The 61,730-nt window shown below is 41.7% G+C and overlaps 3 protein-coding genes across 5 annotated transcripts in view; 1 reads left to right on the top strand and 2 right to left on the bottom strand.

The window, feature by feature from the left end:
- Nucleotides 1-5,645: 5,645 nt before the first annotated feature.
- Nucleotides 5,646-38,396, bottom strand: lgals8a (galectin 8a). 2 transcript variants are annotated; one of them, XM_060917986.1, is made up of 9 exons: nucleotides 38,287-38,396; nucleotides 34,949-35,037; nucleotides 31,809-32,016; nucleotides 30,784-30,903; nucleotides 30,594-30,644; nucleotides 28,354-28,380; nucleotides 25,460-25,548; nucleotides 22,453-22,618; nucleotides 5,646-8,689 (listed from the first exon to the last, which is right to left on the bottom strand). In XM_060917986.1, the coding sequence occupies exons 1-9, from the start codon at nucleotides 38,323-38,325 to the stop codon at nucleotides 8,540-8,542; spliced, it is 939 nt and encodes a 312-aa protein (XP_060773969.1). In that variant the 5' UTR covers nucleotides 38,326-38,396; the 3' UTR covers nucleotides 5,646-8,539. The 2 variants fall into 2 exon arrangements, with proteins under 2 accessions (XP_060773969.1, XP_060773968.1); XM_060917985.1 differs by having other exon boundaries at nucleotides 38,251-38,390.
- An 11,710-nt stretch (nucleotides 38,397-50,106) lies between these two features.
- LOC132883037 (uncharacterized) lies at nucleotides 50,107-53,648 on the bottom strand. The gene is made up of 2 exons (XM_060916162.1): nucleotides 53,458-53,648; nucleotides 50,107-53,088 (listed from the first exon to the last, which is right to left on the bottom strand). The coding sequence occupies exons 1-2, from the start codon at nucleotides 53,600-53,602 to the stop codon at nucleotides 50,456-50,458; spliced, it is 2,778 nt and encodes a 925-aa protein (XP_060772145.1). The 5' UTR covers nucleotides 53,603-53,648; the 3' UTR covers nucleotides 50,107-50,455.
- A 606-nt stretch (nucleotides 53,649-54,254) lies between these two features.
- Nucleotides 54,255-61,730, top strand: part of LOC132883036 (uncharacterized) — a 9,571-nt gene continuing 2,095 nt past the window's right edge. Inside the window, exons 1-4 of one of the 2 annotated variants that reach the window (XM_060916161.1) lie at nucleotides 54,255-54,360; nucleotides 55,467-55,582; nucleotides 59,660-60,625; nucleotides 60,867-61,181. In XM_060916161.1, the coding sequence (XP_060772144.1) occupies nucleotides 55,468-55,582; nucleotides 59,660-60,625; nucleotides 60,867-61,181 (1,396 nt within the window). In that variant the 5' untranslated portion in view covers nucleotides 54,255-54,360; nucleotide 55,467. Of the gene's footprint in view, nucleotides 54,361-55,144; nucleotides 55,583-59,659; nucleotides 60,626-60,866; nucleotides 61,182-61,730 lie in introns of those variants that run through there. The other variant, XM_060916160.1, reaches the window with a different exon arrangement.

Raw genomic sequence — 61,730 nt, 5'->3', positions numbered from 1 at the left:
TTTATTATATTTCTGTAATCCGTGACCTATCTGTATTTTATTAACCACTGGAGTGTGTGCATGGGTTGTTTTGAAATCCAGGCTGTACAGTATGACCCGGAATAATGTGCGACTACTTGGAAAAAACTTCCGTGACTATTCCTAAGTTGCATGTGTTTATTTCCCTGAGTGTCAGGACTGAGTGATATTATAGTGGGAATTATAGTTGTGGTGTTTCTGCTCCAGACTGGAGCTAAACTCCGGCAGAGGGAGAGTCAGAGCTGGAGTTATCGGTGTTGTGGGACCGGGCCCTAAATCTATCTTTTTGATAAACTTGATCATTTATAGTTCAAATTGTGCCTTAAATGTCATCTTGTCCAGTCCTTCTCTATGGACCCTTTTCACGTGACGTCACGACAAACATGGCCGCCATTTCGGACATGTACTACCAGTAGTTTACCACAGCCAGCATTGAGGAACGGCAGCAAAGAAAGTGTTTATTTTCAGCAAGACTTCCATCATGCCACTATATTGTTGTGCACCTGGATGTAGTAACCATCAACAAACAAGGCAAGGGTTATCATTTTATCAGATCCCGGTAGATGCTGACCGACGGAGAAGATGGATAGCGGCATACCAGCGCTTGTGTAGTGACCACTTTGTTGGAGGTAAGACGAATAAAATTAGCCAGAAAAGGCATTACATTGCTGTTAACATTCTGTGGCGGCGAGTGTGTAACCATCTCATCTCATTATCTCTAGCCGCTTTATCCTTCTACAGGGTCGCAGGCAAGCTGGAGCCTATCCCAGCTGACTACGGGCGAAAGGCGGGGTTCACCCTGGACAAGTCGCCAGGTCATCACAGGGCTGACACATAGACACAGACAACCATTCACACTCACATTCACACCTACGCTCAATTTAGAGTCACCAGTTAACCTAACCTGCATGTCTTTGGAATGTGGGGGAAACCGGAGCACCCGGAGGAAACCCACGCGGACACGGGGAGAACATGCAAACTCCACACAGAAAGGCCCTCGCCGGCCCCGGGGCTCGAACCCAGGACCTTCTTGCTGTGAGGCGACAGCGCTAACCACTACACCACCGTGCCGCCCAGTGTGTAACCACACATCACACACATCACATTATCTCTAGCCGCTTTATCCTTCTACAGGGTTGCAGGCAAGCTGGAGCCTATCCCAGCTGACTACGGGCGAAAGGCAGGGTACACCCTGGACAAGTCGCCAGGTCATCACAGGGCTGACACAGACACAGACAACCATTCACACTCACATTCACACCTACGCTCAATTTAGAGTCACCAGTTAACCTAACCTGCATGTCTTTGGACTGTGGGGGAAACCGGAGCACCCGGAGGAAACCCACGCGGACACGGGGAGAACATGCAAACTCCACACAGAAAGGCCCTCGCCGGCCCCGGGGCTCGAACCCAGGACCTTCTTGCTGTGAGGCGACAGCGCTAACCACTACACCACCGTGCCGCCCAGTGTGTAACCAAATAGGCTAAAATAACCCATTGTAACCTCTTTGTTCTTCTGTAGTAGCTATTAGCTAATGACATTAGCTAGCGTTGTGTTCCTTTGCTGTTGGTAGACTGTAGGACAGATCAGAGGCAGTGTCCTACAAACAGCGCTTAATTTGAGGGGGAGCAAGCCGGAGCGCGCTCCGGAACCTCGGGCGTTGGCTCCGGCAGCTATTTACACTGGATCCGGTGATCCGACACCTCTTTTGACTATGTAACAACAACAAAATAATAATAATAATTAAATTAAAAAATGCAAGTTTATTTAGTGTTAATGTCTGATTTTGATATCTGTCTTGTTGGTGATTTCTCTCATGAAACGACATCCACAAAATATCTGCAGATGAACTTAATTTGCAGTGTTATTACAAAACATGCCCAGAAGCGCAGCGCAGCGCCGCGCCGCGCCCCCTCCCCCCCTCTTTTTTTCCGCACCGGAGCCGCTCATCCTCTGCGCTCCGGGACCTCCCACTTTACAAATTAAGCACTGCCTACAAATAAGTGTTCAAAACAAGAGGAACATGTATTTGTCTCTTAAATCCAGGCCGTTCCCTGTAATCTGTAACAACGGTTGGAGAAAGTAATGGCAAATAGTGAGTGCACAAACCATAGAAGGTAAACTGTACACAGCGCCAGGGCAGTGTGATGGTATGTCTACTTTTAGATTGTGTTAGCTGATCAATGAACACACTAGTCACTCGACGAGTTTCACGTCTTTACGACGGATACTTAAATGTGTGTTAGGTATTATTGTTGCAGTCTAAGCAGTCATTGTAGCAGCTAGATGAGCGAGAACCGAAAGGGTCTGTGCCATAAACCGTTATTTCTGTACGGCGTTGCTAATGTGTCGTTACTGTTATTTCTCCCTCTGCTCGCCCTGTAAATGCCCTACGTCGCTGGATAGCGAAGGTGTTTTCTGCATCTCGCTCCTTTTTCTTGTATGTTCTCCGTTTGTCGCCTTCCTCGCATTCAAACCAATTCGAGCCGAAGTCCGCTACATGTCCAAAATGGTGGTCGCGTTTACGAAGGTCACGTGACTGAAAAGGGTCTATAGTTCACATATGAAAACTAAAAAGTGTGGTGAAGCAGCCTCTTGTTTTAATAATGCACTGAAATCTGGAACACATTAGCATTAAACATTAGTCAGGGTCCATCACTGATTTAAAAAAAAAACAGACCAAAATAAAAAAAAAAGCTAAAAATGTTTTCACTTTAATTAGATTTTATCATAGATCTAACTAGATCACTTTTATAGTATTTTTAATTCTATTTTTAAACATGTATGATCTATTTTTGATGTTACATTATCACTTTTTTTCTTCCTGCCACTGCAATTTATTGCTGGTTTGTAATTCAATCTGAAAGTCACTTTGAGGTCCACTACGACTACGACTACTAATAATAATATAAACACAAATTCCTGAAAGTGCTTAAACACAGCTGGCTAGTTTATTAACATTATTCAACTTATAAATTTGCATTTCTTTCCTTTTTCACACTCAAAAAGAATTACAATACCACCGCATACTGGTTTGAATAAATTACAAAGGCTAAAGTGCAAACGATTTCTTTCTCAAAGTTTGCTGTATGTTTTCTGCGAGTTTGTATCTGCAGCTGTGCAAACTTCGTTTACTAACCAGTTCACTGCCAACAATACACTCTCAGAAAATAAAACCCTTTACATTATCGTCCCTTTCGGGGTACAACAGCTGGTCACTGGATCAGAACCCTCTAAGGTACTTATTTGTACCTTTTTGGCCCTAAAGAGGTGCACATCGTTACCTTGAGGTCCTGTAATAAGCCCTAAGGGGTACATTAGTGTAGACTGTACCTTGGGGGATAGAAATGGACTCCTACTGCACCCCTATTTCTGACAGCGTACAGTTGACTCCACTGGGAAAACTTTGAAAAAAATTTGGTGAAATGTGCAACCAGGACACTTAAAGTTCAGAAGACACACAATAGTGTTTAGTCCACATTTAATGGAACAAGTCAACATTGATTAATTTCTGTAAAATTAAGCTAATCAAATTTTTAATTAGAAATCAAGACTATCATGAGTTTAATTTGAAGATGCAGACGAGCTGTAACTGGATTTAACAGCTTCAGTAAGGATGGTTATACTTCAATTGTTTTTGCGTAAGTCATTGTGAACATTAACTCACACACAGGGTCTTAAATAGGCATTTAACAATATTAACACGGTTATGGTGATTTCTCATCTCATCTCATTATCTCTCGCCGCTTTATCCTGTTCTACAGGGTCGCAGGCAAGCTGGAGCCTATCCCAGCTGACTACGGGCGAAAGGCGGGGTTCACCCTGGACAAGTCGCCAGGTCATCACAGGGCTGACACATAGACACAGACAACCATTCACACTCACATTCACACCTACGCTCAATTTAGAGTCACCAGTTAACCTAACCTGCATGTCTTTGGACTGTGGGGGAAACCGGAGCACCCGGAGGAAACCCACGCGGACACGGGGAGAACATGCAAACTCCACACAGAAAGGCCCTCGCCAGCCACGGGGCTCGAACCCGGACCTTCTTGCTGTGAGGCGACAGCGCTAACCACTACACCACCGTGCCGCCATGGTGATTTGAATCGAAATAAAAAAAGAATCGCAGTTATCAGGCTGTGTGATCTATTAGTTTTTCCAAGCTGTAATAGTGTTGTTTGTACAGAAGAGCATATTGAATAACATACAATAGCAGGAAAACAACTGACTTCACTGCAGACAGAAGTAACACAGCTTTTAACAAGAACTTGGAGCTCGAGCTCGCTCTCTTTTTTGAGACAGCTGAAAGCTAAAGAAAAAAGAGAAGCAAATGAAGGTAGTACAAATGTTCATAAAAGTTTATTAAGAAAAGGCCTATTTGTTATTAACCTTTTTCATTTTTAATAAAAGGAATATTTTAGTTAATAGGCTATTATATTTAACTCTTGGGAGAAGTCATGGCCTAATGGTTAGAGAAACCGATTTGGGACCAAAAGGTTGCTGGTTTGATTCTCTGGACCAGCAGGACTGACTGAAGTGCCCTTGAGCAAGGAACCAAGTGCTCCGGCAAGTGTAGTGGCGTACTTTATTCACCAAAGAAAAACTGATGATGCGATTATCCGTTCCGGCAAGAACCTGTCCATAAATTTAAAAAAAAAGTAACTCTAACCTTTATAAAATGTGGGTAAATGATGACTGTTGGTTTTTCAGAATATATTTTTTATTTAATAAAAGGAATATTTACGCTGACCCCCCAAACTCAGTCTGTCCCTCTGAGTTACATGTCAATCCTGGGATCGAGATGCTGAACCTCTTCTGCTCTTCGGACCTGCCTGATCCATCCTGATGCCCTACATCTGGCTGGAGTCTCATCGCATCGCTCCTGTGGAGGACGGCCCCCATGAGGACAGTTGAAAGTCACACCTGGAGGATGCTCTGGACTCTTACAGTAATGGTTTTATGGCTGAGGACTACAGTTGACTTGCTAACTTTAGGACTGCAGTTGTCATGAACAGTTTTGCACTCAAGTTTCCATCAATGAAGAGTTTATAACATCAACGAAACTGACTTCATGTTAAATTATAATGAATTTCCTGGTTACACAGTTCTACTTTGTGACTCTATAGGACACAGTTACAGAAGTGAGTTATTTAGTGTCACGTTGTCTGTTATCATCCAGATGAGGATGGGTTCCCTTTTGGGTCTGGTTCCTCTCGAGGTTTCTTCCTTGTGTCGTCTGAGGGAGTTTTTCGTTGCCAGCGTCGCCACAGGCTTCATCATTGGGGATAAATTAGGGATAAAATTAGCTCAAAGTCTTTAATTTTCTGTAAAGCTGCTTTGCAACAGTGTCTGTTGTTAAAAGCGCTATACAAATAAATTTGATAAAAGTCTAGTAAAATAAATGTTGCTTTTTTGGAAATAAAATTTTCATTTAATTAAAAAAAATATTGTGGGGAAAATCAATCGTGAACCCAATATCATGAATTGGATCATGAATCGGGTGAATTGTTACATGCCTAGTCTTAAAATTATATACTACTGATTTCTTAGAAATGCTTAGTTAAAAAAAAAGATGCAAATCATTCACTTGCCCAAATGGATCAATATGAAACATTTCCTGATGTTTACTTTATTCATACATTTTTATTACGGTTTTAAAGAAAGAAAGAAAGAAAGAAAGAAAGAAAGAGTATACATGGTGTGTAACTTGTAGAGATATTTTGATCAGCATGTTACAGGTTATACAGAAAAAGCAGCAGTTCATCAATGACTGTAAATCCTTCAGTTTATCATCATGCATTATTATTTATTAACCTGAAATTACACTACGATGTTTCCACATTTAAAACCTAAATCATCAGGAATCATTTCTTCTCCACCACGACTTCAAGGACACGCCGTCTCGTATTGTGCGGTTATCAAACTAGCGCTAGCTCCAGCACTTTCTGATTTTTGATTTAATGGGACTCTGTGGAGACGACAGGCTGCTAATGACTTGCATAGAACTGAAGTTTGCCCTTGGATATCAAGGGCTGCCTGGCGCACATCTGTCTGAACATCTGGGTGGACATTAAACTAGCCATCTGCTAACTGGTTAGTTAAGCATTCAGCCTCGGTTACATGAGGTTCTCCTTTGTCTCAAACATTTTCTCACTTACTCTGAACTCTGCAAACCAGTTTCTTCATGAATATGATACGCTGGATCGTCTTGCATCCCATAATCGCCTGAAGATTATTGGTTTAAATGACTGAAATACAAGACCTGCTTGCAAAACAGTCCATTTGGAGTAAAACTGAAACAGACCCGTAATGTGTGTAAACTACACAGCCGGGCGTCGGCGCCTGAGGCAGCCTCAGCGGGGTTCTTTGATTGGTTTACCTTTATTAGATTACTTGTAATAGTTTTTTTTTTTTTTTTTTTTACTTTGGTCCAGATTTTCCAACATGATATTCCATATTCCACATGCCCTCAGGGAACGTTTTAAATGGCATATCAAACACAACCTAACTGCAGACAGACATGCAGTTAGGTTAACGTAGGACGGCCTTGGGCTGAAGTGCCCGTGAGTGGCGGCGCGTACGTATGCAGCGGCTTTGCTCTACTGTGACGAACTAAATTTCGTTGCACATTTGTGCAGTGACAATAAAGGCATTCTATTCTATTCTAAACCAGCGTTTCATACATCGGTCAAGATATCAGTCATGTGATCACCTTGATCACTGTACTATACATCCGATATCAAATCTGAGGAGTTTTTCTTTTCCTTTCTTCTTCTTTTTGTACAGGAGAAGCAGGCTGATTCGACCCTGAATTCAGTTACTTCTCTATCTATGGACTCACATTCAAAGGACAAACAGAATGTACATAATCCTCCCCAGAGCTATGGGGCTGATTAATAAGGCCACTGTGCAAACGGCATGTCGAAATCTTCACATGCTCACATCGTGTTCTACACACGTACAGGAATAATTAATGAACGATCCAAATCGAATCGGAACTGTATAAATCATCCTAAACGTACAAATCTGCCTTCTAACATTAAGTCACAGTGCTTTCCTGAGACTGATTAATAACATCATGTTGAGGAATTCAAAATGGCCGCCGTGATGCCTTTTTGTCCATTTGTCTGTGAAGATTCTCAATCATCCAGGTCATAGTAAACTGTGGGTGGTAGAAATGGGCAACTGGACTTGCTTGAAGATTCTTGAAAACGTTTCACCTCTTGTCCAAAAGGCTAACGGGCAATCCTTTGATCACCCTAATGACTCGCCGTTCACTCCCAGCCTCCAGTGACCCACACCAACATGATGCCTCAATGACACCTTAGAATTCTGATTCTGATCCAGGAGAAGATAAATATCTGATACTCCCTATTAGTCAGACAGAACTGAGGAAGCCTTTTGGACGAGAGGTGAAACGTTTTCAAGAATCTTCAAGCAAGTCCAGTTGCCCATTTCTACCACCCACAGTTTTTGTCCATTTCTATTAATTTAAAAAGACGTTAAACAACTGAACAGGTAGTTTACGTGACACACTGACCTTGTAGCTCCAGTGCAATACCGCAAAAGCCTTACAGTGAACATTTTGTCCCACATTACCAAAATTCAATACACAATCCCAATAAAACAGTAATGCACCCCCAAGTCATGACTGTGAGGGTCCGGTCCCACAACACCGAGAACTCTCCCTCTGCCGGAGTTTAGTTCCAGTCTGGAGCAGGAACACCACAGCTATGATCCCCACTATATCATCGGTTGGTCCTGACACTCAGGGAAATAAATACATGTGCTTGTTGGGTTTTTGCAGGAAAACGTAGCGGTTGTACACAGTTTGCGTTCACATCCATTGCACTCAGCAGCACACAATGGTTGACAGTGACGGCGAGGAAGAGCTGCTTTTGATGCTCGTTTTGCACAGAAGGCCAAGAAGAAAAGGAGAATCTGCGAGAATTCCACCGTCTTGTTCTTCCCACAAAGACAAGTTTTTCCAATACTTCCGAATTCCTGAGGTGCAGTTTATGCAGATTCTCCACTTGGTGGAAGGAGATTTGACAAAACAAACCACCACATACAGAAGACCAATCAGCACCAAGGAAAGATGAGCTTTATTGCTCAGGGAAGTATTTAACAGCACATGCTCAGACAACATCACGTGTAAAACAATTCCCTGATTGGTCAGATGATTTCTCGGATCAGGTTCAGGTCTGGAAAAACTGGCCCAGAATCAATCTCACTGATCCCGATAAACCCAGGCCTGGGCTAGAGGTATCGTCATCGGTCTGGTGTGAGCACCGACCACATCAACTGCAGGGGACTGATTTATTTATAGTTATCGGTATTGTGGGACTCGACCCTTATTTGTTAAAGGTTACTAGATGCTAAAATGGTTACAGCGGGATCAGTTATACAGCCAAAGCCTGACTAGTTGGTTTTGTACACACACAGTATCAGTAGGTATGGGTTGAGCCGAGTCTAGAAGTCTTTACTCAAAGCTGCAGGGTTCGGATGGGGTCTCGGTTACCAAATCTTCACATCCACCAGCTGCAGGTCCCCGGTGATCTCCAGCTCGTCCACACGGCTCAGGTCCTGCACGCGGTGCTTGTAGGTCAGCTGATGAGTGCCATTCACAGCCACCTTAAACTGCTGCGCCTCACACAGGATTATCATCTGGAGCACAAACACAACAATCAGAGCAATGGTTAAAGCGAGACGGCCTTTCGATTTCATAAAATCACCGAGTGAAATTTAGTTCCGTCTGAAATGTGGTGATTGTGATATCTGTTTATTTCTGTAATATCTCACAAAATATCAGGCCATTCTGTGGCTGGGAAGTTATTTAATTTGAGGGGATTAAAGCAAATAATGTGCATGAAATCGCTCGCTTGGCGCAGTCAAGCAGACAGAGGAAGTCCGTGTGCGCATGCGCAGGTTTACCTTCTTCTTCTTCTTTTGGGTTTTACGGCAGCTGGCATCCACAGTGTTGCATTACTGCCATCTACAGGTTTCCCTTTGAGCGTGCACTGACAGTTCCATCATTCTGTCGCTAAACGAACAGCTGATCACACTGAGGTGCTCGCTGAGCGCCCATATTTATTAGTTTGGTCCTGCGTTTCCTTTCCTTCGTATAGAACATAATGTCTTTTCTTCTCGCTTTCTTTCCGTTACTGTAGTCACTCTTTCATGTTTCATTCGCACACTCACGTCCTCCATTTTTCTCTCCTGTTTCAAATTTGTATCCCACAATGCCTTGCGTGAACGGGGAAAGCCCACCACGTGATGCATGACGTAGTATCTTGTATTGGATCATGGTGAAGCAGGAAAAAATAGAAGAGAATTTCAGGCCACGTAGAGATAAATTCATTAATTGTTCTATTTTTAAAAAACTAATAAAATTGGGAGTCTGGGATTCAAATTCAGTAGCTTTCGGTCACTAAACAAAAATAATTAGGTGTCGGAGAAATTCTTTTTATGACCTACACTTGAAAAATCTGAAAGGCAGTCCAGCTTTAAAGACACGGTTCAGGATGATTAGAAAACCCTTGTACAATCATGTTAGCACAGCTGAAAACAGTTGAGCTCTTTAGAGAAGCTATAAAACTGACCTTCCTTTGAGCAGATTGAGTTTCTGGAGCATCACATTTGTGGGGTCGATTAAATGCTCAAAATGGCCAGAAAAATGTTTTGACTATATTTTCTATTCATTTTACAACTTATGGTGGGAAATAAAAGTGTGACTTTTCATGGAAAACACAAAATTGTCTGGGTGACCCCAAACTTTTGAACGGTAGTGTATGAAATTTGCTTCTTTAGTTATACAGCATGGCTATGGAAGGCAAAATCTTTTCTACAGATACACACCCAAATCTACATATACTTGCTTTAAACAAAAACACTAACCTCTAGTATCTCATTTTTAAATAATTGATCTCATCTCTCATCTCATTATCTGTAGCCGCTTTATCCTGTTCTACAGGGTCGCAGGCGAGCTGGATCCTATCCCAGCTGACTACGGGCGAAAGGCGGGGTTCACCCTGGACAAGTCGCCAGGTCATCACAGGGCTGACACATAGACACAGACAACCATTCACACTCACATTCACACCTACGCTCAATTTAGAGTCACCAGTTAACCTAACCTGCATGTCTTTGGACTGTGGGGGAAACCGGAGCACCCGGAGGAAACCCACGCGGACACGGGGAGAACATGCAAACTCCGCACAGAAAGGCCCTCGCCGGCCCCGGGGCTCGAACCCGGACCTTCTTGCTGTGAGGTGACAGCGCTAACCACTACACCACCGTGCCGCCCTAAATAATTGATTATTTTATAAAATATCAACAATATTCTGTATGTATAGATTTATGTTTAAAGTGGATCTAATACATCATCATCATCATGCTTCTAGGTTTCCAAGCCTTCAAAATTTAAGAGCTTAGAGGGTGAAATGACACCCAGTAAAAAAAAAACAAAAAAACCCTAAATAATTTTTTTTTTTTTAAATTAATCCGGATCGTCCAGATGGTTCAGCTGCACAGTGACCTGATGTTCATGTTTATGGATGACAGGAAATCATTCTGCGTCCTGAATCACCCCAAGCATGACAACGCTCAGGAACGGGAAAAGGAAATTTACATGGAAAAGGTGAAATAATAAACACGGTTTCAGCTGATCAGCTCTATGAAGTAAAGAGGAAATGGTGCAAATCGTTCTGTCAACTCCTCCATCTGGATTTTCATTTATTTTCTAATATTGTCTACAAAGAATGATGGTAAGACAAAGACATGTAATTTCAACACAAGGATCAGATCAGAATCAACTCCGACAACCAATCCCTCGATTATTCTGCTGTGAAGCCAACGTGTGCCAAGCACTGCACCAAAGCATGCAGTGACGGTTTTAATCTCTTCAGCCTGGAGAGATGGGAGATGTGTTCTAATGATTGCTGCCTTTCGAATAAAATAGAAAAGAAGAAGCTGGACTCTCACACTGCTGCGTTGTCCAACTGATAATAAAACAGGAGTTTGAAATATAACATATAAACATCACAGTCGATTGGGAGCTCTCGAGCTAAAACCCTCACAGCTGACTGGCATTCAGGAGCTCAGATTACTGCCCCACTTGTTAAAAACTACAGCTCCATCATGCCTGAATCCTTTTTCCTCTTGTAGTTTAATCCTGGACTCCTGTTTGCTTTGTTCACTCTCTCACGCCCTCACTTTCTCTCTCCCCTGATTGGCTGCCTGGTCCTGTCGGTCACCGTGTAGCTGGACTTCTTTCAGGCCAGTCGGGGCGTACCGAGTGTTTACGTGTGTTTACTAATTTCTGGTAAATTCTTTTTTTTTTAAAGATTTTTTTGGGCTTTTTTCACCTTTATTGGATAGGACAGTGTAGAGACAGGAAAAGAGCAGGAGAGAGAGATGGGGAGAGATCGGGAAATGACCTCGGGTCGGAATCGAACCCGGGTCCCCAGATTTATGGTATGGCGCCTTATCCACCTGAGCCACGACGCCCCCATTTCTGGTAAATTCTGACCCGACACAGCGCTGACTGGGAACTACCGTTACAGGACTGTCATAGCAGTTCACAACAGCTCAGGAACATCACATTATAAAAGATTTTTTTCATCCTCTGACTCAATCATTATGTAAGATTCTACTCACTGGAGCTTTAACCCGTTGCTGTGTGGTCTGCCAAATCATATAAAACATTATATACATTTTTAATCTGCTGCTATGCAAAAAATGCAGGCGGGCAGATGGGACACACACACACTTTATATGGACACGAGTGTTTTAGTGTGAAATACTCCACTGGTATTTTTCATCCGAGCTCCATCCGGAACATGGAAAACTGAAACCGGGACATAAATCTCTATCTGTCACTCGTGAGGAAATCAATGAATTGTTTTGATAAATTTGGGGACTTTGTGTTTGTGAATGTGTCGATATAATAAAAAGAAAATCACACGTTGGCTTGAAGATATGAAGTTTATCTTCTCAAGTTGAAAAACTCACATTTTTCAGATTAAATACATCGCGGATCTGAGCGATATATTTAAATAATATTGGCTGGCACTGAGTGGTCTATCAAGGCAAGGCAAGGCAAGTTTATTTCTATAGCACATTTCATACACAGTGGCAGTTCAATGTGCTTTACAGAAGTAAAAGCAAAACAGTAAACAATAGAGAATAAAATTACATAAAATAAATGGGAAAAATATAATAAGAATTAAACAATAGTAGAAATAAAATAATAAAATGAAGTAGAAGTTCAAATAGGGGGAGAAAAAAAAAGATATACATCAGATATATTCCATTCAGCGAGCGTGATACTGAACGCGTCGAAGATGAGGAGCGGAATGGAATATATCTGATAGACCACGAAAAAAAGCCAGCCAATATTATTATTATTATACACACTCTTCATATCAGCATTGTCAAAGGCCGATGCTAGCTTACCCGCGACTCGGTGCTGTTAGCACAGCAGTCCAGTTACCTTCCAGCTGGTGTAGTGTTAGCACAGGCCAATGCTAGTGAAGGCCAATGCTAGTACAGTCAAGCCGATTATTATTATTATTATTATTATTATTATTATTTTCCCCTGTGTAATTTACTGAGTTACTTTTAAAATCAACATCGACAACTACACACAACGGAGCAACCTGGCAGCCAAAAGTCTCTCAAAATCTTCCGCTTTTAACGACGCAAACCTGTCAGCCATGTTTGTTTACAAATTGTCAAAGTCACTCATTAGTGCGGAAGTTTTACATCTCCGACGTGTCTCTTTTCCAGTTTTTCGATGTCCGTTGGTCTGTTTTTCTCTTGTAAATACTAGTGCATCTCAAAAAATTAGAATATTGTGAAAAAGTTCAATATTTTCCATCAGTTATTTAAGAAAGTGAAAATGTTATATATTATAGACTCATTACACAAACTAAAATGTTTCAAGCATTTTTCTATTTTTATTTTAATCAGTATGGCATACAGTACAAAAACATAAAAAAAAAAACCATCTCAAAATATTAGAATATTTCATTCCGAGTTTGAGTAAAACAGTATGAACACAGTGTATCTCTCGGTCTAGTTCAGTACACACAACCACAATCATGGGGAAGACTGCTGACTTGACTGTTGTCCAGAAGATGATCACTGATGCCCTCCACAAGGAGGGTAAGCCACAAAAGGTCATTGCTGAAAAGGGTGGCTGGAAAAGGTGCACAAGCAACAGGGATGGCCGCAGTCTTGAGAGGATTGTCAAGAAAAGTTGATTCAAGAACTTGGGAGAGCTTCACAAGGAGTGGACTGAGGCTGGTGTCAGTGTATCAAGACCCATCACGAACAGACATCTTCAAGAAAGGGGATACAACTTTCGCATTCCTAATATCAAGCTACTCCTGAGCCAGAGACAATGTCAGAAGTGTCTTATCTGGGCTAAGGAGAGAAAGAAATGGACTGTTGCTCAGTGGTCCAAAGTCCTCTTTTCAGATGAAAGTACATTTTGCATTTAATTTGGAAATCACGGTTCTAGAGTCTGGAGGAAGAGTGGAGAGGCACAGAATCCAAGGTGTTTGAAGCCCAGGGTAAAGTTTCCACAGTCTGTGATGATTTGGGGTGCCATGTCATCTGCTGGTGTTGGTTCACTGTATTTTATCAAGTCCAAAGTCAACACAGCCATCTACCAGGAGATTTTAGAGCACTTCATGCTTCTATCTGCTGACGAGCTTTTTGGAGATGCTGATTTCCTTTTCCAGCAGGACGTAGCACCTACCCACAGTGCCAAAACTACTACCAAATGGTTTGCTGACCATGATATTACTGTGTTTGATTGGCCAGCCAACTTGCCTGACCTGAACCCCATAGAGAATCTATGGGGTATTGTCAAGAGGAAGATGAGAAACACCCGACCCCAAAATACAGATACGCTGAAGGCCACTATCAAAGCAACCTGGGCTTCAATAACACCTCAGCAGTGCCACAGACTGATCACCTCCATGCCACACCGCCCTGATACAGTAATTCATGGTAAAGGAGCCCCAACCAAGTATCGAGTGTATAAATGAATATACTTTTCAGAAGTTGGACATTTCTGTATTGTAAATTCTTTTTTTTGATTGATCTTAGGGAATATTCTAATAATTTGAGATACTGGATTTCTGATTTTCATGAGCTATAAGCCATAATCATCAAAATTAAAACAAAAAAGGCTTTAAATATTTCACTTTACATGTAATGAATATAGAATATATGACAGTTAACCTTTTTTTAATTAAATTATGAAAAAAAGGAACTTTTTCATGGTATTCTAATTTTTTGAGATGCACTAGTATGCGTGAAGAATATCTAATGAAGTTTTGATAGCCTTTCGGGTGTTCAGCGCATCTTTAGTTTCAGTTTATTTATTTAGTACTTAAACCTAGCACTGGATCTTCTCTCTCTCCCGGCCGACAAAGAAATGGTTCTGTGCATGCGCAGCAGAAAAGTTTTGTCACCGGATCTTTGCATGAGCTCTGATGTGTGACATCGTGTTGTCTGGACAACATGCAAAATTATAACAATATTGCACGCTCATTCTCCATTGGGGAGAGCGGCGTAATACATGGAGGATAAGCGATACGATAACAATATTGCATGCCATCAATAAACCCACTAGAAGGGAATAGAACACATTTTTATTCCATGGAAAAAGTGGCCTGTGTGTCTAATAATTCCTGATATTTCACTCCGATGATGTCACTCGCAGTGTTTTCCCGCTGACGAGACGCGCGTTGTCAGAATGGTGAACTGGTTCAAAATTCTAATTATTTTTATTAACTTGTGTATTTTTTGTGGATGTGTCCATAATATATAATATAAAGAACATTACATGATTTTTTTCCCCTCCTAGAACTGCCACCTTATTGTGGTGGAGGGGTTTGTGTGCCTGAATGATCCTAGGAGCTATGTTGTTGGGGGCATTATGCCCGTCAGGGTTTCCTAAGGCAGACAGGTCCTAGGTGACAGGCCAGACCAAGAGCAGTTTACCAAAACCCTTATGGAGAAACCATCAAGGACCGTGACGTCGCCCGGTATGGTGCAGCCGGGGCCCTACCCTGGAGCCAGGCCTGGGGTTGGGGCTCGTATGCAAGCGCTTGGTGGCCAGGCCTTTGCCCATGGGGCCTGGCCGGGCTCAGCCCGAAGAGGTGACGTGGGCCCGACCTCCTGTGGGTTCACCACCCACAGAGGTAGCAGTAGGGGACTGGTGCAGTGTGGATTGGGTGGCAGTCGAAGGCAGGGGCCTCGACGACCTGATCCCCAGACACAGCGGCTGGCTGTTGGGACATGGAATGTCACTTCGCTGGGGGGGAAAGAGCCTGAGCTTGTGCGGGAGGTTGAGAGGTACCGGCTAGAGATAGTTGGGCTCACCTCCACGCACAGCTTGGGCTCTGGAACCCAGCTCCTTGAGAGGGGCTGGACTCTCCACTTCTCTGGAGTCGCCCATGGTGAGCGGCGGCGGGCTGGTGTGGGCTTGCTTATAGCTCCCCAGCTCAGCTGCCATGTGTTGGAGTTTACCCCAGTGAACGAGAGGGTCGCTTCTCTGCGCCTTCGGATTGGGGAGAGGGCTCTTGCTGTTGTTTGTGCCTATGGGCCGAATAGCAGTATAGAGTATCCGGCCTTCTTGGAGTCCCTGGGAGAGGTACTGAGGGGTGCTCAGACTGGGGACTCCATTGTGTTACTGGGGGACTTCAATGCTCACGTGGGGGATGACAGTGACACCTGGAGGGGCGTGGTTGGGAGGAACGGCCTCCCCGATCTGAACCCGAGTGGTGTTTTGTTATTGGACTTCTGTGCTAGTCACGGTTTGTCCATAACGAACACCATGTTCGAGCACAGCGGTGTCCATAAGTGCACGTGGCACCAGGACACCTTAGGTCGGAGGTCGATGATAGACTTTGTTGTCGTTTCATCTGATCTCCGGCCCTATGTCTTGGACACTCGGGTGAAGAGAGGGGCTGAGCTGTCAACTGATCACCACCTGGTGGTGAGTTGGATCCGCTGGTGGAGGAGGAAGCTGGACAGACCTGGCAGGCCCAAACGTATGGTGAGGGTCTGCTGGGAACGTCTGGCCGAGCACTCTGTTGGGGAGGTCTTTAACTCCCACCTCCGGGAGAGCTTTTCCCAGCTTCCGAGGGAGGCGGGGGACATTGAGTCTGAGTGGACCATGTTCTCTACCTCCATTGTGGATGCAGCTGTTCGGAGCTGTGGCCGCAAGGTCTCCGGTGCCTGTCGTGGCGGCAATCCCCGAACCCGGTGGTGGACACCGGAAGTAAGGGATGCCGTCAAGCTGAAGAAGGAGTCCTATCGGGCCATGTTGACCTCCGGGACCCCTGAGGCAGCTGACGGGTATCGGCAGGCCAGGCGTGCCGCAGCTCGGGCAGTTGCGGAGGCAAAAACTCGGAACTGGGAGGAGTTCGGGGAGGCCATGGAGAAGGACTATCGGTCGGCCTCGAAGAAATTCTGGCAAACCGTCCGGCACCTCAGGAGGGGGAAGCAGTACTCTGCCAACACTGTTTACAGTGCGAGTGGGGAGCTGTTGACCTCGACTGGGGACATTGTCGGGCGGTGGAAGGAATACTTTGAGGATCTCCTCAATCCCACCATCATGTCTTCCATTGAGGAGACTGAGGCTGATGACTCAGAGGTGGACTCGTCCATTACCCAAGCGAAGTCACTGAGGTGGTTTGCAAGCTCCTCGGTGGCAAGGCACCGGGGGTGGATGAGATCCGCCCTGAGTATCTCAAGTCTCTGGATGTTGTGGGGCTGTCTTGGTTGACACGCCTCTGCAACATCGCGTGGCGGTCGGGGACAGTGCCTCTGGAGTGGCAGACTGGGGTGGTGGTCCCTCATTTTAAGAAAGGGGACCGGAGAGTGTGCTCCAATTATAGGGGAATCACACTTCTCAGCCTCCCGGGGAAAGTTTACTCTAGGGTACTGGAGAGGAGAATTCGACCAATAGTCGAACCTCGGATCCAGGAGGAACAATGCGGTTTTCGTCCTGGTCGCGGAACACTGGACCAGCTCTATACCCTTCATAGGGTGCTCGAGGGTTCATGGGAGTTTGCCCAACCAGTCCACATGTGCTTTGTGGATCTGGAGAAGGCATTCGACCGCGTCCCCCGTGGTATTCTGTGGGGGGTGCTTCGGGAGTATGGGGTTCGGGGCTCTTTGCTAAGGGCTGTCCGGTCCCTGTACGAACAGAGCAGGAGTCTGGTTCGCATTGCCGGCAGTAAGTCAGACCTGTTCCCAGTGCATGTTGGACTCCGGCAGGGCTGCCCTTTGTCACCGGTTCTGTTCATAATTTTTATGGACAGAATTTCTAGGCGCAGCCAGGGGCCGGAAGGAATCCTGTTTGGGAACCACAGGATTTCATCTCTGCTTTTTGCAGATGATGTTGTCCTGTTGGCTTCTTCAAACCAGGACCTCCAGCATGCACTGGGGCGGTTTGCAGTCGAGTGTGAAGCGGCTGGGATGAGAATCAGCACCTCCAAGTCCGAGGCCATGGTTCTCGACCGGAAAAGGGTGGCTTGCTCTCTCCAGGTTGGTGGAGAAGTCCTGCCTCAAATGAAAGAGTTTAAGTATCTTGGGATCTTGTTCACGAGTGAGGGAAGGATGGAGTGTGAGATCGACAGGCGGATCGGTGCAGCCTCCGCAGTGATGTGGTCGCTTTACCGGTCCGTCGTGGTGAAGGAGCTGAGCCAAAAGGCGAAGCTCTCAATTTACCAGTCGATCTATGTTCCGACTCTCACCTATGGTCATGAGCTTTGGGTAATGACCGAAAGAACAAGATCGCGGATACAAGCGGCTGAAATGAGTTTCCTTCGCAGGGTGGCTGGGTGCTCCCTTAGAGATGGGGTGAGAAGCACAGTCACTCGGGAGGAGCTTGGAGTAGAGCCGCTGCTCCTCCACATCGAGAGGAACCAGCTGAGGTGGCTCAGGCATCTTTTTCGGATGCCTCCTGGACGCCTCCCTGGGGAGGTGTTCCAGGCATGTCCCCCCGGGAGGAGGCCCCGGGGAAGACCCAGGACACGCTGGAGGGACTATGTCTCTTGGCTGGCCTGGGAACACCTCAGTGTTCTTCCTGAGGAGCTGACCGAGGTGTCTGGGGAGAGGGAAGTTTGGGCTTCCATGCTTAGTCTGCTGCCTCTGCGACCCGGCCCCGGATAAAGCGGAAGAAGACGAGACGAGACTACAAGATTTTTCCGTATAATTAATATATATTTATTCTTTTGTGTTGTTGCAGCAGTAGTGATAGAAAGAGAAGAGGGAACACTCCCGTGCATAGAATCATATTAACGGTTGTGTGCATGAGGGAGGCGTGGTCAAGCGCAAGCTGTGAATGGGAGGCGGGGTCATGGGAAATGAGTGGGGTAATGGATGAATGCGTACACCAGTGTGGGGTTAATGAATAAGTGTATTTATAAACTGTGTGTTTCAGTGAGTGTCTCTGGACCTTCATGAGTGAGAGAGTCCAAAGACACGCTTGTTATGCTGATAGAGAGAGAAACTGAGAAGGTTGAATATATACTGCGGGTCTTTATTTTATTTTCTAGTGTTTGACTTTGCGAAAGGAACTGTATCTAGAAATAAAAAGTCAGGTTTTAAGGGCCCATTTACACGAGGACGCTGTCGGGTAAAAACGACTAAATATTTTGTCAGAAGTGCCTTTCGTTTACACGAGGACGGCGTTTCCGAGGCTGAAAAATGGATAAAATTGAAAACGCCTTCCAGAGTGGATAAGTTAAAAACGGCCCCCATTGCATATCCGTCTAAACTACCCAATACGCGAAACTCTGCTCGGATCTGCTCACGTCGGGTACGCGTTTACCTCATACATATGTCATATACTGCACATGCCAGCCCGGGAAGTAAGAAAGTAAGTAAAAAAGTAAGAGCATGTCTGATTACATCGATCCAACGGACCTTCAAGCTGCTCTGTGTTTTAATGCAGTAGATGTGTTTTCCTGCTCACCCGCCCAGCTGGAGCTCCTCAGTTTGGTGTCGCCAAGTTACACGCACGCGCGTGCCGCCTATTCAAGTCGCTCGTGAAACCTTAAACCCGAGACTGAAAACAAAACTAGCAGACAAACGGGTTTATTTTGCTGAGATGGACACTGCCTTTTCTCTTCTTCACCGAAACAAGAGTGAGTGTTACTTAATAAAGGCAGATTAAAAGAGTTTCGGTTTGCTCCTGCTCCTCCCTCGAGCACTACAGTACCTCAGCCGGACCGGTGTTCTGTAAAGTTATCCTAGCAAGTTCTCATACAGACCGTTTTATTATTCAAAACAAGTCATTACAAATTATTTGACTCGGCCAAAGACTCGACCAATACGCACAAAACATAAAAATCGGCAAATGCGTGAAATTCTCACCGATTTTCTATCAGCCCAGCTGATCGGTGGGACAAAACTACTGTTGAATTTTCCTACCCTCCTGAATTTCGCGCATGCGTAGTAGGCTTGGTAGGATAACTTGACAGAACAGCGGTGCAGATGTGCAGATCAGACAAGACAGAAGACGTTGCGCATGCGTGCAGACATAGCGGAGACATTTATGCGTCACCGTATAGACGCAGATTTCCTCCTTGAAAACGGTCGTGTAGACGCGGAAAAAAGTGAGAACGAAAACGGACTTTTGCGTTTTTGTTTTATACCGTCCCCGTGTAAAGTGGGCCTAAGTCAAAGTGTATTTTCTCACTCGAGAGATTAATTCGTGTGATCAATATTTGTCGCTGTGATGACCATCAGATGAACAGCAGAACAACACCAAACCAAAGACTCCAAGTTCAATCAATCAATCGACACACAGGTAAATCTGATTAATGGTCACATGATTAAACACCCTGCTGCTGACCATTATAAAGAGATTCTCTTTTATTTACTGTTGCATCCTGGACAGAATGATCATCCGGAGCAGAGGAGCATAAATAAACACTGACATTAAAATCAGCACAGTGATCAATCACATTAATGATGATGTGATTAAACACATTACTGACCGCCAGAAACAGACTGTAGCTCGGACTGTCGTTTCTCTTTACTTAGTTGTTCAGTTCTTGACATAATATGGATTTTTACAGTTGTATAACAGGACTATTTACTGTATTTTTATTATTTACTGTTTGATGAAGGTAAACAAACTCATCCACTAATGACCTTTTGACGAGACACAGCTGTTAATTGTAAAGTATTCCAGGTGATTCCCTCATGAAGCTGCTTAAGAGAATGACAAGTGTACAAAGCGTCATCAAGATACATTGAATAATCTAAACCAGGGCTTTTCAAAGTGTGGGGCGCACCTCCCCTTGGGGGCGCCAGAGTTCTTCAGGGGGGGCACAACGTGAGGAAAAATAAACCAGAATAAGTTACTATTGCAAACATTTAGCGAACTTCAGCTAGCCTTTACCAGAGACAAAATGGATCGATTTTTAGTACCTAAAGCTACAGTGAGTGAGGAGACAGAGTCTGGGCCAAGTAAAAAAACAGAGCCTCCAGGATTTCGCGATTTGCAACTTCAACGCAAATTCAACCAATCCCCGTGAATTCAGGGCGGTGTTGCAATTATATCCGATCACCGCAACTTTCCCGCAAATTTGACCAATCGTTGGCGTCGTCTTGAGGTGACGTCGACAAACTACCTTCCACCTTACTTCCATGTATATGTTCAAGAGAAGCAGCATGCACGCAGTGTTGCCAGATTGGGCGGTTTCAAGTGCATTTTGGCAGGTTTTGAACATATTTTGGACTGGAAAACGTCAGCAGTATCTGGCAACACTGCATGTGCGAGTCAGTGTTTATGTAGGCTTAAATTCTGTTACTGAAAGTGTGTTATGTTTACAGTGAAGGACTGTGTGCACTTTACAATATTTTTTACTTAATACAAGAAATTAATGGATGCCAACATTTTTGCCAAAATGGTATTTTATTTTCCATTGTTTAGGCAGCTTCAGCATCATACTGTGAGATTCTGTTCAAATTGTTTTTTTCTTCTATGAAGCCTGAGCCATTTATTTTATTAGTTTATAATTATTGTTTAATTTAGTCTTCAGGAGAGACTGCCTGCACACAGTACTAGTATTAATAGTTTTTTTCTTACATGAAAGCTGAGGCATTTATATTATATTTTAAGGTAACTTCATGTTGTGCTGTGAGGTTCTCTGCACTTTAACTTTTGAACCAACAGGAGCATTTGGATAAGTAAAGCCTATTTTTCTGCATTTTTGTAGTCCTGGTAATCTTTTATATTGGTAAAGTTGTTTATAGGACCATTTCTCAGTGTCTCTTGTTTTTTTAATCAATAGTTTTTCAGTAATTACTTAATATTTAACATATCACTCAATTTTAATCACAAAAAGAGAAAATCGCAACAATTTCTTGCAACTTTCACTTCCTCCCGCAATGTAATCGCAACAAAAACCTAAAAAACACTGCAACTTTCATTACAATTTTTTGGAAAACCCCCGCAACATCAGACATTTTAGCCCGCAACAATCACAAAAAAGTCCCGCGGAATCCTGGTGGGACTGAAAAAAGAAGGAAGTCTGACCACGATTATTTAAAGTTTGGATTTTCATGGACTGGATCTGAAGATGCTCCACTGCCACAGTGTGTTGTCTGCCAAGAGGTGCTAGCTAACGATGCTATGAGATGTTTAAAATGTGTAAAACAAGATGTTTTAAAAAGCACAGATGTTTAAAATGTGAAAAAGAAAAAAAGAAAAATGTGTACTACACCCATTTTTTAAAAATACGAATGGAACATTAAGTATAGCAACAACAAAAATTGTAAGGGGGGGGGGGCTGTTGTTTATTTACTCTCCAAGGGGGGGGCGGACTCTCCCACACTTTGAAAACCCCTGATCTAAAAACACATTTTGTTTTTTTAAACACCTTTTTGTTTACTATATTATTTCATAGTTTTGATGTCTTCAGTGTTGTTCTGCAGTGTAGAAAATACAAACTACAGAAACGCCTATGAATGAGTAGGGGTGCACAAACTTTTGACTTGTACTGTATAAAATTTTAAAGACATTTCTCAAACATTTAGAAGAAGTACTAAAAGTGGTAAAACAGTGCATGTTTACCTTGAGGAAAAAAAGCCCCAAGTTCAAAAGTTTGCATGTGATATAAAGATCTACGTTTCAGACGAACTTCCTGTTGTTTTTGCTTTGTTGTTGTTTGTCGTCTTGTTACAGAATCCAATTACATCACGTGTTCTACTTTCTCCATTTCCTTTTGGTGTAGATAAACTGTAAAATAGGAGGCAGACGTTTCCTATTTTAACCCGATACGGCTCCACGTGATTGGATGGTGTAGTAGGAGATTAACACACACAGTATCGATGTGTGTACACTGGTGTTCTTTGTGCATGTATTTGTCTGAACAGGTTGTGTTTAATACCTCAAAATATTCTCCTGGACTGAAGGGAAAGCTGGGCAGGGTGTTCTCCTCTGGACCCCAGCACTCAGACAGGTAAGAGTTACGGACAAACACCCCAGATCTGAGCCGGGGGTCCAAGTGCAGCGCGATGTCCTTCGAGTTCCCGACGCACAGGTTTACAGTGAACCTGCAGTCCGTCACACACAGACGACAAACACAAACAACAAAAATATTAACAAAAAACATAACACTTACACACCGTGTGCCTAGAAAAGGACTTGTATTACTGTTAATATGGACTATTTCAAATATATATATATTGGACTCAAAGATATAAAAATACTGATGAGAAAGAAAAGTCCAAAAGTGTTATAATTTTATTTAGTATAAATACGCAGGTGATTATAGGAAATCGCACGCTGATTGATCAAGAAATTCAAACTATTTCTCGATAATCACCTCGAGCAACTCGGGAAAATGGCGTCCAATCGCTTCGTCACCGTAAGTGAGGAAGAATCACAGATAATGAAAGAAAATACTGTTCCTAAAAGCACTAAAGATGCTCCGAAGTTTGGTCTAAAACTATTCAAAGGGAAGGCGGGGTTGAGATTTATTTCATCGATTTCAAAACAAAGTATTTTATGTGACTCGGCTGAGATCAGTGACACGAGTCTGCGCCGCAAAGTTATTACACTTACATGGTACTTTTCAAGTTCGAAATATATATAATCTTTTAAATAAGATTTTTAAGCTTTTTTTTTAATCACCTGTGTATTTATACTAAAGCAATTATCCACCTCAGGCTCAGTGAATAATAACCTCGACTTCGTTTCTGTTATTATTTAATAAAATAATAATTTCAATTTATATAGCGCCTTTCTCAATACCCAAGGTCACTTTATAATTAGGGGGGGGGGGGGGGGGGGGGGAGTCCACCAAATAAAGGTCAGGATGTCATTCCAATGGTGTAGCAGCCACAGTCCCTCACCGCCAGCACGGCCGCTGCGACACCGCCGGGCAACACCACACCATGGATCCACAAAGCGAGCACAGAAGCACCACCACGCAGAGCGCTGGTATGTCCCAAACCGCGTGCACAGCCGCCGCGACGCCACCGAGCAACATCGCTGAGAACACCATGCCAAGCACAGAAGCACTGCTGCACAGTGCGCTGGACAACCACGATACTAAAATGAGCAACGAGCTCACTGCAGTCCATAGCGAGGAGCACAGGCACCACACACAGCGAACCAAGGCCTGGAGGGAACCGACGCCCAAAACTGGGTCCGGAGCTACACCACAACCGGCAGACAAAACACTCAAACAAAAACAAAAAACATCAAACTACACAAACACAAAGAAAAACAAAAGGAAAAATAAGATAAAATAAAAAGCTCCGGTGAGAACCGGCAGCCAGAATGCGCACTGTGTACTCTCGACTGGAAACAGAAAAAAAAAATTTAAATAACATTGTCTGGCTTTTTTCGTGGTCTGTCAGATATATTCCATTCAGCGAGCATGATACTGAACGAGTCGAAGACGAGGAGCTGAATGGAATATATCTGATAGACCACGAAAAAAACCCAGCCAATATTATCATCATTATTCAGGCTTGTAGTGCTCAAGTCTGACTCGTGCCCTAATTTTAAGGACTCGTGACTTGACTTGGATTTGAGCACTGATGACTCGGACTCGGACATTAACTGCATTCAGACTCGTAAATTAGAGATGAGGACTCGGATTTTTTCTTTATTTTTTGTAACATGCCATAATAATTTGGCATATTTATATCTACATTAATTTTTGTACTAATTTCATGTAAGTGTGTCACACCTGCGCGCCTTGGCGCGAGCATCAGATAGACTCTCGGGCGCTCCGGACAGCGCACACTCACTTTGCGAAGTATTGAGTTGCGTTGCTGATACATTACTGAGCCTTATTTCCTTGTTTGGTTTCCTGATCCCTGATTTCCTGTTTCTCGTCTTTGATCCTGCCAAGTCTACGATAGCCTGTTTGTGCCTCGCTTGACCTGTCGGCTGTTTCACCGTTTTACGATTTTGCCTGCCGTTCTGGATTGTTTACAGTCTTCACTTGTATTAAAAAACACACCTTCTGCACTTACATCTGTCTCCCAACCGTCTCTGACAGAATACTTCACACTCCCTGATAAAGAGAAGCACATTCACCTGTTCATACGCCATGTTCAGGAACAAACTAACGTTAATGGCGCTGAAACAGACACCGTCACATGGTGCGGGTGGAGTCTTGTTCTCAGACTCGACTCGAAATTTTCTTTAATGACTTGGACTTGAACACTGGGGACTCGAGACTGGACTCGGACTCGAGGTTTAGTGACTCAACTACAACGCTTATTACACAAACATTCCTTTTGGGTGTTCAACGCGTCTTTCTCTTTCAAAATTCTCTCAAAATCTTCCGTGTTTAATGAAGCAAACCTGGCGGCCATGTTTGTTTACAAATTGTCACAGTCACTCGCTAGCGTGGAAGTTTTATGTCTCTGATGTGTGACGTCAATGTTGTCTTGACAACCGTACAATATCATAAACCACATTCAATACTCATTCTCCATTGGGTAGAGTGACGTAATACACGTAGGATAAGCGATATGCGAACAATATTGCATGCTATCAAACCAAATGAATGAAACCCGCTAGAAGGGAATAGAACACGTTTTTATTCCACGGAAAGAGTGTCCTGTATGGATAATAATTCCTGATATTTCACTTTGCCTTCCGTGAATAATTGTTAAATATTATTAAATGACATTTTATATTATTAAGAATTATGAAGTCATTTATTATGAACCATTATGAGGTCATAATAATAATAATAATAATAATTTCTCTGAACTTTCAGAGAAAAAGTAGTTGTTGGAACTAAAGTAAAATTTAATTCTTATAGTCTTTTTTTAAATTAATGTATGTATTAAATGTGTTTTATTAATTGTTTGTTACACTGAAATAAAGCTGGAATAAAAGTGACAATATTTAAATGTTTATATCCAAACCTTTCAGCGTAGGCAAAGATCTGACCCTTGACTACGATGGTGCGTCCTGGACTCAAGCCCTTTATTAGCTTTCTCTTCAAAGGAATACTCTGGGGGGAGAGAGAGAAAGAAAGAAAACACACACACACACATTATTTATTGCCACTGTGCCTCATAAAGAAGGAGGCTGCCTGTTATAGTGTCTGCGTTCCCTAAATTAAAAGGCTGTCCGTTTGGAAAACAGCACACGCAGTACAGCAGTTATTCAGTGGCGCAACACACACATTCTTTCTGAAGAAGTTGTTCATCCCGTAATTCAGTTCATGGGACAACGGGCGGCATGGTGGTGTAGTGGTTCGCACTGTCGCCTCACAGCGAGAAGGTTCTGAGTTTGAACCCAGCGGTCGGCGAGGCCCTTTCTGTGCGGAGTTTGCATGTTCTCCCCGTGTCTGCGTGGGTTTCCTCCTCCGGGTGCTCCGGTTTCCCCCACAGTCCAAAGACATGCGGTTAGGTTAATATGGGACGGCTTTAGGCTGAGGTGCCCTTGAGCGAGGCACCGAACTCCCGACTGCTCCCCGGGTGCTGCTAGCATGGCTGCCCACTGCTCACGTGTGTGCATGTGTGTGTTCACTGCTTCAGACGGGTTAAATGCAGAGAGGAAATTTCACAAGTGTGTGATGAATAAAGTTGTGCTTTCTTTCTTTCTTTCAATAAACGCAACAGAGAGCATTTCTTCTCAGGTGTGAAGAGTAACTGATCAGTCTTGTGATATCATGTCGTATCATTTATTACGTAATAAAGTGTCAGGTAAATATCATAACACTGGCACATGCTGTCGGTTCACCTGCATGATGAGACCGCTGTGGATCTGTAGGAGCAGAAACGTTCTCACTCTGCTGTCGAAAACTGCAGCAGATAAAATTCTTCCTACCGGCAAATAAACGATCTGTTTACCTGCAGAAACGGAGTGTGAAAACGGATGTAGCCTCGTGCTCAGGGTCATGGTTTCGTACCGTAGAATGAAGAGCACTGATATTAACATTTCACCATATTTATATTACAGGGGCCACAAAATCAGAGGCAAGTATTTTCTCTGGAAGAATGGATAGATTCAACACTCTTTCCTTCTTCCATCAATCTATCCATCCTTCCTCCGTTCAGTTTACCCAGCACCTTTCTAACACACTTCTTTCCATATCTCTTTCCTTCCTTGTACTCAGATTATCCATCACCTTCCTTCCTTCCTTCCTGTGTTCAGATTATCTAACACTCAAGGCTGCTTTACAAAGAATGTCACCGCACTTCCATCTGTGTGTATTTACAGAAAATCACCAGCAGATACACTCACTGTCCACTTTAATAGGAACACCTGTACATTCACGCAGCAGAGCAACGCAGAAAGTCACGCAGATACAAATCAAGAGCTTCAGTTAAACATGAGAAGGGGAAAGACTGCGAGCTCAATTTTTGTGTGACTTTCTCTCCCTGTGGTATGGGTGTTGGTTTGAGCCAGATGAGTATGAGGTTTGAGTATCTCAGAACCTGCTGATCTCCTGGAGTTTTCACACACAACAGATACGGGACTGAAAGAGCAGCAACTGGGTCTGATGGCGTGTTTTAGCATGGGCGTAGAATAAGACCCTGCTGTCATGGTTTTGTTAGTAACATACTCTGATTTACTAAATGAGACAAAATAAGAAACGTATTCAGTCAGCTGCAGTCACAATTCTGGCCACTTTAATAGGAACTTGTTGTTGATTCTAAGATTCCTGTTCTTCACAGGAGTGGAACCCAATGTGTTCTTCTGTTGCACGCTGAGATGCTTTTCTGTTCAGCACGGTTGTAAAGAGTGATTATATGAGTTATTATATCCTTCCTGGCAAAAAAAAAGCTTGAACCAATCTGCCCATTTTGTGATCTCTGACCCTCTCTCATCAACGAGGCGTTTGTTTACTTTCCACCCACAGAACTGTCGCTCACTCACTCAGGCCAAGTTTACATTAGACCGTATCTGTCTCGTTTTCTTCGCGGATGCACTGTCCGTTTACATTAAACCGCCTGGAAACGCCGGGAAACGGGAATCCGCCAGCGTCCACGTATTCAATCCAGATCGTGTCTGGTCCGGTGCTGTGTAAACATTCAGAATACGTGGATACGCTGTGCTGAGCTCTAGCTGGCGTCGTCATTGGACAACGTCACTGTGACATCCACCTTCCTGATTCGCTGGCGTTGGTCATGTGACGCGACTGCTGAAAAATGGCGCGGACTTCCGCCTTGTATCACCTTTCATTAAAGAGTATAAAAGTATGAAAATACTGCAAATACTGATGCAAATACTGCCCATTGTGTAGTTATGATTGTCTTTAGGCTTGCCATCCTTCCACTTGCGAGTGGTAAGTGATATGCGCTGGGATCACACACACAGCGGCTCAGTCCCGAATCACAGCTTGTGCGCTTCACTCGCGCGCTGTGTGAGCTGCGCAGGGCCGGAGTGCGCACCCTCCAGAGGGCACTCGCTGTTCAGGGCGGAGTGATTTGGAGCGAAGGATGCCTGCGGAGCCGAGCGTATCCGTGTATTGGTGTTGCTGTGTGCACGCTAATCGTGTATTGGTGTTGCTGTGTGCACACTAATCGTTTTAAAAACGTTAATCTGATGATCCGCTGATATGGTCTAATGTAAACATGGGCTCAGTCGAGGTGTGTTTTTCGCACCACTCTGTATAAACTCTAGAGAGAACCCCAGATCATCTGCAGTTTCTGAAACAGGGCGAAGTGGATTTTTAGAGCATTTCCAGAGCAATTTAAGAATATTTATGGAATTAAAAACCTTAGTTGAAATAACCACAGGGGGGTTTTTGGGTTTTTTTTTTTTTTACCTGACCAAAATAATACGCATTTAAATCTCAGTTACTCACCAGATCACCCAAGTCATCCAGCACAGCCTGAGGGACAGACAAGAAGACGGACAGTGTGTTAAAACAATATTATTTCTTATATATTTATTAGTCAGAAAGTGTGTATTCTACAGCGACAATTTAAAATCATAAGATCAGCTGTGAGCTCCTGCTCGCTTACGCATCCCCCGCTCTCGCTTATATCAGAACACAAGCGATCGAAGGAACAGGACTCTTATTATAAACGGTGATTTGAACAAATAATGAACCCTGAAACAGGTAAGTAAAGAGCAGCGTCTCTCCCCAGGGGTTTCAAACAGCATCCCGCTAAACTCTCATTCTGAAACAGCGTCAAAATCCACCCTGTGTGTTTCATAAATACACACAGTCTGTAAACAGGAAGTCGATGCGTGACAGACCTGAAAACCGTAAACACGGTATGGACCCTTTTCACGTGACGTCACGACAAACGCGGCCGCCATTTTGGACGTGTACTACCAGTAGTTTACCACAGCCAGCATTGAGGAACGGCAGCAAAGAAAGTTTTTACTTTCAGCAAGACTTCCATCATGCCACTATATTGTTGTGCACCTGGATGTAGTAACCATCAACAAACAAGGCAAGGTTTATCATTTTATCGGATCCCGACAGAGAAGATGGATAGCGGCCATTAACAGGAAAGATTGGCAGCCCTCAGCATACCAACGCTTGTGTAGTGACCACTTTGTTGGAGGTAAGACGAATAAAATTAGCCAGAAAAGGCATTACATTGCTGTTAACATTCTGTGGCGGCGAGTGTGTAACCAAATAGGCTAAAATAACCCATTGTAACCTCTTTGTTCTTCTGTAGTAGCTATTGTTGACTAGCTAATGTCAGCAAGTAGCTGGTATGTTACTGTAGCAATGTTTACGTTCAGTTATTTGGATGACTGTTAAAACCTTTCAGTCTCAAGTTTTTCCTTTACTGGATTTACTAGTTTACTGTAATTATGATCTGGCAGCTATTTACACCAGATCCAGTATAAATAGCTGCCGGAGCCAACGTCCGAGGTTCCGGAGCGCGCTCCGGCTTGCTCCCCCTCAAATTAAGCAGCGCGCTCCGGCTTGCTCCCGGAGTGCTCCGGCCGAGGTTCCCCTCAAATTAAGCAGCGTGCTCCGGCTTGCTCCCCCTCAAATTAAGCAGCGCGCTGCTTAATTTGAGGGGGAGCAAGCCGGAGCGCGCTCTGGAACCTCGGCCGGAGCACTCCTGGAGCAAGCCGGAGCGCGCTCCGGAACCTCGGACATTGGCGTGTATGTGTATGGCAATGGGTTTTTAATGACATAGGTATACAGATCATGTGGGCCGAAGTCAGGTAAAGACGAGGGCTTCGTGTACTTCCGTACGTCAGTGAACAATCCTGGTGGAAGCAGGTAAACGTCGTTCTCTAAGCCTGCTAACCTCAATTTTTGCAAATACCTCTCCCTCTGCTCGCCCTGTAAATCCCCTACGTCGCTGGATAGTGATGGTGCTTTCTGCATCTCGCTCCTTTTTCTTTTATGTTTTTCGTTTGTCGCCTTCCTCGCATTCAAACTGATTCGAGCCGAAATCCACTACATGTCCAAAATGGTGGTCGCGTTTACGAAGGTCACGTGACTGAAAAGGGTCTATAGAACCCCAAGCTGAAGAAGTCTTTGTCACATGCACACTCAAGCACAGTGAAATTCATCCTCTGCATTTAACACACATACTCAGAGCAGTGGGCAACGCTACGACAGCGCCCGGGGAGCAGTTGGGGGTTCGGTACCTTGCTCAAGGGCACTTCAGTCCGAGGCTGCCTCATGTTAGCCTAACCACATGTCTTTGGACTGTGGGGGAAACCGGAGCACCCGGAGGAAACCCACGCGGACACGGGGAGAACACGCAAACTCCACACAGAAAGGCCCTCGCCGGCCACGGGGCTCGAACCCGGACCTTCTTGCTGTGAGGCGACAGCACTAACCACTACACCACCGTGCCGCCTGAAGCTCAGTAACAAGTGACAATGATTTGTGGTTGCTGAGAAAAAGGGCGTTTCGAACGGACGGAGATTATTATACAAATTATTATCCCCCCCCAGGCGGGGGTATACTTGATCGATAAATTGGATAAAAGGGAACACGAAAACAAACAGAGCTCGTGCTGGGAAGAACTCGGATAAGATTCATTGTATTGTGATTCACATCTCAGCAAAGGATATAAGAAAAAAATAAAACGAACAAAACCACGGCATTATGGTACTTACTGGTGCCCGATCGCTGATCCCCATCATCGCTAATGTAGAAGTGGAAGGACTCTTTAAAAAAAAAATAAAAAATACGAGTTAAACTAGGACTTCTGTTTTGTATGTACAGCTCCATGTTATACTCGTAATAGCAAACAGCAGAACGTCTCAGAGCAGAAGACAGACGGTGATGATAACGCATGGAGCTCACTGTGCTTGGGATGAATCCGATGGCCTGGATCTGAACTTTCCCGGATACAGACAGCGTGTCCACCCTGGCCAGATCTAATCGGTGCTTGTACTCCAGCACATGAGCACCATTTACTGCCACCTGGAGGTAAGAAGGAAAACAGCACAAACACTTCGGAGGTGCACAAAGCCCTATTCAAGCCTGATTAGTTTTATTTGCAGAGATATGATCATTTAAGTGATTACTGAGAAGATCTGTGGCTTTACTCCAGCATGAGCTGGCATTCTGTCAGCCAACCCTGACAAAGTGAAATGACCTGGATTCCTCTGTAAATCTGTTAAAGGTGAACTGAGGTCATTTTTAAACTTGCTTTATTTCTTAATTAACATGTTATTCAATTACGTTTTCGGTTTTAGTAACCTTATATCGTGACTCGTATTGGCAACTAATTGCAATTAAATATTATACTTATCGGCCTATTGGGTTTTTAACCGTGTTGAATTTAGTTCATTTGGTCTACGGCAGGCGTCGCTTATCCGCACGATCTTCACAAGACTTGTGCGAGACTTCGAAACGCGAAGAAGTGTCAGCCAGGCGTCAGCGCCGCCATTTTGAAAACTGTTTTCCAAACGAAATATTGCACAAAAACGAGTTTAAATGACGATTACTGCCTACTTTTCTCAAACTTTCCTGATTGCTATCAGAACAAACAAAACTTCCGGCTTGATTACGTCAGCATTCGAAAGAGGGCGCGCGCGGCTTTTGACAACGTTGGCAGATGTCGGTCACTTTGATTCCCGCTGTACATTTTACTTCCGTCCTACGATGTCTCGCACAGGTTTCAGTGAATCTCGTTTACGGCCATTGCTTTGACATATGGACTGATGGATTACAGAGCACATTTCAAACACTCAGAACTTGCTATAGCAGCGACAAAATAGCGATCAAACATGCATTCCGATATTTAATAAAATGAGATAGAATTTTGATAATAAAAAATTTGCCTTCAGTTCCCCTTTAATCCAACAAATAATTTCCATCCTGACCTTGTACAAATCTTTCTCTACCAGCACGATGATCTCAAAATCTGCTCCCTTCCTCAAGGGCATCTGATAGTGGATCTCTTCTTTACCCCAGTACTCGAGTTCCAGGGTGTTGCACACGATGCAGTTCTTCTTAAAGCGTGGGTTAAAGTGGAACGCAATGTCTGCTCTGGGTTTAGTACTACTGCCGCACATGAAGTCCACCTGAAACCTAAAAAAAAAAAAATTATAATAGAGGGTTGAATTTAAAATTCTTACATTGGCATTTTGCTTTAATTTCACTGGCTTCCCACAATCCCATTAGACTTCATACTGACAGAGGTGCAGCGGGATTCAGCTCTTACTTCGTCTCTAACTAAAGCCACCTATGGAGCACTTGCATGTGACGTCACAGCCGATCCAGATTGTGACAGACGCCATCTTGTCGGTCAAACGCCATATTCCGCCTTCTACTTCTGCTTCTGGGTCTACTTCTGCTTTTACTTCTACCTTTTCTTCTGGAAAACCCTACTATATACAATTCTACTACAACGGCTGCAGCTACAAGCTCTCCCTACCTGTGCACGTTTTTTATGTTTTTTGTGTGTATTTTTGCGTGTTGTTCGTCTGTACCGGACTTCAATATCCACTACAACCGTATGGACTTACTGGACATTGGTTTCCAGCAGAAAATGTCGGTTTGTAGCGATTTCCATCGCATGCACAACATTCCGGACGAGAAAAAAAAAACATTCCGGACGAGAAAAAAAAAAAAACATTCCGGACGAGATAGCGAGACCAGCGGGGTCTCCGTGGATTGTTATTGGAAGCAAAGCGAAGGAGGCGGTGCCAGGAGCGGAAGCAAAAGCGAGGCTGCAGAGCCGGCCTGTTGACTAAGCTCAGAAAACAGCCACTCAAACCTCCACTGCCAAGCCTCTACCTCTCCAACGCCAGATCCATGTAAACAAGACGGACGATTTGGATTACCTTATTCTATAATCGGCTGGTCAGTGCTATACTCAATACTTAAGTGACTTACCCATCCAATGAGGATCCTTGTTTACAAGATGCCACATCTGAGTCGCTGACAAATCCTGAATTTCTGTAAAGATAACTGTCCAGAGATTTATAAGCACGCAGTGCTTCACCACTGAACAGCGAGGGAAAGTTAATGAGGTAATTATACACGTCTGGGTATTCCGCTGGCAGTTCAAAATCCGGTCGTGAAAACTCCGTCCGGTAAGCCATAAGGGTCACAAATCTGTAGATCATTTATTTTAGACATGTATCTAGTTATCTGTTCATTAGAAAAATGAGCCGTGTAGTCCTTCGGTTGAAATTGATCCATTCTGTACACGAGTGCAGCAGTATTCAGCTGTGTTTTTGACCGACAAGATGGCGGTTGTGTACTTTCCGGTCACGTGACTGCAAGATCTCTATAAAGCAGTATTTAGTCCTTTACTTTGTCCAGCTCTCTCACCTCCTCATTCACACACTGCTCCAACAGATAAGGCTCCAAAACTTCAACTTTCATGCTAACACCTCCATCACCAGGTCAGCTCACAGCTCACCAAGTGTGTTATATAACAGATTTGTGTTCTGGAGCTTTGAGTCCAGTGTTTTTTGTCTCCACTATTTCTACGATGGATTTCTCACTAACGTGATGTTAAATGATCCATCCTGATGCCCTACTTCTGGCTGAGGTTTTCATCGTGTCGCTCCTGTCGAGGACGGCCCCATATGGACAGTCTAAAGACACATTTAGAAGGTGGCTCTGGACACTTGCAGTTTTGCTATGATAGCTGAGGACTACAATCACCATGATAACTTTAGGACTGCAGTTCTCATCCCTGGTGAAAAACCTCACAGGATCTTTATAAGGATCCATGAGGATTATCAAAGACCTGCCAAAGATCCTTAAAGATAAGGATCTTTATAGGATCCTTAAAGGATCTTAGAAAGATCTTCATATGCAAAATCATGTGCAAAGATCTTCATAAAGATCTTTGCAAGGATCCCTTGAGGATCTTAAAGATTCAACAAAGATCTTTCAAAGATATTAGAAGGATCTTGTTAAGATCTGTGCTAGGAGCTTTGAGGATGTGATCAGGATCTTTTAAGGATCTTTCTCAAAATCTTCACAAAGTTCCTCCAAGATCCTCAAAGATTTAACAGGGATCCTACAAAGATCTTAAAAGGATCCTTTTCAGGATCTTATAAAGAGCTTAACTGGAATCCTCAAGGGTTTAATCAGGATCTTAAGGATCCTTGTCAAGGTCTTTATGAGCTCTGTGTGAGGATCTTTTAAGGTCCTCAAGGATCTAATGAGGATCTTTCAAATTTTTTTTTAAAATAATCCTAATTCAACAGAATCGGCGAGGATGGAAAAAGATTGAAACTTACATAATTATGATTTGTAAGAATTGGATAAGGAAAGACCATGGAATCCTGAATAGCCAACATCTTAAAACGATCTTTGAAAGAATCTTTCATGATTTGCAAGGTTTTAAAGATCTTGAAAGGATCTCTTGGTCAATCAGTTGACGACTTCTACTGGAAATGTCAGTGTATGTGTTATGATAGCATTAATAAAGAATTGTTTTGTTTGGAGTTGAATGTGATTTTTGTTTTTTTAAGATCCTTGAAGATCTTGGCAAGAAGTTAAAAGATCTTTGTAGATCCTTGAAGATCCTTGAAAGATTTTCAGCAGGGATGAACAGTTTTGCGCTGGGTTCCCTTTTGAGTCTGGTTCCTCTCAAGGTTTCTTCCTCATGTCGTGTGATGGAGTTTTTCCTTGCCATTGTGGCCTCAGGTTTGCTCATTAGGGATAAATTTATTCATTTTAAAATCTTTATTTTTCTGTAAATCTGCTTTGCAGTGATCTCTGTTTGTAAAAGTGCTATACAACTAAATTGACATGACTTAAATCCTGCTGGAAAATAGTGACTGAGAAAAGAAGCTCTTGATCGCAGTGCTGTACGTTTGCAAACTGATGAGAATGTGTACATTTGTTTACTGACCAAACTACTTTAATATAATCTAAATACAAAGAAGTGTGTCATCGCATCACATCACATCAGATCTTTTCACAGAGCCAAACCTACGACATCCTGCATTTAAATTATGCTTAAACTTTATCAATAGGATGAAACTAAATCACTGACCTGTCTGCATCAGCTGGAACAGAGCCTTGGATAAGAACCATCTCACCTGGATGGAGTCCCCCCAGGATGGTTACTGCTATGGGGATGGGCTGAAAAAGCAAATTCAAATGTATTTGTCACACACACAATCATACAGATATACAGAGCACAGCATGCAGTGAAATGCTTACTGCAATGCTCCATAGTCGTGAAGATGGTGACAGAATATTCGGCAGAATATACACAATATACAGAATGTGTATAAATATATGTAGCTCTGGAATATACACAATACACACTGCATAATAATTAAACAAACCACACGCTAAGTGGTTGAAATTTTGAAATTATGGATTCTCTGAGGTGACTGGCATAGTACCATTTTATTCCCAGAGCATGGTATATTAGATTTATCTCCCTCATCAAAAAATTCCAAACTAAAAGTGTTAACTACAAATAATTTTTTCGTGGTCCAGTTTCCATCAAATCATGCGCTCGTGAGCGGTCCAGAAGCCTACAGTCCGGACCCCGGTTACGGACCTTTGGTGACTTGCTCATTCACAACAACAAACATAGTAGCAATTTTTTTGTCAACATTTATTTTCGCATGTCACTATGATGAAAGCACCTGGCTGTATGTCACCGAGATCAAGTTTTTTATTTTTGGAAAATTCCGAGCTCACGTAGCTTGTCAAATAGGTTTTTGTCAAGCTTGTAGCAGGTTTGTTCTAAATATGATTTCCCTTTTGGGTGCTCTCGTTTTCTGTTAGAATTTGGTAAAGAAAAAAAATATATATATTATTTACCAGCTCAAAGTCGGTCCGTATCGTGAAATACCATGACCTCGGCCCAGAAGCCTCGGTCAGTATTTTCAAGACCTCGGTCACGGTATTTCACAATACGGCCCTCCCAGCTGGTAAATTTTATATATATTATATATATATGAATTAGAAATAAACCTGAAAAAATATTATTAGGAGGTCTAACCTCTGCCTCGCTAGGCGTGATCATGAAACACAGAAAAGCTCGCGGAGCCACAGCTGTGACTCGAGTCGGCCGTCGAGCTGAAATTGTGACATCAGTTCATGGTATATCCAGAATACACCATTACTGACTCTCACCATATCCATTCTTTTTTTTTTTTGACATCATGAGATACATTGCTTAATCAATGGTGGAACTAAAGTGGTGCTTGAAAGTTTGTGAACCCTTTAGAATTTTCTATATTTCTGCATAAATATGACCTAAAACATCAGATTTTCACACAAGTCCTAAAAGTAGATAAAGAGAACCCAGTTAAACAAATGAGACAAAAATATTATACTTGGTCATTTATTTATTGAGGAAAATGATCCAATATTACATATCTGTGAGTGGCAAAAGTATGTGAACCTTTGCTTTCAGTATCTTCACAACACATGTTTGTGGAAGTGTATCATGGCACGAACAAAGGAGATTTCTGAGGACCTCAGAAAAAGCGTTGTTGATGCTCATCAGGCTGGAAAAGGTTACAAAACCATCTCTAAAGAGTTTGGACTCCACCAATTCACAGTCGGACAGATTGTGTACAAATGGAGGAAATTCAAAACCATTCTTACCCTCCCCAGGAGTGGTCAACCAACAAAGCTCACTCCAAGAGCAAGGCGTGTAATAGTCAGTGGGGTCACAAAGGACCCCAGGGTAACTTCTAAGCAACTGAAGGCCTCTCTCACATTGGCTAATGTTAATGTTCATGAGTCCACCATCAGGAGAACACTGAACAACAATGGTGTGCATGGCAGGGTTGCAAGGAGAAAGCCACTGCTCTCTAAAAAGAACATTTCTGCTCTTCTGCAGTTTGCTAAAGATCACGTGGACAAGCCAGAAGGCTATTGGAAAAATTTTTTGTGGACGGATGAGACCAAAATAGAACTTTTTGGTTTAAATGAGAAGCGTTATGTTTGGAGAAAGGAAAACACTGCATTCCAGCATAAGAACCTTATCCCATCTGTGAAACATGGTGGTGGTAGTATCATGGTTTGGGCCTGTTTTGCTGCATCTGGGCCAGGACGGCTTGCCATCATTGATGGAACAATGAATTCTGAATTATACCAGCGAATTATAAAGGAAAATGTCAGGACATCTGTCCATGAACTGAATCTCAAGAGAAGGTGGGTCATGCAGCAAGACAACGACCCTAAGCACACAAGTCGTTCTACCAAAGAATGGTTAAAGAAGAATAAAGTTAATGTTTTGGAATGGCCAAGTCAAAGTCCTGACCTTAATCCAATGTAAATGTTGTGGAAGGACCTGAAGCGAGCAGTTCATGTGAGGAAACTCACCAACATCCCAGAGTTGAAGCTGTTCTGTACGGAGGAACGGGCTAAAATTCCTCCAAGCCGGTGTGCAGGACTGATCAACAGTTACCGCAAACGTTTAGTTGCAGTTATTGCTGCACAAGGGGGTCACACCAGATACTGAAAGCAAAGGTTCACATACTTTTGCCACTCACAGATATGTAATATTGGATCATTTTCCTCAATAAATAAATGACCAAGTATAATATTTTTGTCTCATTTGTTTAACTGGGTTCTCTTTATCTACTTTTAGGACTTGTGTGAAAATCTGATGTTGTTTTAGGTCATATTTATGCAGAAATATAAAAGATTCTAAAGGGTTCACAAACTTTCAAGCACCACTGTATTTTATGTCACATGAGCCATCCTTGGCCAGTCCCTACTCGGGAATTTTTTTGATGAGGGATATTGTAGACAATACAGAGAATATGTATAAATATATATTGGACTAAATAGAAAAATTGGTGTGTGTGTGTGTGTGTGTGTTTATACACTGCAATTTTTATCTGTAAATAAGTGAATTTGCACAAAGAGGTACAACTGCAATAGAAACGTACTGTCTCTGTGTGTGTGTCACAAATGATTACATTAGTGTGAAATCACTTTTTGTTTTGTTTTTCTATCATAAATTACATGAAAAGTTTCAGAGTTTCTGAATAAGTATCAGACATGACTGGGTCCAAAGAGCAAGACAAGATAAAGTTTTGTTGTGAAGTTCAATCATTTCAGTAAACTACATTTAGCAGCATTTTCCTTTTAGAGAAACATCATTAAATGATATGCGAGCTTGTTGATATTAAATAAACATTTAATTCACAAACTAAACAGCCATGAAACTGGCCAGAGCTCCAGGAACAACAACTCAAACCACCACCATCATCATCATCATCATCATCACCTCAGCTGAACCTGGCCAGCTAACAAACAACACAACTACATAACTTCAACTATTTATTTAACTACATTAAAACATCACAAGAAACACACATATATAACATCTCCACCGCTCTGTCTCTCTCTCACCGGGTTGAATATCGTCTGCTTCGGCTGTTTTACCGACATTTTGACACCACAGCTTCCGTCTCCGTCCACTAACGGCAATGCTGAACCTCGGGTTCACTCCCAAATCCCTCCCTTCTTCCCTATAAAAGTGCACTACATAGGCTACGAACTAAATGTTTCCGCGCAATACAACGTTCCCTTAAGGAAGCCGTTTGAGACGCAACAAGAGACTTGACGTTCACGTCCTCGTTCTTGTGCAGCAGCCAATGGGAACACGGTGATCCGGTGACGTCACCAAGGCGCAGCGCGAGCGTTTGTTTTCCTCACAATCTCTTCCTGTTTATTGAGTTTAAAGTGACGTCATATTTATAAACTTAGAACTTTGAGCTGTTTAAATATTTAAAACTGGAAAGTGCTTATAAAGAAACAAATTGAAATAAATGTTAAGCAATTTTTTTTTGTCTTAATTACAAATAAAAATAAATTATTTCAAACAAAATAAATTACAATACAAATAATAAAAAAGCTAATAGAAAATATAACACCACCAAAAACATTTTATACTGAAAACTGTAGGTTTATTTAATGTTTTTAATTATTATTATTATTATTATTATTATTATTGAATGCACTTTATATACATGTTAGTTATACAAATGTCAAAATTTCAAGAAAGTATATATAGTGAAGTCACTTACATTTAATCAAATGAAAGATATTTTGGCCAAATTGCAACACAATAAAATCAACTTTAAACCAAATAAAATAAAATACAAATAAAAATCAAATAGATTAAATAAACCAATAAAATAAAAACTGTAGTTAATGATTAATGCATTTAATAAAAATTTAATTTAATGCCTTATTTAAATATATTCAATAGGTTATTAAGTACATTTGATATCATTAATACAAATGTTATTTATGTAAATATTAAAATCAAAAGAAGTTTTATTAAAATGTAAAATAAAATGATCATTTTAAAATAAAAATGCATTTGAATTATTTTTAATTAAAATAAATTTTAAAAAATTTAAAAATAAGCAACAAGTTTTATTAAAATCTCATCTCATCTCATTATCTCTAGCCGCTTTATCCTGTTCTACAGGGTCGCAGGCGAGCTGGATCCTATCCCAGCTGACTACGGGCGAAAGGCGGGGTTCACCCTGGACAAGTCGCCAGGTCATCACAGGGCTGACACATAGACACAGACAACCATTCACACTCACATTCACACCTACGCTCAATTTAGAGTCACCAGTTAACCTAACCTGCATGTCTTTGGACTGTGGGGGAAACCGGAGCACCCGGAGGAAACCCACACGGACACGGGGAGAACATGCAAACTCCGCACAGAAAGGCCCTCGCCGGCCACGGGGCTCGAACCCGGACCTTCTTGCTGTGAGGCGACAGTGCTAACCACTACACCACCATGCCGCCCCCGTTTTATTAAAATATTAAAACCAAAAGAAGATACCCAAAAAAGGTAAAGACTATATGACTGTAAAGTCTTTGGCACCCTAATGGTTTTAAATAAAAAAAATGTTGTTCTAGATGTTTATTTCATGATATATGCACTATTGAGTCAGCACAAAACATTTTTCAAGTTCCAAGCATGACATTTAACAACAACAACAACAACAACAACAACAATTCAAACAAAATATTTGTGTCAGTAAATAAAGTAATGTGTACAGTGGTGCTTGAAAGTTTGTGAACCCTTTATAATTGTCTATATTTCTGCTTAAATATGACCTAAAACATCATCAGATTTTCACACAAGTCCTAAAAGTAGAGAAAGAGAACCCAGTTAAACAAATGAGACAAAAATATTATGTTTGGTCATTTATTTATTGAGGAAAATGATCCAATATTACATATCTGTGAGTGGCAAAAGTATGTGAACCTCTAGGATGAACCAGTGATTTCAAGGTGAAAATAGAGTCAGGTGTTTTCAATCAATGGGATGACAATCAGGTGTGAGTGGGCACCCTGTTTTATTTAAAGAACAGGGATCTATCAAAGTCTGATCTTCACAACACATGTTTGTGGAAGTGTATCATGGGATGAACAAAGGAGATTTCTGAGGACCTCAGAAAAAGCGTTGTTGATGCTCATCAGGCTGGAAAAGGTTACAAAACCATCTCTAAAGAGTTTGGACTCCACCAATCCACAGTCAGACAGATTGTGTACAAATGGAGGAAATTCAAGACCATTGTTACCCTCCCCAGGACTGGTTGACGAACAAAGATCACTCTGAGAGCAAGGCATGTAATAGTCAGTGAGCTCATAAAGGACCCCAGGGCAACTTCCAAGCAACTGAAGGCCTCTCTCACATTGGCTAATGTTAATGTTCATGAGTCCACCATCAGGAGAACACTGAACAACAATGGTGTGCATGGCAGGGTTGCAAGGAGAAAGCCACTGCTCTCCAAAAAGAACATTGCTGCTTGTCTGCAGTTTGCTAAAGATCACGTGGACAAGCCAGAAAACTATTGGAAAAATGTTTTGTGGACAGATGAGACCAAAATAGAACTTTTTGGTTTAAATGAGAAGCGTTATGTTTGCAGAAAGGAAAACACTGCATTCCAGCATAAGAACCTTATCCCATCTGTGAAACATGGTGGTGGTAGTATCATGGTTTGGGCCTGTTTTGCTGCATCTGGGCCAGGATGGCTTGCCATCATTGATGGAACAATGAATTCTGAAATATACCAGCAAATTTGAAAGGAAAATGTCAGGACATCTGTCCATGAACTGAATCTCAAGAGAAGGTGGGTCATGCAGCAAGACAACGACCCGAAGCACACAAGTCGTTCTACCAAAGAATGGTTAAAGAAGAATAAAGTTAATGTTTTGGAATGGCCAAGTCAAAGTCCTGACCTTAATCCAATGGAAATGTTGTGGAAGGACCTGAAGCGAGCAGTTCATGTGAGGAAACCCACCAACATCCCAGAGTTGAAGCTGTTCTGTACGGAGGAACGGGCTAAAATTCCTCCAAGCCGGTGTGCAGGACTGATCAACAGTTACCGCAAACGTTTAATTGCAGTTATTGCTGCACAAGGGGGTCACACCAGATACTGAAAGCAAAGGTTCACATACTTTTGCCACTCACAGATATGTAATATTGGATCATTTTCCTCAATAAATAAATGACCAAGTATAATATTTTTGTCTCATTTGTTTAACTGGGTTCTCTTTATCTACTTGTAGGACTTGTGTGAAAATCTGATGATGTTTTAGGTCATATTTATGCAGAAATTTAGAAAATTCTAAAGGGTTCACAAACTTTCAAGCACCACTGTACATATTAAACACACACACACACACACACACACACACACACACACACACACACAGTAAAAGGTCTGTTGGATTTTACCTGCAAAAACAGAAGTGAGTGTGACCGTCAAAGTCACCAGAAGAACCGTGGCAGATTCTCCAAGATGTTCAGTAACATTTACCAACCAATTTCCTTATAAAACTGCACTAAGTAGCCGTGTGACTATTTTTTTTAAAGCAAAGTGTTGTCACACCAAATACTGACTTTGTTAAGTTTATTACTGTTTCGGGGAGAGCAGGGAGACCTGGGACATGTTTTCAGCTTTTGCAGATTGTGTGAAATTCTTTGCAGGTCGCGTCACATTCATGCTGCATTAGAGAGGATTTACCTCTGATACCCTCTGACCACAACATCAGCTTCTCAGCTTGTGGCCTTCAGGCTTCACTTTTTCTGTCATTATTTTCTGCAGGGAGACATGAGACAGTGAGGGGAGACATGGGACATTATGTTGGGGGACTTGGGACAAAAATAAACTCCCTCGGCCGACATGTTTAATTTTTATTTATTATCAAAACTTGCCCCGTATGAACTGTATGAACACACAATGCTGGTACAGCAATAGAAAAATGTCCGTTTTCCCAAAACCTGACACAACAAAACAGTTCCACTCTCAAGAAGGAATGAAATAAGTTTAATCCTCATGCTGGGACACGCCCACATTTTTAACAAATAATTTTAAAAGCAATTTTATGTTTATAAACCACAAGAAGAAAACGCCTGTAACATGATGAACTGTCTCAACTCTCCCCATCTGGGCATTTTGAAAAAAATAAATCCTTAAATGTTTTCCCCAGAATTTAAGTTTAATAAATAATACTCTATACGGTAACTCTGGGCTACAGACTTTAATTCCGAACAAATCCTGATTTCCCCAGAGTACATTACACTCCAGCACGGAGGTGGACTGAAGGAGGAAATACACGTTTTGGTTGACAAAAATATTCAACTGCACAAACCTTACTGCAGAGTAAGGTAGTTCATGGCTCCAAAGGAAGTAGGTTCTGGTTCTGGTGGGCTACAGCATAAACACCACAGATGGGATATAATATGCAGGTGCAAGTCGACTGAGCGGGATATTAATTTTTGAACAGGGATTTTCGGATGATGTTACCCAGATCACCTGCCTGCATTCTGGATCTAAAAGTGTCTATGGTGGGGGCATCGCCAACATTTGCTGGGAGGCCATTCCAGTGTGCAAGTGTCCTTGGGAATAGTGAATATTTGTAACAGTCCTTATTAGCTGACATTTTGTCAAATGACTTGGCTGTATTTTTCCTTGTTGATGCTCCTTGTGTAGATGGCTGAGTTTGGTATGAGTCTGTGTCCAGGGCAATGAACTTGTTCACTGATTTGTAGATGAGTGTCAGCCTCTGAACCGCCGTCCTGTGTTCTAATGTTCCCATTCCCAGTCTTCCAAGTAGTGTTCGGGAATCAGACACAGTCTCAGTGTTTAAGTCTCGGCTGAAAACAGATCTGTTTCGTCAAGCCTTGTGTTAATGGTGTTTATGGAGGATCCTCAGACAGAGTGTTTTGGTAAACTGGGATGTATGGATGCTGTCAGTCCCCACTCGCTTGCTCACTCGAGTTTGTTGACGGTGTAGTGGCTGCTGCTTTATGTCCCGGGGCTCCCTCATGCCTGTGTTACCTTCTGGCTCTCTCCTTTTAGTTATGCTGTCATAGTTAGTTGCCAGAGTCCCTGCTTGTACTCAGTGCAATATGTATACTGTTCCTACTTATTCAGGTGACATTGGGCATACCTAACAACCTGTGTTTTCTCTCACCCCCCCCCCCCCCCCCCCCCCCCCCCCCCAGATCCGTCCCTCTGAGTTACATGGAGTCAACAGGAAATCTTTTGGTGGAGAGGGTGGAGACCTCGACTGGCTATCATAGCCTGCAGGGAATCAGCCGTCAGACATTCTGTCGCATGCCCCAGACCCGGTGAAATGTAACTGAATTGTCTTGGGCAGCCCTAAGGGTCCCATCTGCATCCCATCATTGCTGAGGAGTGTGCTCCCATCACCCAATCAAGCATCCAGCCAGAGCAGGTCATGATATATTTTTTACCATATTAACATGCCATTGTTGTGTGTTATGCCTGATGTCAAGACTCTCATCTCTGCGAGCCTACCACACAGATTTAATACTTGTGTCATTTTTAGGGCATACCTAACAACCTGTGTTTTCTCCCCCCACACACACACAATCTGTCCCTCTGAGTTACATGTTGATCCTGGGATTGAGATGCTGGCCTCTTCTGCCCCTCGGACCTGCTTGATCCATCCTGGTGCCCTGTGTCTGGTCGGAGTTTTATCGCATCGCTCCTGTGGAGGACGGCCCCATGAGGACAGTTGTAAGTCACACCTGGAGGACGCTCTGGACTCTTACAGTAATGCTTTTATGGCTGAGGACTACAGCTGACTTGCTAACTTTAGGACTGCAGTTGTCATAAACAGTTTTGCACTCAAGTTTCCATCAATGAAGAGTTTATAACATCAACGAAACTGACTTCATGTTAAAACTGTTAATATTATAGTCAGGCTGTCTGTTGTTGCCCAAATGAGGATGGGTTCCCTTTTGAATCTGGTTCCTCTCGAGGTTTCTTCCTCATGTCGTCTGAGGGAGTTTTTCCTTGCCACCGTCGCCACAGGCTTGCTCATTGGGGATAGATTAGGGACAAAATTAGCTCATGTTTTAAGTCGTTCAAATTCTGTAAAGTTGCTTTGCGACAATGTTTATTGTTAAAAGCGCTATAGACCCTTTTCAGTCACGTGACCTTCGTAAACGCGACCACCATTTTGGACATGTAGCGGACTTCGGCTTGAATTGGTTTGAATGCGAGGAAGGCGACAAACGGAGAACATACAAGAAAAAGGAGCGAGATGCAGAAAACACCTTTGCTATCCAGCGACGTAGGGCATTTACAGGGCGAGCAGAGGGAGAAATAACAACAGTAACGACACATTAGCAACGCCGTACAGAAATAACGGTTTATGGCACAAACCCTTTCGGTTCTCGCTCATCTAGCTGCTACAATGACTGCTTAGACTGCAACAATAATACCTAACACACATTTAAGTACCCGTCGTAAAGACGTGAAACTCGTCGAGTGACGAGTGTGTTCATTGATCAGCTAACACAATCTAAAAGTAGACATACCATCACACTGCCCTGGCGCTGTGTACAGTTTACCTTCTACGGTTTGTGCACTCACTAGTTGCCATTACTTTCTCCAACCGTTGTTACAGATTACAGGGAACGGCCTGGATTTAAGAGACAAATACATGTTCCTCTTATTTTGAACACTTATTTGTAGGCAGTGCTTAATTTGTAAAGTGGGAGGTCCCGGAGCGCAGAGGATGAGCGGCTCCGGTGTGGGAAAAAAGAGGGGGGGAGGGGGGCGCGGCGCGGCGCTTCTGGGCATGTTTTGTAATAACACTGCAAATTAAGTTCATCTGCAGATATTTTGTGGATGTCGTTTCATGAGAGAAATCACCAATAAGACAGATATCAAAATCAGACATTAACACTAAATAAACTTGCATTTTTTAATTTAATTATTATTATTATTATTATTATTATTATTTTTTTTTGTTACATAGTCAAAAGAGGTGTCGGATCACCGGATCCAGTGTAAATAGCTGCCGGAGCCAACGCCCGAGGTTCCGGAGCGCGCTCCGGCTTGCTCCCCCTCAAATTAAGCGCTGTTTGTAGGACACTGCCTCTGATCTGTCCTACAGTCTACCAACAGCAAAGGAACACAACGCTAGCTAATGTCGTTAGCTAATAGCTACTACAGAAGAACAAAGAGGTTACAATGGGTTATTTTAGCCTATTTGGTTACACACTCGCCGCCACAGAATGTTAACAGCAATGTAATCCCTTTTCTGGCTAATTTTATTCGTCTTACCTCCAACAAAGTGGTCACTACACAAGCATTGGTATGCCGCTATCCATCTTCTCCGTCGGTCAGCATCTACCGGGATCCGATAAAATGATAACCCTTGCCTTGTTTGTTGATGGTTACTACATCCAGGTGCACAACAATATAGTGGCATGATGGAAGTCTTGCTGAAAATAAACACTTTCTTTGCTGCCGTTCCTCAATGCTGGCTGTGGTAAACTACTGGTAGTACATGTCCAAAATGGCGGCTGCGTTTGTCGTGACGTCACGTGAAAAGGGTCCATACAAATAAACTTGACTTGACTTGACACTTGAGATAGTTGAGCATTTCCATTACACTAGCCTTTTTCTTATTGTTGTTCAAGATGAATCTGGCTGAGCGTCTTTGAGCTCCCTCCAGTTGAGAGATGTCGTCTTTTTGATAAGGATCCTGTACCGTTGCATGATATTCCAGTCGGGGTCTTACTAGGGTTTTTTATGCAATAGCTTTTACATTTGGGGCGCAACTGTGCAAATTCCTGCGAAGTAGTCCAAGATTTTGGCTTGCCCTTGAAATCACTTTCTGAATGTGGTTTGCCCAGCTTAGTTTGTCATTTAATTCGACTCTGAGATAAGTACGGTATGGTTTGATACAGTTTCTAAAATCAAATCCCCCATCCTGTAATCTGAGTTGATTGGTTTTCTTTTATGGGTTTTGCTCAGGTGACCAGATTTCTGAGAATAAAACTGGGGACATGTTCGATTCAGCCATGAAAATATCATTAAAACATCTAATGTTTTCATCGTTGTAATAAAAAGGGGGAACATTTCTGTTTTTCATGTATTTTGATCATGCATTGCATAAAAACTGGGATTTCCCTCGCTGAGTGTGCTGGAGGCCGATTCTGCACCTGCTTTAAGTTCACATTCATTAAAAATAACATGAAAATCTCTGGTATGGGTACATAGTTTAGATTTATAGACTCTTAAATTGTAGGCTAGCTGAAATAGATGTTTTAGACCCATGACAGTAAATATATTAAATTAATTACCATATATGCCCCTAGTAATGGACAATATATTTAAAAATATACAAAACACACAACACAATTTAAATAAACTTTACTTCAATCCAAGCAATTTCAAGGTATGGTATTATTATTATTATTATCAGGGCTCGAAATTCGTGGTGCTCCGGTCGCCCGAGGTGACTTAATTTGTCATTTGGCGGGTAATTCCTGTCACTAGGCAGCCCGGCTGGCTAGATGAAAATAAAAAATATATATGAAGCGAAGATTCAGACACACTGTCAACTAAAGCCGCCACATATTAAGCATGTGCCGTGTCTGTGTTAATCGATGTGTTTATCGGCAGGACGGAAAATACCGAAGAATTCCGAATCATATTGTGTATGAGTCAGGCTGTCGTTTTTTTCACTACTGCACATGCATATAACGCATCTCGCTGAATATCGCGGTAATCACGTGTAGTATTGGACCAGGTGGATGGAGCACAGAAGCACGGCAGGCTAGAACTGAGTTCTCAATTAACTATTTATTGCTAACTTTTCAGCCTTTTATCACTTCACAGCCACGCGCGCGCGCGCACACACTCTCTCTCTCTCTCTCTCTCTCTCTCACACACACACACGTGTTCTGGTTGGGGAGAGAGAGAGCGCTCCCTTTCTCTGCTCTCCTCTCCTTTTAAAGGGCGTGGTCACTGGGGAAGACACACAAACAGGTTAATCCCCATCAGGTGCAATGATTCCACCACTTACCTTCCCTGTCTCCGCCCTCCATTCACAGACTGATGCTTGGCCACGCCCCCGCTGCCATATCACGTTATCAAATTCAATAGATGTGGCCACATTATTGCACATTTAAACACGTGTTTTTGTTGTTGTTTACATCTACATCTGCCAAAGCTATGTTGCGATGTGGAATTTTCTGAAAGGTGTACAGAAACCGCCAGAGACGGGGACAAAGCGACCTCGGTCTGAAGAGGAGAAACGACAAAGGACTTATAAGCAAGCGTGGGAGCAGGGTAGGCCTTGGCTGCGATATGATTTTTATGGAATAATTAATTTTTTTCAAGTTGATTCCTAGTCAATATGAAGCTCCTAATGCTTTCTCTCTCATAAATGGTGAAATACAGAAAGCATGTTGGACATATTTTGGGTGCTATAGTCATGATAGTAAGTATATTTGTTTTCAGTACTCACACACCAAATTGCCAAGTTTTCTAATATATTATTATTTGTTGATATTATATTATGGTGCTCTGTGTTGTTCTCATTTATGTATTTAACAACAGGATCAAAATACTCGGGTCTTGAAATAAACGCACATTAGTCATGAACAATGGTAACGACTCTCTTTTGCGTTATTTTCGACAGAAGTAAAATTCATGCATGAACAAATTTTGGCGAGTTGATTTTCTGTTTGGCGAGTTACTTTGGCAGGTAACTAGTCCGGCTGGCTGGTGAAAAAAAAAAAGAATTTCGAGCCCTGATTATTATTATTATTATTATTATTATTATTGAGGATACAAATGATTCCCGATCTCCCGTTGCCTACATTGTAGCCATAGCTGCATTGATTACCCCGCCTAAATGAGTAGCCTTCATTAGAACGTGTAGTCTGTTACACATCACAACAAATTATACAGATTTCTGACACTTTGGTAACATTACCATAAACCTACAGCTTTACATAACCAGCTACCCTGTGGGAAAACACACCAATTTGTGTGTAAGTTAGCTTATGGCATTGAACTGTTCCAATTTTTCCTCAGCTGGATTTCTGTTACAGCAACGCGATATCGAGCAACAACTTCAGCTGACTGACTGGTGCTGCACTGAGCTTTCTCCTGCTAGCGTTAGCCGCAGTAGGCTACAGTTTATTCAATCAACCGCTACATCTCAATACAGAGTGACAAGCAATGTTATGCCATATACAACATTACAAAATGTAGCTTACACATTTAAAGGCTAAATAACATCGATGACAAACAATGTCACTTAGGCCTACAAGAAAACCCAGAGGAAAAGAAAATTTAAAAAGAGATCTCAAAAATATTTCATTTACTTCTCCTAGACAACTATGAGATCTGTGTGACACCAAACTGAGACTAAGGGTTATTTCTCCTGTGTCTCATCTTTTTCTCCAGAGCAATAAGATGCTCTAAATCTCAATTTAGTCTCCTTTTAAGTTTCAGACGAGATCTCAACAAGCTCTAATATAATTCTCAGAGTTTCTCGACTTAGATCAATGTTTTGGTTGTTTTTAATCATGTTGACTTTATTGTAAAGCTGCTTTGCGACAATGTTTATTGTTAAAAGCGCTGTACAAATAAACTTGATTTGATTTGATATTGTAATCCACATGATTTTTTTAAAATTATGTATTACTGTACTCAGAATGAATTGATTGAAAATGTATGATTGTAGGCTGCAAAGACCTTCTGCTTTTATATTAATTATATTTTCTATGAATAATTTTAAGTATTCCAATGCATGTAATTCAGGTTTTTTTTCATGAACCACATAAAAGGCAGGCTTTCGTCTAAACCGGGGAACAGGGGCGCTGCGCCCTCTTACTCTCGGCGTGCGCCCTCTTACCGAAATGCCGATTGAACCCCAAGTCACACTTAGGCCATGCACTTGTATGCTACTGCACAACATGCAATCTCTCAAAACGATCTTTTCTCCGTGAAAACATCCCAACAACACCACGTGACAATGTGTCTGATCATCAAATACGTTATAATTACTCCATAAATATTCCAATCATAGTAGATACACTGCCAGACGATGCAAAAACGATCCGAATTGGCGTTTTCCAGACTGAGGCGCCATGTTTGTTTACTTGTCGCAGCTGCTCTCGCGAGATTTGACATGGGTTACATACAAGGTCAGCTGACTTGTAGAGCGAGATTTCTCGAGACTGAATGACCTTTCACCCACCGGCGCGGGAGCTTTTGAGAGAAGTAGTTCGCGAGTTGTTTTTGTTGACACTTGGGCATTTAAAGATGTCACCCCGCGGCACGAAACGGAAGAAAGCCAAAGACTGTCTGGGGCAGAAGATGATTACTTCTTTCTTTTTCAATGTTGACAGACAATTTGTTACAATTTCCCTCTCAGATACTCAGAATGTCCCATTGGAGCCTCAATTTTTCAAAGGCTTCGCACAGCGGGGGGGGACAACCGGCACCATCTCCCCCCCCCCGCTTTGCTCCCTCGCCATGGTGAGCGCCCTCATACTAAATTTTTCTAGAAAAAAACCTGAAAAGGTAAAATAAAAACAGTAATTTATTGGTAATTTGAGAGCAATAAAGTTACTATTTCAACAAAGTCCAATATCAGAATATAGCACTTTTTATCACTTAAAAATACTACAACCACTACCATTGCCTCCAATAGCGAACACATTTGTGAAAATAGTTAGGAAAATAACTATCAAAACAGTAAACAGAAAGCCACACTTTTGACATTTGCATTGCGGAAATTTATTTTACAAAATGCCAACAAAAACCAGTATAACAATATGTTTCACTGGACATCTCAAAAGCAATAATCTAACAATATTAGTACATGGAAGATTGCACTTATCACAGTCTTTCAAGATCATAAAACTATATTAGCATCCAACAATGTAGCTTTTAAGACCAAGAAAATACATTTCAGCTGTATCAAAGTTTAACTGCCAAAAACTCAGACCATTAGTGGCGTCAATGTAGTATATTCAGATGTCTGTATCTTCTCATGTTAAGCCCCAAAGTGACCTATTTGTGTGGCAATAGATTAATAAAACTATTGAGATCACTGACATTTGTCTTGGTATGGCATCACAATACTATCTGCCCATCAACTTGAGACTTTACATTTTCAGTAAGGAATTTCTACTAGTTGGAAAAATCATGGGCTCTTCTGTTCACAATAAGATCATGTCTTTGAGTTCATAATATGTTTAGTCCCTTTCAAGTTTGTTAGGGAAATGTGCAGCAAACACAATACCAGGCATTGAGGACAAATCAATGAACATCAACTTTCCCAAAATACTTTCAAGTCCAACTACTGTCCTTTTTACAGGAACTTCCAAGAGGCTCACAATATGGAAACATGTCCCACCTGTCAAAGTGTCCCTTAGAAGATTTATGCCTGCAACTGCAAATTCATTCACAAATACAAGATTTATCTCATTTTGACCTTCACTGGTTTCTTTGTAGGAACACAATAATTCAATCTGGCCATATTTGATCTGCATACCATCACAAAATAACACTGTGGAATTGTTCCGTCTTTTGGCTTTGACATACTGCTTGGAAGTGTAAACCGTTTTCCCTATTTGAGCTCTGTTATATGCCTTGACAACATTAGTATATAAAACCTGACCAAGAAACTGTTCCAGAAGAGACATATCATCAGTCTCAAGACATCTGTTGAATGATGCCCCTATCATGGCCACACTATTGACAATATTAGTAGCTTGATAACTAATGCCATTTGTCATTCTGGCCAAAAACTCGGTAGCTACTGTGTTCAGCTTTATGTTTTGTGTGATGCTAGGGAGAGATTGTATAGTCTTTACAGCATTAACCATTTGGACAGGTATATTCTGGGTCCCATGTATAAGACGAAGTAAGTACCCATTTTTGTCTTCAAAGTGAAAGCAAGAGTGTGTCCACAGAGGTCCAAGAGCTCTTACACTATCTGCTAAATGGACAAGTAAGTGGATATTGGCTGTCATGTATCGTTCACCATAAAGTCCACTCATTTGAGAACAGAAATTCCAAAGTAGTTTTTCAGCATGATCTATTTGCACAGGGGTTATTGTCTCCATCATAAGAATGAAGATCGCTTCACTAAGGAGCAGGAAATGGTTGTAGTACAGGCCTGCAAGAATGCCCCGGAATACAACTGGCCCGAAAAACAGCAAAATGGACCGATACTCAGATGCTTTAAAGAACATTCTGTGAGAGGACACAGAACGAGGAAATCTGATCAAAAATGGCGGTCTTATTTCTTTCATGCGTTTGTCAACTTCTCTGACTGACCTAACCATACTGAATGCACATCGGGAAAACTCTGTGGAAAACCACAAAAACATCAATAGACGCATTACTCCCAGTAGTACAGAGTGCATATAGTCTATACCTGTACCCAAGACCAAATCATAGTTTTTTAGTCTACTGAGAAAGGTAGGTCCCTTCACCCCACGTACAATGCTGTTGGAATCATAGGCCATCTTGGCATTATCTACAAACCCCTTGTGGGTACGAGGCGGGCCTTTTGGATCTGTCCTCTGGAAAGGAAAGGCATGGACATGACCTCTTTCTCCTGTCTTTACTGTTTGACCTGGCTGTTCACACTTTAGACACCCAAACTGTCCATTGAATTGAACAGTATTAAGTACCAATGCTTTTGCAGGCAAATCGCAGGTCCCTGCAATGGTAAAGGCTTTGCATATGAAAGGCTCTTGAGCTCCTGCAAACTGAACAGAAATTCCATCTCTTTCGATTTTGTTCAGAGTGTCACATAGTGGTTCAAGGAATGTCAACATTGACGGCTTTGAGTCCCCAAACCAAAGACCTGCAAATATCATGTTTTCTCGTTTAGTGCGTTCAACAAAGTTTAACTCGTTTATGACACAATAAAAAGGCCACACAGAAAACTTTGAAGACTTAAAAATGGGTATGCCATCAGTGTTCCACATTAAAGAAATGTTTCTGGAATCACTGAGAGGCCCATTACAAGTAGTCAATTTCTGATAGGCTTCTCCATCATATATGTCCTCAATACTGTCATGACACTTTTTATGTCTATTAAACCTGAACATAAGTTTTTCTTCAAAACCTTCCTTAGCAAACAATCTCTTCACCTGTGCTTCAATGGGAACCTCAATGAAATAGGAAGTTGACCCCTCCATCAACACATTGGCTTCACAGGTTTTACACTGGTTCTCTGTACTCTCAACAGTCATGAAGCATGCACTACAGTATTTGTGCAAAAGCGGAGAGGAGGAATCATCAAAAAATTTCTTAAATTTGTGTAAATTCTGAAGACATTCAGTCTGGATATCAGAGGGGCAGTGCAGAGAGATTAGTGTAAGCAAGTCACTGAGAGCTTTTCCTGTTATTTTGTGTCTATTTGCAAAAGTCATTATGAGGAGAAGACTCTCTGCAACAGAAATTGGCGCATCTCTGTAAATTGGACGATCTCCAGTGTTTGTAGGGCTTTTGGGTTCTGTTCCCTCCCCTTGGTTTAGCTCTAAACCATCCTCAAATGATAGGTCATCATCAAATGACAGGTCATCGTCAAATAACACATTTTCATCTAAAGTCCCTTCTTCAACAAATTCAGGTAGGTGATCAACAAATGTATCTATGTGAAAAGGCTGTTCAGGCTCTGATTCAACATTAAGTCCAGAGTGATGCATCTCACTTGTGTGTCCATTGCACTGGGATGGATGGTTGGTGTTATGGAGGTCACACAAATTTGTGTTCGAAGAGTCTTCCAGATTCGCAACGTCATCAGCTTCCAGATTAGCGGAACTGGTCTCTTGCTCGGTGCGGCAGTCATCTGACCTCGAGTTTGTTGATTCTAGAAAAAAAATTCCCAATGTATTTAGCAAATTTTTTTTCTTATAGCAATGACTCATTTACACCAATTGTTGAAAAGCAGTATCGGCGCATTTATAGCTTACTAGACTAGACATGTTTATTTTTCATTATACTTCTGCTAAACACATTACTAATTACTAGATTATTAAAGTGTTATAGTCACCTGAGCTGCCAGTAAAACCTTGACTAACCAAGTGAGGTTCACAAGTCTCACATAAGTAACAGTGATTTATTGGATACATTAACTTTTCTTTGAAATAACACTGCAGTCGATCAAAATTTAAAGCTTTACAACATGCAATTTCTTACATGTCTAACAGAGTTGTTTACATTTTTGCACATTCGTTACCTCTGTTCTCCAGTCCTTGTGTGTCCGGCTGAAAACAGAGAATAATACATTTAACATATTTAATACTTGCATGCAATTTTATTAGGCATACCTGGGTAAAATCAATGCAGTATATGACAAATCCTGCTATAAATCCCCCTTTCATGTGGATTAAAATGTTAATATTTTATTGAATCTGTTTGAGAGGTGATACTTCAGTGTCAAAACTATAAGTAAATTACACATATATTTACATGTACTGTGTACCGGAAGTGGGCTGATTATTGACACGGCCGATTACCAGATCTGATATTAACCATTTATCTGACTATCTGCATCAGTTAAATCATTTAGATAAATTAATTAAAAAATGTGGTGCTTTGGCTCTGATGCTTCATACAATCTGTAAGGTAAATAAAAACTACAGTAATCAGATAAATGTAGTGGAGTAAAAAATAAAATATTTGTCTCCAAAATGTAGTGGAGTGGAAATATTAAGTGGCAAGTTCAGTACCAACACTTGAGTAAATGTACTTATATCCAATCAATGATTGGATATAAGTACATTTACTCAAGTGACAATAAACAAATAATAAAATGTAAATTTCCTTACCTTTCTTCTGTATCTTTTGCAAATATTTTGTTGGCTCTTCACTCTTCTCCTCCAGCGTGAGTTGTGCCTCTGTGCCATTTTCAAATGAAAATCAAACGAGTTGCATTTGGCGCGAACAAGTTGTGAACTTTTAACCCAGTAGATGATGCAGCCCTAACGTCAACATTTCATTGGGAGAGCGCGCCATCAGTCACAAATGCTGCATCATGATTGGTCAATTGACATCGGTCTGACTGACGTAAAGTCTTACGTTATGGTTGGAGTGCGGGAAGGAGAGCTGGAGGAAGAACCGTTACGGGACGTAAAAGAAGGTAAGCGACATCTTTGTCAAGCGTAATTTGGGTAAAACTTTGTAAAAATTTAGATGGCGTGTGTTTATGTTGGTTCAGATACTTTTTTTTTTGAAGAAACTGGTCGGCATATGTAGCAAATAGTGAAGCTAGCTAGTGAGGCTATAGGCCTCACTAGCTAGCTTCATGTGCTAGCTTCATGGCCACATGTGGCCATGAACTTGTTATGATTAGCTAACATTAACTGGTAACTTATTGCGGTAATATCTTTATGTAAAGAATATGCACTTTGGGATTATTTTTTTTCACAAACAGTGAAGTGAGTAATATTGAACTCCATTGAAAAAAACTTCAAATTAACACAACGATGATTGTGATGGATCGCCTGCTAGCCGGTCATTTAAGTTACATTGTTACCGAAATTAGTCCATATTTACCTACAAAATATGTGCCGAATTACATTGAAGTGGCTAATGAATATTATTTTTTCAGTATTATCCATGTTGTTTATCCTAAGACTGCTCTAAACAAGACTTGTTGTAAATGGTGTATGTTTATAAGGGAGCAGGCAGCTGGACAGAGTTCAGTATCTCCAGCACACACCTCCAGCGTTTCAGAGCAGATCATACTGCTTATTGTTTCATGACTTAAACATAATTTTATATACTTATTCATGTGTTAATTCTTCAGATTTCTGTGGGTGGTTAATCATATTTAATTTTATATATATATATATATATATATATATATATATATATATATATATATATATATATATATAAAATAATTAGCAAACAAGACAGCAAGTCTGATTTGGTGATCAAATCTTACCATAAAAGTATGATTTTTGGCAATTAAGATATTTGCATTGGAGCCTCATGCATATTTAAAGTGCTTGCTGTGGCCAAAATTGTAATGTGTTGAAATTTAAGAGGATATGTCCTCTTAAAGACCATGTTTTTCAGTTCCTGAGTTGTCTGATATGGTTACAGTAACACATCTCTGTATCCAAATGTTTCAACAAGATGCTGTACCAAATTATGAGATATGACATGATAAAACTAAATAAGACATTGAACCACCTTTTTAAATAATTAAAATGTATTATACTTTTATGTATTTAACAGAATGGATGGCCCAGCAGGAAATGCCAAAAAAGAGATGCCCAAAAGAGTGCGATACCCACCGAAGAAGTTGCGTTTTTATGAACCAGACCCTGGCTCACCCAAAGATGACTCCGATGGTAATTATTTCACTACACGGCTTAGCTAATTTTTGGCGTGATTGTCATTTCTAACTTACTTTGGACACTATAATAACCAAAATCTTTGACAGTCTCTGGTCTCTTATAACTGGGATTATTATTATCAATATATTGGCAGCTTCAGCCACAAACATTGATTTACAGGATTTTTTTTTACTAAATGTCAAGAAAGGCGAGAGTAACCCCCACTTGAAACTGTATACATTTTAGTGACAGAATTTTACAACTCTATTGGTCAAATTATCACTACGTTTGGGGCTGGGAAATTGATTTAAAAAACGTTATTTCTAGGGGTGCAACGGATCAAAAACTCACGGTTCGGATCGTTTCGCAGATCAGAGTCACGGATCGGATCATTTTTCGGATCAGCAAAAAAAAAGACAAAAATAACTTTGTCTTTTGTTTATTATGTAAAACACTTACGGTCGAGTTAGTACATGGTAAAAGTAATTAGGAAACGTAACAATAGCACTTTGTTTATTTGCAGAGATGAGAATTTTCCGTGGAGCCGCGGAATTCCAAGTTTTTCCCGCTGAAAATGTCATTTTTGTGAAACGTGTAAATCCGTTGAGAAAATTTCGGGGGGTCGGCGCGAGGCGAGGCTTGTGGTGGCACAAGCAGGCAGGACCGACCGCCCACCAGCATCTTTCGCAGGAATGAGAATTTTCCGCCAATTGGCGGATTTCCGACTTTTTCAGACCAAAATGATCGTTTTTGAGATCGATGTAAATCCTTTGAGAAATTTTCGGGGTGTGTGTGTATGGTTAACGATCTGTGGTCACCTTATAACGCAGACATCCTGAGTCTTCCGCATATTGATAGCGGCTCCCTGATGCCCGCAAATTGGAGAATATCTCCCAGAATCTAGAGCAAGCGAGCAAGAGCGTGCATGCGCAACATTGTCTACCTCGCGCATCTTAGAATGTGCGCATATGACAGAGTGCGAGAGAGAGACTGCGTGTGTGCCTGTTCATGTAGCGCATGCTAGACAAAGAGCATCCTGATTGGGTTACTCAGCAAAATAAGCCAATCAGCTTTCAGTATGGGCGGGCTTTTATCCCTTTTCTTGAGGACCGACGTTTTCAGTTGAGTCAGTGCAGCCTACAGGATCGGCATGGCAGAGAGAGCGCGCGCCCCAAAAAATGAAAATACAAAACCCACTTCACCTCAGATTACACAGAAGAATCTCCCTGTCTAATAATCTCCCTGTCTAATAAGGGTAGAAAATAATGACAGTTTCGCACGATGTACTGTTTGCAGCAGTGGTTTCAGCATTGCCCATGGTGGCTTAAATGATTGTAAAGGACATGTTGAGGTGAGGACTGTCATTTCATGTGCATTATATTTAGGTCAACAACAGGCTGGCATGAAAAGACCAAACTTACTGAAGATTTCCGTAAAGTAACAATGTATGAATATACATCATATATATCACATATAGATATATATCAAATACACGTCATATATAAGTGTGTATCTTTTATAAATGGGGTTAGCTTATCTAATGTAGCATGTTGGGGAGAATTATAGTATCATATCTATATTTCTGATAAAATTTTAGGTATGATACCGTGTATAACTTATTGCTCATTTCATGGGGGGGGATTGTTGGCGTGTGCCGCGCGGGAGCATCTGCCCAAATTTTTTAGGCCGAGATGAACTTATAGTTTTTGATTTAAAAAAAATTTCCAATATGTAATGCCCATTGTACATGCCTGTTCTTTAATTCAAAATCACCATCTTGATTTTCAGATTAACCATATGGTATCTGTATTACATTACGCAACATCCTGTCCAGATAAAACCTAGTTAGTACACACAACAGTTGAAAGGGAAGTGATGAGTGATGTTGAATGTTGCCTGCTTAATATGCAAGACCTCCTGCTACCATGATAACATCAGAAGAAAGCTGAAGAGAATTATATGATAGAACTTTTCTCTGGTTTGCACTTCATTGTAAAGTATTAGAGTATTCAAAGACATGAATAGCTAAAGTGCAGAAATATAATACTGTTGAGCTCGTTTATATTAAAAGGTGCATTGATTTTTTTTTTGAAATCATCAAATGTGAATTGATTAAAAACAAGTCTCTTGTACCATATTAATCATTTTCACCTGGTAGTCCACCAAGTAGGGGAATTTATTTCCAAATAAATTGCAACTATTTGCTGATAAAATTAATGGTTTTGGGGTAATAAAAAAAAATAGCCAAAAATCATTAGCTCCTGCCCCCTGGGCCCCCACAGGGGCTCTGCCCCTGGGCCTCGCTGGGTGCTTGCGGCCCCCAAACCTCTGGCTTTTTTCAGACTTTTTAAATATTTTTCATTCTCATCCCTGCTTTCGGCAACGCTCATCGCAAAATTAGTTGCAGCTGTGATAACGGAAATTGTCATTGCTTTCTTCAATATTTATGCTAACGACAACTCACGACGATTTCCGGCAACGTTTTGGCGCTAGTTTCATCTCACTTCTACAGTTCACGGAGAAACAAGCTATACGTACACGGTTTTGATCACTTCTTAAGTTCTAGTTATTTTGGTTAGTTTTCAAAGTTATTTCGCCAATATGGCGAAAGTTTTGGACCGCAAAAATGAGGATCGTACCAGGGAAATTGAATGGGATAAAGAACTGTTTCCGATGGGCATGGCTCAATAGTAGCGTTACCGTGCAGATAGGGACACAAACTGTGACGACGTGCCTGACGGAACATATCCGAAATGTGGACGTGCCAGGAAAGGTTCTGTGTATTCTGTGCTCAGATACGATCAATTATGGAAACAGAGGAGCTAGAAACATCCAGGAGCACATCAAAACAAAAAAGCACAAAGGTACGTTTTACTTAAATTGTCAAAGATAGAGTCAGGAGGAATCTAATATATCGTTACGGTTACCTCCATTATCGCTCACGATATATATTTATTATCTTAAAGTTTATAAACGTTTTAAACCATCATTGAATTTGAAAACATTCATATATAAGGCACACCCCCCTTTGAAACCCCCCCCCCCCCCCCCCCAATGCACGCTTTGCGTGCGTTATGTCTGCCCTTGGCAGACATTTCAGAATTTTTTAAATGTCCCATTCTCATCCCTGTATTTGATTTATGACCAGTTATGGTCACAATTCATAAATTATCGTATTATCAAGTTATTGATTAATCATATAGGGTTAACAAAACCTCGGGGCACCACCTTCCTGAAGCTATGTCCTTGGGAGGCGAAAGGAATCTCCTAGGAAGCTTAACAATAATTGTATAACCCAAATTAATCAATATTACAAGATAATAAAGTCTCGTTATTAAAAGCAGTCTCATAAACTTTAGTAGTCTCAATTCTCAATGGTAGGATCTATAAGAGTCAGTCAAAGACATATAAATTTAGATTTTGGTACAAAGAAAGCTAGGTTATTAAAATAACACACACAACACAAAGTAAACAAAGAGTACGATCTTAAGTTGTTACAGCCTAACCTCAGCAGCGGTGTTATAGCAGTCCTGACATCGGTTCTTCGTCTAGCTTGATCGTAGTTACTTCTTCCTGCACCATGACTAAGGTTTTAGCAGCTGCTATCTGGCTTTTATCTACAATTTATGTTGGCGGACTTACAGGCATGTCTGCTTGAGGAAAGGTGAGGAAACATGCAACCAGGTGTTTGTTTACCTGGAGGAGGCGGACATCTTGGAGAAATTAGTAGAAATAACCGCATGCATAGAATCTTGTTGATGTTGTTGATAATAAAATCCATACAATAATCATTAAATAATGAAATAGAATAAAAACAAAGTGAAAAGATAGAATACAGAGTGCATGATTTAAATCAAATACATTGTTATTGTAAAGTGTCACATGAGTGAAGAAGTGTGAAGCAATTGCAAAAAGAATAAAGTTAATGCTAGTTGAAGGCTAAAGTGAAGAGATGAATTTTTATCTTTGCTAAGGTCTAAGAGGATTAGAATTGAGACCAATAAGATATAGTAGCATGTTTAAGTAAGATTGATTTTTAGCCTGTACTGGTTTACTCAAAATCTCCTTTACTTACTCTATGTTCATTTTCAGGACTTTTTGTATTTTTGACCTTTGAAGATGGATACACGGCAAAGATATTTAATGTCTGTGATATACTAAGCAAAGATGATAAACCCACTGCCTGCCTTAGAGATCTGAAGCCAGGGGAAGAAGTACTTGCAAGATGGTCCAACAGCAAGTTCTACCGCACCACAGTGGACTTCGTTGGAACAGATAACAAGACAGTGGATGCCAAGAAGGCCACAAAGAAAGACATGAAAAAAAGAGATGCAGCTGCTCAAAGATTCTACAACCTTCCATCACTACCTCAAGCAGGTCAGTCCACCTCTGTACAGGATCATCCAAATACTGTGGACCACAATGTCATCCAGCCTCCAACTACCTGGCCAGTGTACCAACCTCAACCTATCGAGTCATCTTTACCTATCCAGCCACAGCACCAGCCTGTAACTGCCTGGCCACAGTACCAGGTTCCAGTTTCCCAGTCATCACCACACACGCATCCATGTTACCAGCATCCACCTATCCAGCCACTCCACCAGTATGCACCCACTCTGTCTCCAGTCACACATTGTTCCAACCTTTCGCAGTATCCAAAGCATCACCAACCTCACACGGCACTGCCCACATCTTCAGACCTGTCACAACAACCTGTTTTGGTGGATTTGGATCACCGAAGACAGCCACCAGCTCCTACTGTAACACCCAAAGAAAGCTTTCTCAAAATGTTGTACAGTCCTAATAAAAACCAAAAACCTGCTGTTCTTGGGGACCAGAGCCAGCCTAGTACGTCTGAACATGAGACTTCTTCAAGCTCATCATCTGCAGATACTTTAATCATCGAGCGTGATCCACTTCCAGAATATGGAGAGCCAGTTTTCAGTTTGCCTGAATCAAGAGAAGACAGATCATGGAAGCCATGCAGGGCATGCAAGCCAGAGGTGGAAAAATTAGTGGAGGAGAAGGCCAAACTGCAGGATGTGCTGTGCGGTATAAGTAAGTACATTTTGTCTCTCTGTTGCAGTTAATTGTTCCTTTAACACTATTACTTTTTTCTCTCACAATTTTCCTAATGTACCAAATTAAACTAAAACTTAAAAGCTTTTAACAATTTGGTAAAAATCTTTGCCCATCATGAAATCTCTTGATTTTTTTTAAATAAAACTAGTCTCTTCCTTTCCTTTAGTTTATTTTTGCTGCTGTGTCCCTGTAAGGTAATTCATATTTTGTGTCACAGGTGGTGAGCACCTCGAGGCATTAAAAAGCTTTCTGAACAAAGTGGAACAGATCCAACCTCAGGCTGGTGTTGGGGCTCCAGAACACAGATCTGGGAAGCAAGAGCTGTATCCAGAAAGTGGCCTATTCGTGTCTTCTACCCGCCTGGCTGCAATACATGCAGAAGCAAAGAAGGACTGCCTCCGATTGTTCCATCTTCTTTTTGATGAGTTCTTTACTGCAGCAGAGTGCCGAAATGCTGTGGCCTTTGGGAAGCACGGGAAGGTGCCAGATGGGAAGACAGTCCTGGATAAGTTCAAGGTCAATGGGATTCTAAGTAAGTACATTGCTTATTGTTAACAATTTATGGAAATATGGAAAGGTTGTGGAAATCCATTATTAAAAATACATAACAAAGAAGCACAAATTATTTTCAAAAATGAATTTGTCGTAATTCTACTTTTTATTTCTAGTTTGTTTCCCTTCTTTCTTCTGCCCCTTCTCACATTCATCACAATATCTGGCCAAATTTGGCATAGTTTCTGATGTGTTGGAACCCCATGTATCACATAGCTACATTTAATGTTTTGATTGTTTCAGTGACCTCACAGTTTTACTGAATTTTCTCATGTGAACCATAGAGATATTTCAATGTGAATTTTGTGATATCGGGATAAAAATAGCTCTCAATACTGTAGGGCTGTAACAATACACCCAACTCACGATTCGATTCGTATCATGATTTTTGACCCACGATTCGATACACCCACGATTTTTTAAAATGTTTTTTTAAAGTAGTAAATTTGACTTATTAACATTTACTTACTTACATTAACTATTTAATAACAAATAATTCAGACCACTGCAGAGAATGAGTAATATGTAT

The sequence above is a fragment of the Neoarius graeffei genome, chromosome 3, assembly GCF_027579695.1.
Source record: "Neoarius graeffei isolate fNeoGra1 chromosome 3, fNeoGra1.pri, whole genome shotgun sequence".
Taxonomy (NCBI): domain Eukaryota; kingdom Metazoa; phylum Chordata; class Actinopteri; order Siluriformes; family Ariidae; genus Neoarius; species Neoarius graeffei.
The sequence above is the reverse complement of the archived record's forward strand: the minus strand, read 5'-3'. Positions and strand labels throughout refer to the sequence as shown.

What these genes read in the sequence shown, in the direction of transcription:
- lgals8a (XM_060917985.1), bottom strand. Translation starts at nt 38,325, where the DNA reads ATGTCGGTAAAACAGCCGAAGCAGACGATATTCAACCCGGTGAGAGAG. An exon ending in TCGGATTCATCCCAAGCACA is followed by an intron (nt 30,645 to 30,783) that starts GTGAGCTCCATG and finishes TTTTTTTTAAAG; the next exon opens with AGTCCTTCCACTTCTACATT. An exon ending in TGGATGACTTGGGTGATCTG is followed by an intron (nt 25,549 to 28,353) that starts GTGAGTAACTGA and finishes CTCTCCCCCCAG; the next exon opens with AGTATTCCTTTGAAGAGAAA.
- LOC132883037 (XM_060916162.1), bottom strand. Translation starts at nt 53,602, where the DNA reads ATGAAAGGGGGATTTATAGCAGGATTTGTCATATACTGCATTGATTTT. An exon ending in ACAAGGACTGGAGAACAGAG is followed by an intron (nt 53,089 to 53,457) that starts GTAACGAATGTG and finishes TTTTTTTTCTAG; the next exon opens with AATCAACAAACTCGAGGTCA.